This window comes from Melanaphis sacchari, unplaced genomic scaffold (assembly GCF_002803265.2).
Source record: "Melanaphis sacchari strain LSU unplaced genomic scaffold, SCAv2.0 Contig21_pilon_pilon, whole genome shotgun sequence".
In the NCBI taxonomy this organism is placed as follows: Eukaryota; Metazoa; Arthropoda; class Insecta; order Hemiptera; family Aphididae; genus Melanaphis; species Melanaphis sacchari.
In genome coordinates this window covers 1,277,950-1,338,897 of record NW_020271096.1, presented here as the reverse complement: position 1 = coordinate 1,338,897, position 60,948 = coordinate 1,277,950, and the positions used below count along the sequence as shown (strand labels likewise).

General features: G+C 25.3%; 2 protein-coding genes across 4 annotated transcripts in view; both read left to right on the top strand.

Annotated features, from left to right (window-relative positions):
• The first annotated feature begins 4,331 nt into the window (after positions 1-4,331).
• Positions 4,332-24,253, top strand: LOC112594026 (pantothenate kinase 3). Of its 3 annotated transcripts, none has more exons than XM_025338619.1 (10): positions 4,332-4,544; positions 14,352-14,490; positions 20,892-21,070; positions 21,139-21,312; positions 22,436-22,606; positions 22,693-22,769; positions 22,854-23,030; positions 23,092-23,227; positions 23,305-23,418; positions 23,873-23,961. In XM_025338619.1, exons 2-10 carry the CDS (start codon positions 14,361-14,363, stop codon positions 23,927-23,929), a joined length of 1,215 nt encoding a protein of 404 aa, XP_025194404.1. In that variant the 5' UTR covers positions 4,332-4,544; positions 14,352-14,360; the 3' UTR covers positions 23,930-23,961. The 3 variants fall into 3 exon arrangements, with proteins under 3 accessions (XP_025194404.1, XP_025194403.1, XP_025194402.1); XM_025338618.1 differs by lacking the exon at positions 4,332-4,544 and adding an exon at positions 11,068-11,235; XM_025338617.1 differs by lacking the exon at positions 4,332-4,544 and adding an exon at positions 14,270-14,291 and having other exon boundaries at positions 23,873-24,253.
• Positions 24,254-47,757: 23,504 nt separating this feature from the next.
• The window catches only part of LOC112594004, a 32,332-nt gene continuing 19,141 nt past the window's right edge, over positions 47,758-60,948 (top strand). The window contains exon 1 of the mRNA XM_025338591.1: positions 47,758-49,215. Within this exon, the coding sequence (XP_025194376.1) occupies positions 47,813-49,215 (1,403 nt within the window). The 5' untranslated portion in view covers positions 47,758-47,812. The remainder of the gene's footprint in view (positions 49,216-60,948) is intronic.

Below are 60,948 nucleotides of genomic sequence, written 5' to 3'. Positions count from 1 at the left end.
AATTGCCAATATCAGAAATTATTTTAAAAAAAATATATAGAATATTTTTTGTCAGTAAATTATATTAAGTAAAAATCTATAATTAAGGTTTTGAACTTTGAACGAACTTGTCAAGCTTCGGAAAATAGAAAACTTATTTATTCAATAGTTGAAACAATTATTCTCAGAGGTCAATTAAAAATGTTTTTTAGCAGAAAAAATGATTAGGAATGTATAAAATAAATGTAGATAAAGAAGGATAAACTGATGATAAATTTTGTTTGCTACTAAAATTTAGAATAAAAGTTGAAAACGAAATATTAAAAAAAAAAAATTTAACTGAAGGAAGTTAAAATACACAATATATAATGCTAAATCATAAAACCAATTGATAAATATTTGTAATAATATTATATAAGACAAAAATAGTTGGCAGACTTAATCGAGTTACAAGATATCTTCAGTTATGGCATATGAACTACTGATGTCTGAGATGTCTCTATAACAAAAATAACAGTTGTCTATGTTTAATGACAACTATATTTAATTGTATCCGTTAAATATTAATCGTAATTTGACATATCTTTTAAAATTTGAGAAGGTCTCTCTGTTTTTTAAAATATAACTTTTTTTTAGTATTATATCCAAAGAAAAATAGTGATGATATACTTAAATTTTACCTTAAAAAAATTTAATTTATATTAAAATTAATATACTTATCTACCCGAGTAGGTATGTATAATATTAAAACTTAAAAGCTATTAAATTACCCATTATTTGTCAGCAATATTGAAGACTAATAAAATTAGTGTTTAGGTATATGATCATGAACAAATTTTTTTTATTGAAGTATAACAAGAATTTTTTGCATTAAAATGCATTTTTGCCATGCAATAATTATGATAAGCGATTCTGAGTGAATAAAATATTGTATCACTGGCAAAAAAGATTAGGTACGCCGTTACTATGTATTGATTATTCTTTTTTATATTACCTAAATAATCATCAGGCATTACGACAAACAATTCTATAAATAAAATCAATTAAGTACTATCAGATAGTGACATAGTTTTACGTAATAAGTATACATTTTCATACGTTTGCTTATTATTTTTATACTTAAGCATGTGGCGTAGACTAAGCATGTTTGGAAAATTCTCCACTGAACATAAATTATCGTCAGTAAGTAAATATTTATTTCAAAATAATATTGTAATATAAAGACGTTGATAATGAGTATAATGACTTCAGTTAATGGTTGTTATTATTTCATCAATATTGGCGTTGAGTGAGAGGCGAGGTCGTGAGGATAAAATACAAATATCAAATGCAAAATTGAATATACTAGATTTTATCAGATTAAAATACTTATATGAATTATACTCGTAATGGTTGAGGGATGTGATTAAAGCCTATTATAATTATGATTATCCGTGGAATGTAATCTAAACAAGTCGTGGCGTTTACCAATGGTCCGTAAGAACGTGAATCTACAGTTGGAATTGTCACCCGTCCCAATTCTTACGTGATTGGGTAAGATAAAAGGTCAAACGAGTAGTATTTTTATGTTTCTAGTTTTGAAGTGTTAGTTTATGAGATAGAAACGAAACATATGTCAGCTAGTTGCAATGCGAATGTTTATATTTCGTACTTCGCAGATAGGTACCTATAAGATCGCTGTAGACCAATAGACCGTGTCAGTTTATAACGGACAAAGTTCTTTTATATACCTACTAGGCTATAATTAGTTTGGTTTAACTATGACGATAATTTCTAGAACCATAGAGCTAGTCAGATAGGTTAGGTGAGTATAACTTTTTTTTAAAATTTGAATTGATTAGTGGTTGGAGAAATGTACTCTGTCACCACTGTGTAACATAACAGACCATGCGTTTATATCTACTCCATACATGTATTATACTAGTCGTATAGTTGTGTAAATCTGAAAACTTGTTTTTTGGCGGATTAGGACTATGCCTAGTTTACGAACAGACATTTCTTATAACAGAAAGAAAGAATAAGAGTGGCAGTCGTTGGAATCTCGTCTGTTTGACCACTGACCAGACAATAGTGATAATTAATAACCGATCGAATACTATACAACATATTGGCTGTCGTTATACGTTTTTAGCGGAGTGATTATAGGTAAATTGATATATAGACTATAGAATTACCTATTCATTTTATAAATGAATAATATATTATAAAATCAATGGTAGACTTGAGGTTTTAACCCAATGCATTGGCGCAGTTTGCTATGTTTATCAAAAGCATGGTTTTTGTTTCTTCATAAATCTGTTCCTGTAATGACTGGGTGTAATAATATATTCATATTTTATTTTGTGACATTTAGATAGGTAGGTACATGGCTACGGTTTTATTTTATGTATTCCAGAAAATATTTACGTCATGGTAGGCTATAATAGTTTTGATGCATCATGTTTAAATTACACAACAATATATGCTATTAAAAATAAATAAGCCTAATAGAATAGGGAATTACGATGATAGGTTATCTTTCGGTATTTAATCGTAGAACCTAAATTAGTCATTCCAATTTACGCCACCGATTATTATTTCAGTAATTAACCATAAACCAATAGTAATCTAATGTGTTATAAAAATACATTATATAAATAAATACAAAAACAAATCTTTTATTAAAATTAATAGGAAAAAAAAAATTACAGAAATACTAATTATCTATCTAATGGTCATTCTGAAAAGTATGACTATGGCTATGGTCTATTGGGTCTGTACATAGGTGTAAAGCAATTAAAAATGGAAATTAGAAAATATAAAACTTAAGATGATTATTTGGTATTTACATATTAAGAGGTATTACCTACTTATTTGTTGAGTTTCTGTGTATTTCCATTATTCCCTGTGGTTTTAAATTTAAATTTTTATGTGTGCTATTTATGTCTTATTATGAAAATATTGATATGACTGTCATTTGATGCTATAAAACCACTGGCGTACGCAGGAGTAGGGTTATAGGGTTTTAAACCTCGGTATTTTTTCATCCTCTTAAATTTTTTTTTATATGTTAAATAATATGTTTATTGCTTATGAACTATGGTATTTTGAACAATAATTTGCTTACAATTAAAATATACAAAAATATAAAAAATATGATTTATAAAATTATTACTTTTATAATTGTATGGATATTGCTTAGTTATTTTATTATTTTGTTTATAGTACATGTCATATAATATGTTATTATCAAATATTTTATATTTTAAGAGGAGACAATTATTACAAAAATAAGAATTTGAAAGAATTAATTTGTGTTATAAATTGTTGGTGATATTAATTATTAACTAGTTTAGTTATAGAACGGTGGAAGGGGTAGAGCCCCTAACGACTGTCTAATTAATCCATAGTGAAAGCCTTTACCGAACTAAATTCTGCGAATGCTACTGTACATAACCAGAAATATGATATAATGTAATAAATTAATATATTGAGAAAATATTAACATACATATTATGAAAATCAAGTTATTTGTTTATTAAACTTTGAAAAATGTATGTAGATAACAATTGAAGTAGAACAAGACAGATTGTACAGCGTACACTATGGATGGCTCAATACCTGTTTGAAAACAACAGATGGGCAATCTACCACTTTGATTTTGATAGTTGATACCCATATCTTATAACAGTATAACACATACGACAGTAGTTACATATTTTTAGTAGTATTTATTTATAGTTGCTTCATTCATATTAGAAACTACTTTATTGCCATTCATATAATCTTTTGAAGTTTTTTAAAGTATTTGGACATAAAATCTAGACATTTAAAGGTATTCACATAAGTGTCGGCAAAAAAGAAGTTAGGTATGTTAGCATTTCAAAATGGTATTCTTTTAATCAATGTATCACTTAAAGAAATATTATCTGTCTGGCTATCTAATTTAAAACGTTAAAATAAAATAAAATAAAATAAATACTAGAAAAAGTATAGACAATTGTTTCAATTACGGGGAATAGCCGTGATCTTAACTAATCTTAATTTGCATACCTACCTAATATTTTAATATTTAATTTAAAACATTAACTTTTTAACAATTGGCTGATAGCGGTGATTATTGATTGATAAAAACAAAAAATGTGTGATAAACTGTTAAATGTTAGTTAGTTTTAAATAAACACGAATTTTAAATTTCAATTATTTCAATGATAACAATCATTATAAGATAATAATTAAGGCGTTAAAAAGTAAAAACCGTGATCGTATTCGTGGTGGAAAAAGCATTATCATTTCTTATCACATACCTACAGTATTTTATATTTTTATCTGTGTCATCAATTGGCGTGAAATAAGAAAAAATTCTCAACACTTAATATTATTGAACAATAGTTGTTTAAAAAAGGTTGAGTATTATTTCACAATTGTTATTTTTTAATCTGGTCGATTGGGTAAACGTTTTTTAGTATAAGTTATTATCGGATGCTGGCTAACCATAACATAATTATATTATTACTACAACAATCACATTTTTCATCTGAAATCTATTCGTTTTCTGTCTCTGATGGATGTAATGAAAATGTCTGGTGAGTACTTACAAATATTTTCATATTTTGTCATTGAATAAATATCTATTGCATTAATTGTATGTCGTCTTAAGAAATATTTTATCTTAATTACACCAGTTTTGATTAATTGTAGTAACTATAATATGTAATAACTCATTAGTCACATATATTAATATTAGGTTTTTAATGCATATGAAGTTACTGATAAAATTTACTTAGAGAAATGTTTAATCTACCTATATACAAGTCAATAATTTAAGTACTTATTAACATTATTTTACAGAATATTTTTGAAATTAATATATTATGTTAATATTATTAATTTTTGTCTTTCTATAGTGATACATTTTGTATTATTCAATATATATGTTACTAAATTAATGAGTATTTATTTTAATATGTAACTTATCAGTAATGTTATCTTTTAAAGAAGTGTTTATTTTGTTCTTATAAATAGTTATTATTTTAATCAAACAAAAGCTAATTTTTTATAATTAATGAAAGAAATTCATTTATTAACATTAAAAAGCCTAATTATAAACTAATAAATGTTTGTTTTTTTGAAATAACTATAGTGATTTCAAAGAATATTTTCAATGAATTAACAAAAGATTATTATAATTATCTAAAATTTTAGATATGAAGTACCTAATTATATTTGTAAGATAAAACTTGTAAATTTATTTACTTAAATATCCGTGATGAGAATATATTTTTATTTTTTATCCTAATTTTTATCAATAAATTGAAAATTGATACTTTTATAAGTATATAATATGTGATTCTCTTTACTATCGAATATCTAAATTTAATTTTTTGACTATTTTGAAATTAATTTATTTTAAGAAGATACTATTACCTATTAATTGTTTTTTGTTTTGTTATGTTAAATAATTTTGTAATTTCATTCATTTAGAATCTGGGGTTATGTGTACGTTTTACTAATTTCAATAACGATTTGAAGTTTTAAAAACTACTGCTTATTCATTGTTTGTTTAATTAAATTTGTTAAAAATAATTGACATATATTCAAAATCAATATACATTCTTTATTTTATTTTTAGTTTTCTAATTGAGATAGAAATTACTAAATTTCCAGTGATGTATTTTTTACAGAACTTTTCTTATCTTCCCCAGGGAATAAAATATTTAAAACAGTTACATGCATTTCTTCTAGATTAAATACCAAACCGATTGTACTATTTGTACTCAAGACAAATATTTCTAAGATGTATTCGATTAAATATAAAAAATTAAATAAAACTGGTGTCAAAGAAAACTTTATTATTTATAAAGCTCATGGTTTTTATTTTTAAAATTATTTTTGATTGAACTGATTGTTTTATTCTAAATTATTTAATCAAATTAAATACTTTAAAACAACTATAGGGGTTATAATAACTGAAAATGCATTTAAAAATTTTTTTTCTAAATTTAGACTATAATTTATTCATTTCATAATATTTGTGATTAATAAAAGTAACTTTAATTATATTTATTTATATATTTGTAGCATTTTAAAATTGTTCAAAATTTAAATCAATTAGGTAAATAAAAAAAAAAACCAACAAAAGTATATATTTTTTTACTAGTATACCTTTAATCTTACTCAAGCTGTATTAATAAATACTTAAATAAATTTGATAATACAAGTTTTAATGTATTACCTTTGTATACTAGCTTATTTGTTACTTTATTTATTTCATGTGCATAAATTTTAACTAAAATTAATTTTAGAATCCTGTTATATATTAGAATTTTTATTTTTAACTGGTTTGCTATGATAAGTATATTATTAAATATATTTATTCTGGTTATTGCTAAATAGTTTAAAGGTTATCTGTTTTTTGTTAATTTTTTTATTTAACCTAACGTCTGGTAAAATTTTAAACATGAATCAATACAAGTAGAATTAATATCCAATATAAGTTATTTATTATATTATGGTATACAGAGTGATTTTTTTAAACATGCTCATCCAATTTTTATGTTAAACAATATTTATAATTAAATTCTGATTTTTGGAATTTTTAACTTCAGTTAAAGATGATATCTTTGAATATTAGATTTTTCACAACATTTAAGGAGTATCCTGTGTAATATTGTATAATATCAAAATTTGTTATAATGTACTTAAATAAGTAGGTAGTAATTATTAACAAATATTTGATATTTTATATCTAATTATAATTATCATGCTTGTATGCATTTATAAAGTATTTAATAGAGTTTTAGTTTTAGTATTTAAAATAGAATAACTCAAAATCGCTTCATTCAAATTTCAATTATAAATTATACTACATAAAAATTTTTAGAAAAAAATCATTTGATTCATAATTTTAATAAACATATATAGATTTTCAATTAAAACAAATTTTTGTATTTCTACAGGATAATCTTAAAATGTTGTGAAGTATCTAAATATTTGAAAACATTGTCTTTAACTAGATTTAGACATTTTAAAAATTAGAATTAAAATATATACATAATTTAAGATTAATTCACAGCAATAAGAGTAGATTATAAAATAGATGCAATTTATGATGTCTTCTTATGTTGATATTAAAACTATTATTGTTCACAATGTGTTTGTTATGTATGAATGAATTATTGAACTTTGTACTAAAATATTATGTCTTTAACTTTAAAATAAAAAATTGTACAAAAATGTATTTATTTTCTCATTAAAATGAATGGAATAACTTTCATAAAATACATACAGTAAATTATTTATCATATTGAACAACCGTACAATATATTTCTATTGGATTTTTAAAATTTTATTTTAATGTTTGTAATTTGCATTTATTATTTATGATTTATGGTCAATCAATTGAGTTCCTATTGCCTAAACTATTAAAACTAGTTATAAATGTTATGAATTTTGATAAAATCAAATTATTTGAACATGCATTATTTGAAATTATAATGCTTAAAAATGGTCATACTAGTACCACATGTTTAGTAAAATCTAAATAAATAATTTTTAATAAATTAAAACCCTGGGATTATTATTTCTTAAGTTAATATAAATCATCAAATATATCATAATTTGTATTCAAATTAAGCGAATTTATTTCACTGTTTAGTAATAGTTTTTTTTCTGAATTTAATATAAAAATGAGGCCTTTGATATGTATTACAATATACATATAGACTATAGTAGTAGGAATAATGTAGAGTACAGGCTGGAACATTTTCTTATTTAATGCAAAAGATTTTAGTTTTTTTTTATTATTTAATAAACAATATTACAAAAAAATAAAAATGTTTATTTTTACATTATACTATGTTTACAATTCTCATTTACTGGTTATTTATTGTTTATTATTTTGAATATGTTAATGTAATTTTTCATTATGCCCAGCGTCATTACTATGACAAGTTAATACCAATTATTACTTAATTTTACAAAATTTATATATTATTTAATTGATATACCTATATGTTTTTGAAACTTATGATGAAATATGTTTAAATATTATTGTGTTTGATGAAATATAATATATAAATAAATAAATAAATGAAGTCAATTTACTTATATTATTAAATTATATCTATTGTAGTACTAGTTTGTATTTAAATTAAGACATAAATTACATGGCATTGTAATATTGTATAACAATTAATAATATTTTTAATTTTTTAAATAAGAAAATTAATTTTGTAATTTTTTATTAAACATGAACTTTCTCAAGAAATGTAGTTTTATTTCATATTTTGAAGAGAGCGATAAATGTATTGATTTTACATTTTTAAATTTTTTTTGTGTCTGAAATCACTTTTTTAAGTAGAACGTTATGATCATTAAATTCAACGGAAGTTTTTGGTGGCTTATTGGATTTAGTTGGTACTTTCGGGAGTTCAAAATTGAAAACACTCAGTACTTTTTAAAATAATTGAAGAAAAAAAAAATTCAATCATTTGTTAACATTTTAAAATAATTGTTGTTAATCATATTTTATGGTTTATCATTCAATTTAAACTTAACACATACCTATCTACTTAATATATTTACAGTTAATTTTAAATTTTGATATGATTTATTTATAATTTTCAAATGAGAACTTTTGTGTATTAAATTTAAAAATATTGTCTCGTGAGTATATGTATATTGTATATCTCATAGTTATAATAATAAAATTCTAGTGACGTTAAAAAAGTTGTTATGTATAATAATAAATTATAAATATAAAACATAGTTAGAAATTAGTTAAAAATGTTTCATTCAATTATTATATAATAGTATATTATTATTATTAGTATATGCAAGAAAATTGAAGTTATGCAAATGCCATACTGACGTATAATATTTAGTCAAGATTTGTAGCTATCGTATTCGTATATTGCTTGTTTGTCTTAATGGCATCTACTTAGGTAATAGGTAAAATAAGTATGTATTATATATATAATATTTTAAGTCTGTATAATTTTGTTTAGCTAATGTTTACAATTTAATTACATATTTACATTTTAGAAATCAGGTTTTATTGTCGACTGACCAGAATTTTTGAAGGTCAAAATTATTTAATATAGTGAAACTTAGTAAATAGCGTTAAATACTATGTGATACTGCAGATGATTAGATATATTGTACGTCATATCATGTTTTTTTTTCTCGATATTAAAATACATCGACAACTTGACCATTAGTATATACGTAAACTTGTGTTTACATTTTTTTTTTTTAATTTGATTAAACATTTTAAATAACATGTTTTATATAGCTGCGTAGATAATAACTAATAAGTATTGTAGTGATCAATATTCGTATTATTATAATTTGCTGAAAAGTGTGGAATAGTATTTACTATTTTGATATTATGAAATTATAACTTATAAGTAATATAGGTAGGTATTATTAAGTATATTATTAAATATGCAATTTACAGTTATTTTGATGTGGATGTGGGGTATATAATGTAAAGATCTAAAAACAATTAAAGATAGGTTATTTAATAATTAGGTATAGAAAACTTCCTTTAGAAAGAAAAAAAGTTGATTAGGGATTTGATTAAAGTTTATAAACATTAATCAGTTCATATGCTATTAGCTATAGTAAATTGTATAACGGGAATTACAAATTAAAATGTTTGAGATAATAAATTCTATTGCGTGTTTATAATGATTTTTATAATTTATATTAATAGTATAGTTTGTTTGGTCTTTTATATGATAGAAATAATGATTTAAAGGTCTTCATTCTTGATTCTTTAAGAAATAGAACAATGTGTTGTAGCTGTAATGTAATATTTTTATGATATTTTGTTTATCAGCGGTAACACTATAAATACATCAGTTTTTGATCACCTTTAAGAATTTAAATATACTCTTAGATTTTATTAGTTTTTTTCGCATTTAGTATTAATTGAATAGTGATTTGTAGTTCTAATTATTACTTTTCGTATGAATTGTTTTTACACTAGTGCAGAGGATGCAAAATTTAATTTATTTGTAAATCAGATGCGACATTTCAGTTTTTTAATTGGGTATGCCAAAATATTTTCAAGCCATATTAAAATCAGTCTACAAATAATATGAGATATAGTTTTAAACTATTTAGTATATAACTGTTTATAGGCGAATGTGATTTGAAATATAACCACAGTAAAAAATTATTCAAAATATTCAAAAAAAAAAAATACAAAATATTGCCTTCATATAAGATTTAAAACATATTTTCTTTTTGCTATACTAAAGAAGACGTTTTACAAAATATAGGCGCGAATGCATACCCTACACACTAGGATGCTTTTAATTTTCAAATTAAATTTTGTTTTGGGCTCATTCTCTATAAATTTGCATATATAATGTGTATTTATATATATAGATAAATGACAAAAAACGTTGGTTCAATTCATTAAACAAGGTTAACCCATGCCAAGTTGCACTTGAAAATTTAATTAGTTAAATTTTTTAATATTAGTATTTTTTAAATTTTCTTAAATATTATGTAAACCGATAAGTCAATAATAATTATTTTTATTTATGTTTTAAATGATGTAAAATTGTCTATAAATTATATTTTTACTAGTTTTTAATATCTTTTACTGTTCATGTAATGTATTGATATTTGATTTAAATGTAATAATTACCATATCCTCAAAATTGTTAGTGTAAAATTATTATTATTATTAATGTTAAATATTCATCAGAGTTTATAAATTATGAAATATGTTTATTAATTTAAACTTAAATATGAGCTAAGAAACACCCTACTTGAAAGTGGAAGTATAATATAGATAATATTGTGAAAATTGTTTTATATATTTTTTAAAAAGAATTTAAAAAATCACAATTAGGCATTATTTCTGTAATGAATGTAGTATAGCAGTTTATAATTTTTTTAATTGAACATGTTATCGTTTTTTTTATGAATTTTAGTTAAAAAAAAAAATTGATTGTCTTTAAATATCGATAATTGATATCTAAATATCGATACAATATTTATTTGGTATTTTAAATATCGATAGTTTTTATTGAATTATTTCGATTGTTAGGTATGGACTCATTTATAAATCGCCTGTAAATATATCTGGCATTACATTATTAGAAGTTCTTCAAGTACTATCAGTTGACAATGTATGCAGCAATGCGTAGGGTCGTGTTTCAATTGTGTTTTTATTGTTGATTTATTTCGTGTTTTATCGGGTAAAATAATTATTCCACTTTCAGTTTCTTAGAATTTTGAACGATTAAGTAAAAATTAGTAAGTTTCATTAATTATTATATTATTTTATTGCATCAACAATCAAGCTAATAATTAATAAACTTTGTTTTTAATTTATCGGAACTATAATATAATTATGTAGAAATGAATAATTTTCTGTTTTAATTTAAAATTATATTATACAATTTTAATACAGTAGTTTAGTATTGTATGCAGTACAATTTCAATAATACTTAAGAATTAAGAATACGTTTTACCAACTTATTATTAAATTAAAAGACAATGTAATTATATAATAATTAGGTAATAATTTGTTCTTAATTTATGTCAGTATCTTGTATCTATTAAAAACAAGTACAATTTATAAAATATAAATTCAAATTTTTAAATGCAAGAAAATGATAAAATATCTGTTACTTCACACGTATTATCATTTTAAGTATCTATCTATAAGCTATAATATAATGGGTAATTTATGTTTTATAATTATTTAATTAAAAAATAAAATAAATTTTTTTTAGTAAATTATTAATAATTAAAAAAATATAAGAGGTTTTTTAAACACTATTATATAAAGTGATATAATAGGTTTTCATAGTAAATATTAAAATCTATCTATAAATTCTAAGTACTTATGCAACATTTTAAAATTTCTAGGAAATATTTTTAATCTAATATTGCGCATGATTTTATAAATATTAATATAATTTATATTTAAACAATCATTAAAAAATAAAATAATTTTTATAGAAATTATATTTAACATCCTAAGTTCATAGTCCTAATAATCAATATATTGATGGCTTGAAGGTCACTCTCTTTTTCTTCAAACAGGTTGTAATGCGTGTTAATATTATCAAAAAAATTTCTTATAAATATAATTTTAAGTATTTAGTATTGTTAGAGGCAGGTAAAATAATAGTCAATATTAAGTTGTTTTAACTTAATTTAACTTATGAAAACGAATAAACTGTTGCCATGTAAAAATGTGTTGTTTCCATCTTTATACTTAAATTTTTTTATATTATAAACAAAAATAAATTAATTTGATTAAAAAATTAATTTAACTTACTATGTATTATTTATTATGTATCATAATTTTTAAATACTTACTTATTTCAAAGATTGTTTGGAGAACTTAATGTGCAACGTGTTGTTTTTGCGCATTTACGGAAAATATAACTTTTTAATTTTGCTCAAGCTTTATTTCTAGGACTCGGATTTTAGCAATATAAATTCTTGATAAAAGTATTTTAAATAGCTAAAAAAATCAAAAAATAGCATTTATTAAATTTAATTATAAAAAACAAATTTAAATTGCGCATAAAATTAAATATTAAAAAAGGAATTTACAATAATTTTTTGGTCGAGTTACTTTCATTAAAACTCTTCCTATTGAATGCTAATAATGATTATAGAGAAATTATTTAGAACACTATACCTCACTAATTGATATTTACCTGTCAACTAAAGTATTAGAATGTGCTATAAAAATAGCCAGACATAATTCAGATAATTTTAAAACTATACAATTTCGGCAGAATAACAATAGTTATTTTATCAGTTATTTATTTATTACTGGTTTTTACTTTTTTCACCGGTTTCATAATTTCTGGCAATAATAATATAGTATTTTTAGTCTATAACTTATAAATAAGTTAAATTTTCAAGAAAAAAGAAGCAAATAGGGGAAAAAGCAAAAAAAGTAAAAAAAGTTTACTTCATTGAAATTAGAACAATTCAAAGCGTATTTAAATATAATAAATATCTTTCTATTACACTCCCCTCAAAAGAAGCATTTGCTACAAAATCTGAGCCCTACTTATTACTAAATTTAATGACTACAGAAAACAGCATTTTATTTTTATTGCCGTTATTTTAATTTACTAAGTTTTGAGACATTTGAAATATATTTTTGAATCATATGTTCTTTCGACAATTTATTACTATTTTAATTTTTTTACTTGTTATGTAAGTAAAATACAATTTTTTTATCATTAGATAAAAATCAATGATTTAATTTTTAGTTATAATTATATAATTATAAATATTAAATACATTAGTATATTATGATGCATAATATATGATATATTATTATTATTATTATTATTATATATATTATATTGAATTCAAATTTAAAAATAAAATAATAATAATTCTAGAAATACTGTAATGTTTAATTATAATGTATGATTTTTTAGTTCCTAGATGTATTAATTTGTTTTAAATAAATTTGCTTTTTTAATATTTATATTATTATATCATTTTCTTTGCCGTAGTTATAAAAGTAGATATATTTCAATTATTGCGAAATTAAACACATAGTTTTTTTATAATTAAGAAATCGAGTACAATTATGTGATGAACAAAGGTGAAAATATGATATTCTTGACTTTCAATTTGTTATACATGAATACATGATCAATGTATCCTAGTATTAAAAATAACAAAACTATGGATTTTGTTGAAAGTAAATTTATTTTGGAGTTTTTCAGTTAAATAATGTAAATACATATCTTGTATAATACTGTCGTCTTTAACAAATATATATGTTTACATTTCTATGACATTTTGTTTTTAATAATTTTTTTTTTTAATAACGTTGACTACTATAAATAAATTAATAAATCAATCCATATTACTTTTAGTAATGTTAAAAATATTATTGATTATTATATTTTTATGGCCTTAATTAATTAATTTGGAAAATTATACATGTAGATAATGTGGGGATTTTCATAATAAATAAATCCTTTATTTTCATGTAACATTTTTTAACTGTAACATATAGTATTTAATTACATAATAGTCAAGATTATTTTAACGAATGTTTAATGAATGAAATTTTAATTTTAAAATTGTAGTCATGTACCTACCTATCCATCTTGCACAATAATTTCTCCTTTAGTTGCTTTAGATGCGTGTTTTAAAACTAATTTATCATCGTTCATATGGGCAATGAGAATTCCCTCTCTCTACCATCTCAATGTATAGATTTGAATTATTATAATCATATTTTAGTTACTATAAGCCAGTCTTCCGATAGAAGGAGTGCTTCCTGTCTTATTTACTTAAAATTTATAAATGTTGATAACGTAAATCTGTTTTTACATTGGTTTTATAATTTTATTTATTTGTATCTTATTTTCATTTAGGTATTAGCCATGGGTCCTTATACTTGTAAAGAGTGTTCATCTTTGCAGACAATGGAACAGAGTCACACGACAGTAATATCAAATTCTTTATCCAATGGCATGGCAATGCATAAGAACCATTTTAATGGTAAAATCCCACGTAAGTAATCCATTTTTTTTTTTTTTAGAATGAATAGTGGTAACGATTGGAGTAGAATCTGTTTATTTTATATAATTTTATGTTTACAATACATTTTCTATAAATTCATTCATATTTATAAAATGTATACTCAAAGTATTTACACTTGTTTGACATACTAATTATTTTTTTCGAAATAAATTTGTATTTATAAAAATGTACATTGATTTTTAAATTTTTTTTTTATAATGCATTTAAAACTTAAATTACTATGGAAATTGGCCTGGCGTGGCACGGTGGTTGGCCTCAGTCGCTAACGTGTTCTGAGGTCAAACATCGGCCGGTAACGCTAGCTCCCGGATGGGTGACCATCCGAGTTTTTAGTGACAAATCTTTGTCACCTAAATACGTGTGTTAAAAACACAGTACATTCCCTTTCAGTATAAACCGACTACAGGCTTATAACCATTGCTGTTGAAGCCTAAAATATTAGTATATAAGACAAAAGAAATTATTATGATAGTGTATTAGTGTAAAACTTAAATTAAAAATTATATTGCCGAATAAAACTTCGTCTTTCGTTAATATATTTTAAATCTTAAAGATTCACAGTTAAATTTGTATAGTTATACAACTTCTTTAAAAATATTTGTTATTCATTTAAGCTTGCTTATATTATTTAATGTTGACAATTTAATTGTTTTTAGTTTATTTCTTATGAAATTATATTTATTTTTTTATTTACACGAATTTAGTATTATTAACTTAAAACAATTACGAAATCATATTTTAATATTAGGCTTAGTATTGAACGCGACCAGCTATCGATTAATTTAAGAAAATATTAGCCTATCAGATATAACTATTAATTAGTTATGATAAATATTGTGATATTTAATTAACATTTCAAAATATTTTGTAATTCGGCTTATTTAAATTGCTAATATATTATTAAAAATATATTAATTTAACCACATATATATTTATGACGTTTAGGTATCATTTAATGCATCATAATTTATATCTATAAATACATATAGGTCATATATATCAGTTATTTTATAGTAAAAAATGAAAAATATTTAGTTAATAGTTTTTTGTTATGATATAACTTTTAGCTTGAAATAATAATCTTTTAATTGCAATAGACGTATCTTTTAAATATAATACCTAACCGTGTATTTATGTATATCAACAAATAAGTTGAATAATCTAAAAACGCATTTGTCTTATCTAAAGGCTATAAGATTTTAGTTGATTATTTATAGATTTGGAAGAATGGAATAATTGTATCAAATAAATTAAATGTTGAGAATTACATTATCTCTGTATTTACTAATTAAGCATAACCGTAAACGATTATGAAACATGAATAAACCGGATAACTATTACGAAGTTAGACAAGAACATACACGCATAAATACATATTAAATTTGAAAGCAACCAGGCATCCAAACAGGAAGTGTTTTTAAACTTAGGCACCAGTCTACTTCTACAATAACAAGGAATTCGTTTATATGCATTTATAATACATATAAAGTTTTGCTATCCATAAAATACTTATTAGGTACTATCTTACAATATTTATATTTACGTATACCTATTATAAATATTTGTATTGTTTATTTATTTTTCTTGATTTTTTCTTTTTATTGTATTATTTGTGTATATAGCCATATAGGTATAAATTACTTTTAGTTAATAAATATTGTTGATGACTGATATAAGATAATAAAATCTATCATATTATTAAAATTGAAAGTTGAACAAAAAGATTAATGATTTTTGAAAAAAAGATAATATGAAAAGAATATTTTAATAGTAAATAATATATATTTATAATATTATTAATAAAAGTTATCTTACGAAATGTAAATGTTAACTTACAATTAAAAATAAAGTGTTACTATTTTATTTTACTTTTTGAAAGCTACTACAAAATTAAAAATAACACCTTTCAAAGATAATAGTCTTTTGTGTTCAATTTTAAATATGCTAAGAAACTCTCCAAAAAAGTCTTAATCGGAAAAACTTGTAAAATATACATAAATATACTGTAATACATACATTTAATAACTATGACTAACAAAGTATGTGTTAACCTCTGTACGTATTGCAGGCTATTCTTAATTGAGTGTTTTTAGTTTTTATATACTTCTTCAATATTGAATTTACTCGTATGTAATGACATAATCTTTAAATATTCGTACTGTATACTCGTAAAATGTCTGTAGTATTATGCTTATGCATAATTCGCAACGAATTATAATAATTATGTTTCTGCTGTAAAGCGTATATTCAGAGTAGGTATTTCATGTATAAATTATGTTTTATTGGTTCTAAAATTCATTATCCAGTATAGAAATAAAAGGGGAAATAGGACATTTAAAATTTATATTTTTTAGTAAAACTATATGAAAAGGAACATGTAGTTTGTAAAATTATTTACTAAGATAGAATTAAAAAATGATTTGGATGTTGTAAGGGAGACCATCCTTAACGGATGTGTGACTTAGCCGTGTATAGCTAAGAAGTGTGTTAATGTTTTATTAAATCTTATATTGTAGGTATTCAATCATCTATGGCGTTTTTATTCGTTTGTATCCTAGGTCATCAATGCATTTTTAGTTGGGTCCATGATGCAAATGAGTAAGTGTTCATCTGTCTAACGTTCATTGAATTCACACTTGTTGTCATTTTTGTAATAATTAAAAATGTACCTAATATTTTTATTGTAAGGAACATTTTGTTAAAGATTTTTGCTCTAGTATTTATTTAATTATTTTAGAGTACTTGCTTTAATTTTTTTTAGCAAATATTTGCTGAATCTGATGCATTAACAGTATTAAATTTTATTTTCAATCGACAGTGAAACACAAAACTTACATTGCTATGAAGAATAAATATTTAATATTAAATTTTGCTTTCTTATTTCGCTTAGAATTATAAATATAAAACCTGTTAGCACCTTAGGTAATAACCCTAACGCAAATTATCTTAGTTTTCTATTTGTATAAAAAGTTTAAGGAATGTAAAAATTCAAGGAAATTCACACTTAATATTTGATTGGAAAAATCGTTAAGATAGTAAATATCAATAAAAATATGTGGGTAAACATTATACATATAATATTATAATTCAGATAATGCGCGGATCGCGTAGACTGGAATCGTCATGCTTTATGAATTAATAAACGGTTATTGGAGTTTATGAAAAAGTTTATGATAATAGTAAAACGTATGTTAAATTTAGAAATTTGGAACTATAAAATATTTACAGTTAAATGAATCATTTGAAATTTGCGTTACCAGTAATTTAAACTACTGTTGTAAGTACCTTAAGTTTGTAAAGGTCGATGAACTCAAACAGTATACATACTCGTAATTCTGAAAGGGTCACTCCAAGAATGATTAATTGACTAGAATTTTAGAAAAGCAACACTTGATTGGTTGTGCCAAAACTTTTTGATTGACAAAACAAAAAAAATAAATAAATAAAAAATCGACTAACAATATACTAAAAGTGAAACCGTCGTAATTATTATTTATAAGCAACTTAAAAAAAATTATTATTGAATTAATTATTAATTAATTAGTGCGATAGTAATTTTGTCTGTCTTATAATCTACTAAGTATTTAGAGTATATAGTATTTATATGTTTTATAATAATTTATTACTTGACCAATTACCTGCTTACTTCATGTAATTACTTGTTGATTGCCTTGAAATAAAGGTAGATTTTTCAAATTATTTATTGTGTGCATTTTACTGTCGGTAAAAAATCAAAAAAATATATCCGTAGTATTATGAAGGTTATGTATCATCACGCACGTTTCTGTTCATTGATGTTTTCATCTGTATTTGGCCCGTTCACTTTTTTCCTACCGGAAACGTAGAAACATTATAGAAACCAGTTTCGCTTACGCAGTTAAAGTTATTCAATGGTGGATGGCGACGGTGGACAACTATTTAGATTGAACGTGCGTAATTGAGACTTCTCTGATTGGTCAGGATGTCCAAATTCTTCTGCGATTTTCTAGCGTTAATGGGTTATAGGGTGGGAATCTGCACATCACAACTCTCGAGTTCCAAACTTTCTTCTTCATATTAATATTACTATAATATCAGCTCGTCACTGTAATCATTTATCATATTCAGTTACAATTAAACGCGGAAATTGATCGATGTAGATTGCCATTTAAAATTGCATATGGAAATATTATCGAGTGTGATGCCAGTTATTAAAACGAAATACGTCAACAGCTAGGTTGAGGTATATCATGTACTATCGTACTTTGTACATTATTTAAAATACATAATATGGTTTAACCGGGGTCTATTTAGCTATTATTCACATTCGATTTATGCATTGTAAGTATTATTAATGATAAGAGTGCACTGCCCTGACATGTGTTAAGTACATCAGATTATTTATGAGTTTTTAGAATCATATTTGAAATATATTATGTTATATAATATTGTAGTAGAGTATACATGAAACTATTTAATTTTTACAAAAATAAGGGAGGGAGAAGTAGATTACCGATCTGCTGTGCAGTAGCCAGTTATAGTGTCGAGTGTACCTAATCATCGAGTAGGCAAGGTTATTGTAATGTATGTGTTAAATTTGAATTTAATGATTCATTTGTGCATACAAAAAATGATAGTCAGCCTATGAAAAAATCGTTGAGGAGAAATCGTTATTTTACGCGTGAACATTTAGTTTCGTAAAAATTTAAACATCAGACGCTCATAAAAAATATTTGTGAAATTTCCTTCACTCATTTTTTTTTTTTTTTTATTCAAGTATTAATAACTTACATGGAATTTTGTATTAGCATTCTAAGCTTTTTATCGAGTGAATTAGTTTTAATTTTTTGTCGATATTTTTAGAAAAAAAACTAACTTTTTGAAGATGGTCGAAGTTTATGGTAACCTGTAATAGCAGTGGCGTATCCAGGATTTTTTTTAGGGGGGGCACACACTGTCTAAAATTTTACCATATATACTACCTACTACCAAAAACAAAAAAAATAAAATAAACCAAATATTTAATGTTTATAGTGCAAATAATTTGCTTATATTTCCAGTCAGTCATTAAGTTAATATATACATAATAATAAATAGTAATAGTAATTTAATAATAAAAACGGGTTAATTCCAACAAAATTATAAGTGTATGTAATGCTGGTATAAGAGTATTATTGTAGTATGCGTTCATGCATACAAATAAATTTAAATCTTTAAAACAAAATCTAGTAAATAAGGCCAACAAGGGGGGGCATGGCCCCCGTGTCCCCCCCTGGATACGCCACTGACCAATAGGTATTACCAAACAATTATTAAAAATAATAATATTAAATTTTTCACAAATGTTTTTATTTTAAATTCTGAGCAAAACGATGAATGATTTATTTTACAATGATATGAGTTTTTTGTGTCTTTATTTGCGTTAAATAGTCGAAAAATTACCTGTTCTATTTACAATAATCAAGAAAAACAATTAAAATATTTTTACGTAAATCTAGTTTTCAACAAAATTAAAAATAAATAAATAATTAACATGAAATATATTTAGTGATATTATATGATAGACCGTCTCCAATCAGAATTGTTTTTTTTTGTACAATACTACATGTCTGAATTCAAATTAAGTTTATCCACTATAATGGTTCACTTACACCTATCGTACAGAGAGTGGTACCCATATGCCTACCTTTTTGTTTATTTTTCAATAATTTAAAAAGTACTTAGCAGTTTCTCTGGAAAATACCAACAAGATCCAATTTTCTGCCAGAAACCTTTATCGAAGTTGATAAACTGAGCATTTTTTCTATTAGAAAATGCGTCTTCACAAAAATAAAAAAAATAATAAACACATTATTGTAAAATAAATATATTCTCGACCCCGTTTAGAATTAAAAATAGCTCTATTTTTCGTGAACAAAAAACAATAAAATAAAATTCTAAGATAAAAAAAAATAAATAAGCATTGTATAATAGTATGCGTAGTAACCACTGTTAAAGAATTATTGGTCTATCTTGTGAATTTTTAAATAATAATAATAATAAACAAAATATTATACTTTACTATTGCTGACTACTATGTATAAATATACATTAATCACATTGTTATTTTTTTTTTTCTCAGGCCATATTAGTTGGTACTGTAGAACTGTACAAATTCGCAAATTGTGATATCATGATCTATGTTTAATAATAATTTATGTGCTGTAAGACTCTAAACTCGTAACAGTAAATAAGTAGGCCTAATGATATATTTTAGATTATATTTTTAACAAAGCGTGAAAAAATGTAGCAATATTAATACAATTTTAAATAAATTACTATTTCTTTTTTTTTATATATACTTAATAATTTATTACAAATAAAATAAAATAGCATTTTAAATTTTTTGTTAGCTATGCCATGGTTTGGTATGGATATAGGTGGAACATTATCAAAACTCGTATTTTTCGAACCAAAAGACTCGATTACAGCACAAACTGAAGATGAAACTCAACTCTTGTTCAATGTTACCAAATATCTGACAAAAAATTCAGCTTACGGAAAATCTGGACACAGAGATGCACACCAACAGGTAGTATAGTTAATTTATTATTATTTTATACTTACAATTCTCATTTATACAATTAATTTACTTTACAGATGAACAATGTAAAAATTTGCAACAGGATAGGTACATTGCATTTCATCAGATTCCCAACTAGTGAAATGAACAATTTTTTGGAACTGTCCAAAAAGAAAGGTATGGCAGCTAGCGTATCTACAGTTTGCGCTACTGGTGGCGGAGCATTCAAATTTGAAGAAATGTTTAAAAATGTAAGAATTAAATGTATCATATTAATTGTTATGGAATTATTTTTCCTAATTTAATGTTGGTCTAACAGTCTTATCAAAACTTTTGATTCATAAAGAAACTAAACATATTATTAATTAAAAAATATTAAGTATTTTTCTTTAAAATACTCCACATGTATGTGTTTGTCCCTGTCTCAAGAATGTACAACAAAATAAATTTGTGTTCAATAGTTTCAGTTTTGTGTAATAATCTTTGAGTTTGATAATGGGTAAATTTTTCTATAAATAAAGATTATTACATAAAATTGGAATTGCTGAACACAAATTTGATATGTCGTAGATACATTTGTTAGGAGGAGACAATATATAATGATGTGGCATCTTCTTTATATTAATTTTATGGTATTCTTTTTAAACCCTAAATTATATTACACTAAAAATAACTTTTTTATACTTATATCACACAATTTTTTTTTGCATACTTAAAATACTCAAATTAATTTAATTTTAAAATCTATTAAACTAATATAAACTATGTTTGTAATGTGCTGAAAATACTTACCAATGAAATATGAATATGTCTTATTATTTTAATTTGTATAAATTAATAATAAATTATAGGCATTATGTTTTTAAATAATTATTAGTAACCATTATAGTTGATGTTATATACAAACAAATAAATAGTGTCTTATAAAATTGTCCTCTCATTAAATTAATAATAACTTTTGATTTGGTTTATACCTATTATGGATAATAAAATTATACTAGTTATTTTAAAAGTTAAATTGATTTATTCTGGTTCTATTTTACATAATGCTATTTAGATAAAATTCCTGTTATTTGAAATTATCATTATTTTGCATTTAAATCATATCCAATTAAATACTATATAATTGTTTTTACATATTTGATTACATGAATTCCAACTATTAAGTATATTTAATTTAATTGATTTGATTGAAATATTTCATATTGACATTAAATGTCTACTCAAACGATGCGCATATAAGCTATGAATAAAAATGTATAAAAAGTCAACAAATTAAAGATATTAACAGTTATTTAGTGATGAGTTTATTGTTTAATTTTTTTAAGGTGGTATTAATAAAACATTTTTTAATTTATATATTTTTTTTTACAGGAATTAAATTTAAAGTTGTGTAAATGTGATGAATTGGATAGCTTGATTCGTGGCTTATTATTTACTGTAGCTTCAAATAATAATGAATGCTATTTTTGGTCACAATGTACTGAAGATGAGCAGTGTTCAACACAAGAATACACATTCCAATATAATAAATATCCGTTTATTGTACGTATTTTTAACAAAAAAATAATACTTAACATATTTAATTGTTATTGTGAGAATATTTTAATAACTTAATTTGTGATTTGTAGGTTGTGAATATAGGTTCTGGTGTAAGTGTATTAGCGGTTTATGGCCCAAATAATTATAAAAGAATATCTGGAACTAGGTTTGTATTGATAAATTACATCCTAATTGCATTAAGTCTAATTTAAAATACTATTTATAAATATTTATTTTGTTGCTATTTTAGTATAGGAGGTGGTACATTTTTGGGATTATGTAGTTTATTGACTGGATGTAATACATTTGACGAGGCAATTGAGTTGGCCGCAAATGGTGATAATGTTAAAGTTGATAAATTGGTTCGAGATATCTATGGAGGTAGTTATAGTAGATTTGGACTGCCAGGAGAATTAGTTGCTAGCAGGTAATAAATACAAATAAATATTTTGTAATTTTTTAATAAACTAAATATTTTTCTGTTATAGTTTTGGCCATATGAACTCTAAGGAAAAACGTGCCCTGGTTTCTAGAGAAGATTTGGCTAGAGCGACTTTAGTTACAATTACAAACAACATTGCATCAATTGCAAGAATGTGTGCATTAAATGAAAGAATTGATAGAGTAATTATTTCTAATTTTTTTTATTGTTTATATTGACAAGGATTAGTAATAAAGTTAAAACTATGAATATGTTTAAGGTGTGTTTTGTTGGTAATTTTCTGCGTGTAAATCCAATATCAATGAAATTATTGTCACATGCTATGGATTATTGGTCAAATGGTTCGCAGAAAGCTATATTTTTAAATCATGAGGTAAAATATTCAATATTTTTAATTATGATTAGTTGATTATATGCTTATTGATATATTTAATGTCATTCATTTTTAAATATAAAATGTTCTATAATTTAATCACACATGATTAACAAGGTCATAACACAATGTTTTATAATTATATTGATAACCAGCTTTTTATTTTTCTTATTTTTATTTTTACACATGCACATTTTATTATTTTTATAATATACATTTGATAAATGATACATTGAACTAGTTATTTAAAATTAATAAAAACAATTAAACTATAATCTATGCAATAATATATAATTTTAGGTAATTTAAACGATTGATAATAACTTTAACCTCCTCCCTCTACTTCATTTTATTAATGAATATTAGCAGTGAATGCTATCTATATATGTATATGTATGTGTGTGTATTTATATCTTCTAAATACATCTATTATTATTCAATCAATTATTTTCAGGGTTACTTTGGTGCAATCGGATGTTTGTTGTCATTTGATGAGAGATTTAAAGAATAACAAAATATTATTCAACACATTCCACGTTGCCAATCGATTTTGATTTCAGCAGGTTGTGTGTACTGTATAGTACATTATGAATATAACGTTATAATTATTCGTATTGTACTGACCCGGATAGAAATTATTAATTAATATTAATTTATTTTATTTTTAAGACGGCACGCTGCACATAGTTAATTTATTTTGGTGATGTGTTTATTTTTTTATTTATAAGATAGAATAGTAGTTCCATTGGTATGATTAGTTACCTGTCCTATAATTTTTTTAATTTTTTTTCCAAAACTTGTGTTGAAATTCATTGTTCTATTATTGTTTCTGTCTTCATATATATTTTATTTTATTTTGTATATTTTGGTTACAAAAAATTATGTACAAATTTCATATGATAATATAACACAAAATGTGATAAAATATCAAATACATTTTTTTTCCATATTATTTTTTTTATAATATTTTTAATCAGACTAAAATTTTGTATTCAATTTTTAAAAATTTAGATGTTATTAAATTATACTATGATATTATCATAATTGTTGTTGTAATAAATGAAATTGATTATATCATGTTTACTTTTATAAAATAATATTCAACAAATTACTTATACACACCAAGTATTAAATTAAATCAAGTAGGTTAAATTTATTGGAGAAATAATTCATCAAAATTTATTTTGTATTGCAGTTGTATTAATAGCAGTAGCGGTTTCAACATTAAGTAAGGGGAGGGGATACATTTAGTACCATAGCACAAAAATATTGTGCCAATGACTATTCAAGCGTACTTACTTTTTTTTATTTTTGTTGTATTTTAATTTTTATATAATATTTATTGATAGTAATTGCCAAAAATTATTTTTTCAATATTTATTTACAAGTATTAAAATAAATTTTAACCAAATTTCTTGGGAAGTGCTATTGTCCTTTTAAAACCGCCACTGATTAATAGTGATACTACGTTATGTAGGCAAGAATTTCTAAATAATTTTAATGACTTGAATTATTATGACTTATTTTATATAAATCATTATAATTTTGTTGAACTCTAGATAAATCTTTACTAAAATTTGTTTTCATTTAAGTGTATATAAATATTTGAATTGTTTAATGTATATATCGATATATATATATATATTTTTATGTTTAGAATTACCAAACATTTATTATAATTTATTTTTAACTAACATTCAAGTATTTAAAATCAAAGTTGTATAAATTGTTTTTTTTTAAAATTAATTTTTGATATTTATTTAAGTGTAATTAATAGTCAGCAATAGAGAAATTGATAATAAAAAAGACAAATACTGTGAAAATATATTATTATTACAGAATTAAAGGCAATTTAAAATGTAATAATTTTTTATAAAATTATTTTTTTATATGATTTTAGTTATTTTGTTGTTTTTAAAAAATACAAATCATATATAGTTGAAAACTTTGTCTATTGTATTGTATAATTTCCATACACAATATACAATGTAATTTTCAAAATATTAAGACTAATTCTGAGCTCTGTATATCAAAAAAATGTATACAATTCTATGGTATGTTTGGTATTTTTGACTTATAAGAATATAAAAATACTTAATTTAACATACAAGCATTGATTATACAAGATTTTTGACCAAATCATTTTATCTCATGGAATTATGAAATTACTAACAATGATATTATTTACTAACCTAATCTTATAAATATATTCTGAAACGACGTCTCTGCTCACTATTGTTTTTCGTGTACAACAATAAATTATTCAATTTAAATTTAATATTATGTGTACATGATCCATTATAGTAATGGAATGCCTAATATACTCTACCTATTCTGAAACCTCTTTAAACTGTGTTGTCACGCCCAAATTTTTTATCCGGATTTTGGATTGTTGGTGCTGGGTTTATTCGGGAGTACAAACACCGGAAAAAATTACTGAAGAAATGTTTGAGTGCTAATAACTATCATTATTCAAGTTAATATGGGTTAATACACGGAATATATTATATGAGTGTTAAGTTGTTCAAGAATATCTAATTTGAAAAATATGTCGGTTAAGTTTACTTAGGTATCTAATTTTTTAATTTACGGGATGTTCCTTAGAATATTATTTGAATTTGTGAAATATTATTGATATATGATAATGAGATAAATTAAATTATAAATTTGAATATATTATTTCAGAATATAAATTTAGATCATTGTTGTTGCGATAATTATGATTAAAGTCTTTAAGTTCTGTTTCCACTCACTCATCCGATTACAAAATCGAACTAACTGAAAAAAATATTTCAAAAGGCGTAAGTAGGTATCACATATAATTTGTAAAGTAAAAATTATGTATAGATTTAATGACTAATCAAGATGTTTTGTTCGGGTTCCGGTTATCATTGGATGTTTCATATTTAGGATGTTGAATTATGTTAAGGGTTTTTAGGCATCTTTCGGGTTCCGGTTATTCGGGCGCAAGATCCAACTTATAATTATGGAATAGGTAGGTACTTACTATTTTGTTTTATATTTATATTGCTATTAGTAATATGATAGGGTGAGATAATTTTTGATAAAAACAAACCAATATCACATAATATTGTTACCTATATTATTTCGTATTAAATTACTTGTTGTTATGAGTGTTATAAGCATGAAGATTAGAGATCTCTAATCTTCATGCTTATAAGATAACTTTTAAATCAACAGCAACGTACCATAGAATGGTGTAAATAGGTTCATTAGCTCAAAGGTCCATGATCAATATAAACATTTAAAAAATATTAAGTACGTAGGTACATAATAAATAATAATATACGAGTAGTAGTATGTTTTGGTATGTTCAGAAACCTGATCTTCTGATCCCCTGACATTGTCTGATCTTTCGATCTTGTCTGATCCCCCACCCCCCTCATCCTCATGATCGGTGGTGGAGTAAATGTACGTCACACCGATCATGATGGTGAGGGGGGTGGGGGATCAGAAGATCAGGTTTCTGAACATACCAAAACATACTACTTATACGTAATGGCAATTGGCAATACATTTTTAATCCCTGCCAATAATATTTTTTAGTTATCAAAAAATAACTAAAATACAAAATGTATTAAAATTTTAACTTAAAATATCTATAAAAAAAAAAAAAAAAAATGTGTACACTATTGTACGCATTAGATAATTTTAATGGTGGCATGAACAATGAATAGCTTATGAAGAACCTTGAACTTATTAATTTTTCAACCTTTACAACTAAAACTCGAGATATTATAAACTTTTAGTTACCTACCTACAAAATGACTGCTAATTTTCGTGATTTTGACGTATAGCGTCATATTTCTGGAAATTACTGGAAATTATTACAAAATCATTTTTAAGTTTTCGCTATTCGTACTGGAACTTATATAACTAATATTATTATGGTAAAGTGTTTTTTTTTTTGTGTAGGAAAACTTTGTGTTATATAATATATATTGCAGGTATATACAGGTGTATTTACTATTTCTTTTTGTAAAGCTACATAAATACGTATGATGGGTGATTTTTACTTGTTATGACTTATGTCTTGTTTTTTTTCGATTATCTTATTAAACTATAGGTACTAGGTTAATGGGAGAGATGGGCTTAGAAGTGTCTGGCCACGTTCAAATCCGCCATTGAGTTAATCACACTAGGTGCATATTATTATAAGAAAATAATATACGATTTTTTTTTGGCAAAGATTATTTCAACCTACTGTATTGTTAATAGATTACCAATAGCGAAATAAATATATAATAAATAATAACAAAATACTCTATATGTATATATTATAGCAGGATGATAGACCGTCTCCACCCAGAATTGTTATTCAATGGATACATTTTCGGTGTATTATCGTTGATTCAAGTCCATTACAACAGTGATCTATTATATACATACATATATATATATATATTTATGTACATCTATAATAAAAATCGAAATCTAATATATTACAGTGGAGTGACTTAGGTACTAGTTTTCATTTTTATGCATGTTATGTGCCAATGACAAAATTTGTTTTAATACAAAATTCATCATTTTATTGACTTTGAGTTTGTTTTAAACGAAAATAAATTAATACATTTTTATAAAATTTAGTTTTTAATTGATATTTTCATTTAACTCACAAATTAATATTTCATAATATAATAATATTTAAAAAAAACTCGTTGACGTGAAGGTTGTCTATTTTATACTGTTTCTAGAATTTAAAATTAATGTTTTTCGGGCTTCGTGTTTAATTATGTTGTCTCCGAAAACGGAAACCTCTCATAAAGTAATAGGTCACTTTTACGACATTGCCATCACATATTTTTCGTTTCAGGCTATTTTCACGACATTTTTTTGTAATTCATTATTCAGGTTATTAGGATTTTGATATTTATTGTACCGATAATACGTATAACATTTAGAATCGAATAAGATCCAAAATTTACGACTATTATTTTTTTCAGTGTTGGTTTTAGATGTAATAAGCATGGCTCAAGACTATGCACTTAAAATCATAAAAATATGCGCATACATATCACATATACACAATAAAATATCAAAATATGTGTTTATTTTTGATTAAAAAAAAGACATACCTGTACAAATTAAATTTAATAAAATAAAATGTGAAATGTGAAGTCACGAAATTGATTATTGCCTTATCGGCATTATTGTAGATGAAATCATATGATAAAACTAATTTAAAGTGAACAACGTATATTGTATCTTCACATTTGTTTTCTAAATAGTATTTTTATAACGCGTCAACAAGAACATTTTACATTAATATTTTTCATTTTTCTTATAAAGTTATAAATTAAATTAAAAAATTATATACATTTGTAGAATATGAAATGAAAACAAATACATTATTGCAATATGCATGTGAAGAAAAAAACCAAAAATATGCAATAAAAATTTTGAATTTTAAATCCTTTTATCAAAAAACAAACATGTATTGAATCCGGTTTCTTTTATATATTTCCTGAACAAATATTTAAATGCATTAAGTCCCGAGTCTTGCTGATAAGTAATAATTTAAAAACAATAGAAACTCCTTGAAGAAATTTGATTTCTAGTGCTTCTCTGTAATACAAAATTACGGCTATTATTTTGACCATCACCTGAGAATACCTCCATTATAGTGATTATCACAATTTTAAGTATGTCCACGCACGCATTTCAGCGCTCAAATGCCTTAAATTTACAGTTACATTTTACCTAATATTTTATTTTTGGTCTTTCTTGCACATTACATTTACTCGTTAGATAAAAGTAGTTTAGCAGTCTCACTCTGATTTTGATGTAGTAATAACCACTAAGTAGTGCCGGGTTAAGTAGAGGGTAGTTGTCCAGGGTGGCAATTTTTTGAAGTTGCAACATTTTTGACGGTGAAAATACAAGTTGTTAAATTTCTAATGTATTATAATTTTTAGGGAAGAATAATAAATCGTTGAAAAATGTGCATACAAAATAATAACAGTAATAAAATTTAATAATAAATTGTCTACCGTAGGGTTATTACGTCAGTGAGTGTTTAGCATATTTGCATATTATTGAAAAAGATCATATAAAGCACCCGGACCCACACACTTCTATTTTTGTTCGTATTATTTTCGAATATTAATTGTTTATATACAATTAGTTTATAAGCAGTTCACACACAGACACATAATGTTATTTGTTGTATTCTTTGTATGGCTGTATTGAAATCATCGAATAATTATTAAATTTTTAATAATAATTTCAAATGATTTATTTGTATACTTAACAAACAATTATTGTTTTTATTAAACTATCGTCCCGTAGTTGTAGTCTCGTCAAGTTCGATTGATTAAAAGTTAATTGGGCTTGATATTATCTTTTAGAGTTTCTTTTTTAATCTATATGAGTGGAAAGTGCATAATGTCAAATGGTGCTAAGTTTCATAAGAAAGATGATTAAATAAATAAAAAAAATGAACTGTTTATTTCAAGTACACCTAAAATTCAAATTTTCTTTAAAAAGATATAAACTAACATAAAATAATAATACATTTATAATTAAAACAAAGTATCAAAAACAAGATTGTGTAAGTTAGTACTCGTAAATAATAAAATAAAAATTAATTAATATATTGTATTATTTAAAAAAATAAATAAATATGAAGTCACGATTCATACATCATATTTATATTAAGCTTTTTAAAATTAGTTATAAAATGCCTAATTTATAATACCCAAGGCTACGATTTTATTTTACATGGTTTTTTTTTTTTATTGTTTATTTTATATAAAGGGTGGATTAGCATTATTTGACATATGCAATTAATTTTAATCTATCCAATGACTTACATTTTTTTTTTTAACAAATATTATAACAATTTTAACGTGTCATTTTAAATAAAATTAAAATCTTTATGATGGGTACAAGGAATTTCAAAATCTGTCCTCAGCCAGCATATTCGTTAACCTAACACTAAATTTAGGGATTTGTTGGAAGAGCTCCGTAAGCCAATTGCCCGACTATCATTACCACCAAACTCTAACTGCAGCTGTCGAGTAATACTGTAATAGTGTCAGTCCTAGTACGGTCATAATACATTTTTATAAGTAAGTTATAGTGAGCAAATAAAATAAAAATCTATTAATATATTTCGTGATTAGTAAATTTGTTCCGAGCAGATTGTTGTATTTACTTCATGAAACGTAATATTATTTGATTTTCTAAAATTATTGTAAAATTGCCTAAAGAATTAAAACCATAGGTATCAACAAATATGTTATCATTGTACTGTTTAAAGTGATATTATATATTTTGTCGGCACATACATATTATTCTATTATTCGATGGCAAACGATCAACCGTCGAACGTTTATTTTCGTTACCTAATACAAGCGATACTATAACCATGATCGGAGAAAGGTAGTATATGAATTATTTAGTAGTCTATCTACGATGTTGTGACAGAGTGATCATAATTTTATGATTGAAATAAATTTTGGATTAAAAGTGAATGCGACACGAAAAAAATGAAAAAGTACCTCCCTCGTGCATTGAGTAGTTTAATAGGTATAGGACAGGTATAGGTAGGATTTAAGTTCACAAATATACATACACATATAGAATATAATATTAAATCGAATAATGTGTTAAAATATGTACGAAACAAATTATTGTTATTCGTTACGAATATTATGTATATTATATTTAAATAACTGATCCTGCACGGCGTTGTCCGTGACAAATTAAATGCCTGTAGATTTGTTTCTTCTAAAACTCTGTTAAATGTAAACTGCCCAAATTTTTCAACACGGTTATTTAGGTTGTTTTGACCAAACATAAAATACAGGTCTAAAGTTATATCCAATAGTATTAACTATTTTATATTCTATAAGCTGTAACTAATGGTAACCCTACACACAAATGAAAAAATATTCGTTTTTTTGCGAGCCCCTGTTAAAAATGTAAAACCTAAAAAATTGGCTACAGGATGCACATCCTCAGGTAATGATTACATAAGTACCAAATTTCAAAAACGCGAGTGCAATGAATTGTGAATCGCTTACGCACATAAATATTACTTTTTAAAAATAAGTATAGATTATTTATACGAGTTGAACGTTGAATGATTAATGAATTAATGATTGTATTTTTATCCAAAACTAACAATGAAATAATTATAGACAGGAATTTAATTTACAAATAAGTTTTTTTTATTTAAGTGTGTATACAGATGGAAAACGTTATTAAATTTATACGTCGATATGTTTTTTTAGAAAAATAACACAAGTGTTTTAAACGTTTTATGTAGCATTCTCTATGTATACTAATTTTGAATGATAAAACGTGAAAAAAATAAAAAAATTACGTAATTGTTTGAGTTGGTGACAAGTGTGATATACGATGTATAATTTATTTATATAATCCGTTGCATTTATTAATTCGTTTTCTGAGTAACATAATTTAGTTTAAAAATTAAAATACCAAATGTTGCACTATTCTGTATCATAATATATTATAGCCAATTAAGATATAAATATTTTTAATTATACATAACATTTAATGTACCCATATCACATCATGTTATTATTTAATAATTATTATTGTTAATCACAACGTCGGCAATTATGTTGATATAAAACGATTTTAGTTATAAATTAAAAATAAGTTATTTATTTAAAAGATTTATCGTTAAAGTCTACACTTAAATATTAATTATACTATATAATAATAACAATTAAGAATAAAATAAATATGAGATTAAAAAAAAAATAAAAATATTAATGATCAAAAATTATCTATAATTTAATAATATTAATTATTTTGTAAGTATCAACGCTTAATTTGAATATAAACCAATACCGTCATCAGTGCCATCGCTGTATCTGAATTCTGAATATTTTATTTAAGGTTAGGTATAAGGTTCATTACTGAACATAACGCTTAGGTTAGGTTAACATAATAACATTATAATATAATAATAACATAATTTTTATTTTAGTTTACTAGGTACCTATTTAGGAGAATAAATAGCAACAAAAAATAATAAAGAAACCTAAATAGTAGTTTTATTGTTCTTCATAATACCAATGTCCGTTTTTCAGTAATATAATATTATAAATTATTTTGTATGCTGCTGATGAAAGCTAAAAATATTCTTATTTGTTTTCTTTATTTTTAACGACTTATATATAAATATGGGTGTGTAGTACATATTTTATTTAAGTCCTTTAAAAAAGGTAAAATAAACAGGTAATAAATATTTTGTCCTACTAATGAGTAATAGGAGTTATAAAATGCAAATAATTATCAACATCGATTCCCTATCAAAGAATTTTAAGCGAATTTAAATTTATAAGTCGATAAATCGTATGTTATATTATGTAGGTAACTATTTCTTAAATTTTATCCTGTTGTATAGCATACAATATGGAAATTTAATTTATACAGTTTGAAATTTAGTATGTGTGTGATATTTAGTTGAGTGCTTATTATATTTAAACAACTTTCACGAAATATGATATTCAATATATAAACAATTGTAGGTGCTATAATTTTAAAATCATAATAGCATGAGTCTTTTTTCTTGATTAAAATCAAGAGCTAAAATACTTTGAAAATTATAAAATGTTTAAAACTCTAGAATATGTGTTCATCTACATGATACACACAAATCATTTGTTCCACAGTTTTAGTGTTCTTCACGGTGCTTATTTTCTTTGTATTTAAGTTTAAGAATTTCTATACCATATTCATTTTTTCTGATAGATCTTATATTTATCACTTATTACTTAAATCAATACTAAAATCGAACAAAAGCTTTTATTTCGGATATATTTACTAACTAAGATAAAGTAAATCATTAAAAAGTAGGTAGAGAAAAAAATTGTTTTATTTGGTAATTTTATATTTTAAAAGAAGCTATTAGTTTTACAATGATGTGCTTTTTTATACGCTATTTTTTGGTCATCATTTTTGAGAGCAGCTAAAAAGGTAAAGTTCTTACTGTACAGTTGAAAAACGAATTAGATTAGTATTAAAATTCATAAAACACATAATTAATTGTACTTTATTTAAAAAATCTCGAATATTTTTAATGAGTGACTGAGCTTTTTTAATAATTGCTTATAAAATGCAAATAATTTATCGTAAAAATAATACTTTATAAAATCTTTTTCAAAAACAAAAATTGTGTATACAGAACTGTATATTATGGTTAGTTACAATTTATTTAAATTTGTGTATTATTAATAAAACAAAACTGTTATTTATAGTGTTCATCGATCGTATTATAAAAAAATTGGCAATCGTTATAAATTTAATAAATAATAATAAATAAAAAGTGATAATTTAACTGTCTGGAAAAATTACCCGTTTAAATTGCCGAGAAATTATTTGAATACTCATACTGGGTATAGTGTTATAATACCTATTTGCATATTATATTAAAATAATTTACATTTTTACACAGCGCGTACCTATTTAGTTATATAAAGTACGAGTTTTTACGTGTCACGTACTAACGTATTATATAACAATAAAGTATCTGCGCACATGTGCAGACAATGATAATGTAGCTCTTCCTTTTTTTCTTTTACTAAATCGTATTGCGGTCGTCCAGTAAAATATTATGTATGCCGAAATGCAGTTTCCGTATGATTTTATAGTTAACAGTGTTAACACATTAACTGTCTGACGTATATAGTCCTGTGACGACGCGATGCGACTGTGATTGAACCGTGGGAATCGCTACCGCTAATTAACGTCTCTCTCTCTCCTCTCACTATGTATAATGTATATATATATATATATAAATTTATGTGTATAAAATATTGACGGTGTTAAAGGTAAAGTTCTTAACCCGCAGGAGCGTCTAAATATCAGCTAGGCGATATCATAATTTATATGAATTGTGCTTATTATATTAATATCCGCGGTAATTTGCGGTTTCGGTCGCAACTGGTCGGTCGGTCACCGCGCTCAAATGAACAATAATAATTCATTCCGTCGAACTGCAATTTTTGCCTTATGTCTTTTGCGTATTAAAACGTGACAAATGAGAAGCAGTCGTGTAAATGATTGTACACGATAATGCGCACGTACGCATTTTTTAGCTCCCCGGTAGTGCTTAAAAGCGTGAACCGTGGTTTACGGTTGAAACGATGTTTATCTGGTCCGATTAATCCCAGATGTGTTATCGCGGTGTACACATACGTGATCCTCGGCATCCACTCCAACAGACGCGTTTAAAATATTATTATGCTATCATGATATTTTACTCTTAAATGGCTAAACCGTTTATACAAAAATCGTTTTTCGACTATCACCTATACGTACATACGTACACAGGAATATATTATAATCTTTAATGCACGTGTGTAATATGTAAATTATTGGTTTTATTCTTGTATAATATTTTTATACGGTTTTCTTCTTTTTTTTTTTTTTTTTTTATTCCGTTCGGATAATAACATAAACATCGTATGTTATTATTCTTATCGAAACGGCCATCGAAGTTTTTTTCAATCGCGTGTTACCAGTTGAAGAGTTTTTTATTTTGTATTCAATGCAAAACTTTTTACTGAGGTATAGTTTTGCAAAAGTTGCCCCGCAGTGTTTATAGATACCTACTCGACGCGATTTTTTGTTGACCACCGAGAAGAGGATAACTCTTCAGTGTATTTGTGTATAATATAGACACGCTGTTATCATTTTCATTAGAAATGTCATTATTGTGTTACTTATATTATTTTGCACACAAACAAACACATAGACATTTAGCAGTCGATTTGCAATCATGATTCGGTTTTACATGTTTGTATCAAACTTTAGAGGCGTGTATGTCTATCTTGACCTTATTGCAGGTTTACTAATTTAATTCTATTTAATTTTAAAATCTAAAACGCATTTTAAATTTATTATTTATCGTATAAGAATTTAAATTTGCTTTAGTTTAATCTGACATGGTAAAACGTGTATATAATATTAATGCATTAATTAAAACATGGGTTTTGAATTCCATGTTTAGATTAAGTTATTTTAACATTAGTCATCTGGTTGAGATGTAAATAAAATATTATGATAAATAATAGCAAATGTATTGAAGTATTGAAATAACAATAATATTATTAGTTAAAATAATACTTAAGTTGTTTTGTGTTAAATCACACTTCATTATATGTAGGCATTTTATAAGCATTCTACCGCATTGGCACTAAGATCCCAAAATTATTCATGATTCCTTTTTTTCTATATTATTATCTCTTCTTTGATTTACTTACATATTATGATGAAAAACTCTACACAAACTTTGCTGACGATAAACTAATTTTATTCTTTCATCGATTCAAAAATTATCACTGAAAAACTACTGGTATATTTAAATAATCTTATCGATAATTGATTTTTACTTACACAAAATGGCACTTTAGAGTTCAAGAAACTACATTTACACACTTAAATTTTTTTTTATTAAGAAATGATAATTGTCTAAATCCAATTTATGATAATTATACAATTATCTAATCATCTTAATTCATAAACAACTAAATATTTAGGAATAAGATTCGATAAATGTAGGTACTTGTCATCACATACGAAAAATACATAAAAAAGAATCGCATCAAGCAATAAAAAATGTTTGCTTCATAGTTTCAGTATTAAATAAATTGTTTTGAATTCACCATACATACTAAATATTTATAGTAGAAAAATCTACTTAAAAAGTTGAAAAAAACCTAAACATTCCGCAGTTAAAATCCTGAATCTTCTCATTAACGTCTCTTTTATTTTATTATAAATTACAAACAATACTATCATCCATTCTAGTTTCATTTTTCAAAAGGTAAAAACTAAGCCATTCTTATAAAAATTGTGTACCAATAGGTTTTATATTGAAATATAAAAAATATATTACTCATATTATTATTATTATTATTATTATTATTATTTTTTTTTTTTGCTACTTTAACAATATTACAAGTAACAGTATCGATTAATCGTCGATTAACTATCACACACGATAAATAATAATGGTTGTTAAAATACGTAGTTATAAAACTAATGCTGTCGTATCATAGTAAAAACCGGCGTTTTTCACACTATACGGATGATTTTGAATTTTCAATAACAAATCGACTGTTAATTGCAAATTGTTTTAATCCAAAATTGGTTTTATTATTATTTTGAATAATATGCTGTAACGCGTCGTTATAAATAGATAATAATGTATTTCAGGCGTATAAGGGAAAATTATTAATACATTTTGGGCTTTTTTACAGTTACGACAAAAATAACTAACGCTTAAAGGTGGGCAGATACTATGGTGTTATAATGACAAAACGGTTTACCATGTACAATTTGTATTACAGTTGGTATAACGGTTTACACACTCATAAAATATTATAATACTGCGTAAAACGAACGGATAACGCATTTACAGTGGCCATGATATGGGTGTTTGATACTCGTCTCGCTTCGCCCATCTCAGTGCGCTGTACATTACTTTACTATTCCAATATTTGCGTATTGCCAATCGGAAAATATTCGGTATAACTAATCAGATTCAACGTACCATTATTCGAAGCACGTAGTACAATATACACTATATTATAGTTTATGCTTTATACCAACACTTATTATCGTCTTCGTCTAATGCGTTTATGATGTTGTTTCCAAATCAGATTTTGATATTGATGTATACTCGTAGTTGATGGATTAAACTTGAACGCGGCCATCGTTACTAGATAACTCTGAATCTTTATTTCAGGCCAAATTTGAGATTATGCCTTTGTTACACCGACCAGCAGCAACAATAATAGTAATAATAATAATAATAATAATAATAATAATAATAATAATAATAATAATAATAATAATAATAATAATAATAGAATTGATGATAGATATATTATAATATAGAGTATTTAAGTATTTTATTGGTACGTCGTGTTTGATTACTTATAAATTACAATCTTCTACCTATTATATTATTATGTACATGTACATTTTTTCAACGACTGTTATTTGTGTATCACAATGATTAGATGGGATTTATTTTTAAAAAGATTATCTTATTCTAAATATATAGCAGTATATAGGTATGTAGGTAGATGGTAAAATATAATGCGTATATTATAACGTGTTTACGTGTGTAAAGAATTAGAATTATGTTAGTGTAACGTTTGACGTTACCGTTTGTCGCGGCTTCGTATATACGCACAATAGTAAGTTTATATTTACCTAACACGTCTTCACATTTTGTGACTAAATCGTTTGAGTTTGAGTTACGTAATTAAAAAAAAAAAAAAAAAAAAAAAATGGCTAAGTGTCATATGTTCTATAATTATTATTATAAATTATTAAACAGCTTAAAAATATTATTGTTATTCATTACTTGGCAAGAAAAAATATATAAATCAATAAAACCGAAATATTTTGAATATAGTAAGTTCTTAACAGAATTTTATAAATTTATATTTACACGCATTTTAAATAATTAAATTAAGTAATGGCCGGGCATTGGCAAGAAATCTTACTAAGTCATTTGTAGTTAGTTAATCATGTGTTGTAGTGTAAGGTGTAACCGTTTATTATTTGTTTCACTTGACAGTTTGTTAAATGTTTTGAGGTTTAAAAAAGGGACAAAGAAAAACGATTTCTCTTAAGCTGTTTGTAACTTTCGCATCCGAATTCGAAAACAATGTATGATCTGATGTAGGTATCTTAGATTGAGTAGCACAATCACTTTGACGAAGACATCTGCAAAAGAAAACGGAACACATCTAAGTTACATTAATAAAATGTTGTACTTTATTTAACCCAAGATTGTTTTTAATATTAAAAATTAAAATAAAGAGAAAACGAAATTATTTGAATTAATTTAATTCATAAAAAACGAATGTAAATATTTATTTTTATTTTTGTTTGTTTACTAGAAAGTTGTATTCACTTTTAATTAAACCGAATATTCTAAGGTATAATGCATTTTAAAATGAATATTTTAGAGTTTTCAGTTTAGAGTATTTATTAATTGTATAAATACATTTTAATTTCAAAAGTATTATAATATAATTTATAAGGCATGGAGAAAAATTATTGCCTTATTATTTTATAATAACATTAATAGCTTACAAAGCAACTAACTACATGTAAATTAAGCTTGAAGTGTAGATAAAGTTCAAAGTATAAATAACGAATTGTATTTACATTTAAAATAAAATATATACTAATGAATTATTTATTTTTAAATTTAAAATTAAATTTTTACTATCTCCACACTACTGTCTTTATTACTCATTACAAGGCTTATTTATTTAAGATATTTAATTGATGTAACGTATAAGTAACATATAAATGATGTAAGTTCACTTAGTTAAAGTATTTAATTAACTGAACGTATTAAGTGAGTTATTTAAAAGTAAACAAATTTAATTATAAAAGTTATTTTTATATATATATTATAATAAGTCTGGTTATGGAGATTTTTTTAAATTCTAAAATATAAATTTTAGTAGTTTATGTATTGTTTATGAAGTATCAAGCAATTTAAATTATGTTGTTTAACATTCAAATTATCTTGAATCTAGACGGAAATAATCATAAATTGATCTGATCTAGATTTTTACCAGACATTTGTTGTTTTTTCACAGTTTTAGCGTTAAGTAAATAATATAATTTTGATGAACTCATAAAATATATTTTATTATAATTTTAAGATTGTACATAAATACATAATGGATAATATGCTATATACTATGTAGGTCGTAGATTTGTATTCATATGCTCTTGTATATATTGAATCACAATTATCAACTTACAGGTAATTTAATTAATTCTGCATTCGAAATACATTTTTTTACTTGATATGACGATATAATTGAAAAATTAAGAATTGTAGTATTTTTATTTTAGTAAAATAAAAATAAAAAATTAATACAATTTATATAAAATGTGTATCGTTATACACTTATACATTATTATAGTTAATAGGAAACAAATGATTAATTGATATCAAAAGAAAGTGATTGTAATGATTATTGATCTAGAATCCGGTCAAGCGAGGAATCGTTTAGATAGTTCAAATATTTGGGTCGACTTTTTAAAATTTATTGATTATAGTTTATTGAATAAATGACATTAAAAACAAATTTTCGATTTATTTATCCATTAAAAGCGAATACTTTGATTAATTAAAAATATTAACCACAAGGACTGCGGTAACGAAAGAGTAATGTAGATCAAGAAGATGCAAGACAAATGTTATGGGCTAGACACCGCGTTTCGATTAAACGGTCAAAATATGAAATATATAATAAGAAAGTCACGGCCATTATTTCCACGCATTGTTTACGTTTCGCATGTGTATTTGTTTTGTACAATAATTGTGTACTTGGCTGCATGCAACTCAATCTCATTGTATGAATATTTGTCTATAGGTATAGGTACATGTATCACATACACAAAAACTAATATTCACAATAGGCGGAGAAAGTGATTCATCTTTTCGTCTCTCTCTCAACTTGTTTTTTCCTACATGCGTAGGCATCACAGATAATTGCGTGCGATTATTTTGTCGATTCATCAGAACCACCTACGATGGTCACATATTAAACATAATAATAATATACAATATGCATACCGAAATTACATGCTTGAATTGGTGGTTTTTAACAAAAAAATAAAAAAGATCTAGGTTTCTATGGTCTGTAAAGATGTCTTGTGAATTTATGATGAAAAGTCATATTGATAATTAGATGACACGCGTGAATGAATAGTATGTTATTAATATAATGTTATAATAAACCTACTTAGGTGAACAGTATGATTCTTTAAATGTCGAGTATTCATAATTTTAAAAAGTATCTTTTTTTTTTGAAAATTTAAAAATTGTATCAAATACTTCGTTAAATTTTTAATACATTCCGTATCGTGTTTTTCAATAGACTTTATATCGTTATAATTTAGTTTTGATGTTTTGTTTTTCATAATACGTAAGATTAAGAAAAATGTTCTTTTTAAATTTATTAGCAATGTTATTTAATTTTAGAGTTTTTTTTTATAGACACTTAAACTTAAGTAAACATTTGTCAGTCGATTGTTTATTTGAGTATTCATTTGTATTGAATTTTTCACGATACTTTAAGTCGTATTTACAACATGATAAAAACACAGGACGTGTAGAAATGCAATTAGTTTTCAATAAGTGTAATAAAATCGAAGGTTGTGCTAATGATTTTCTCTTTAGAAAAAAATGTGTTCATGTAAACGTATGATTCCTTTGTAATTTGTAAAAAAACTACAATCGAACCAAGTGTATAATAAACATATACCTACAAATGTGATGGAGTAAATTATGATTTTAATACAACATGCAGGTTAAAAACTATTTATTTTTTTGGGTTATCGATATTTATCTATCTCTTTATAATATATATAAAAATATTAAGTAGTGTGTGCGTGGTTTGCAAAATTGAAAACTACTCGATCAATTTTGACGAAAATTGATTTCAAAGATACACGAGAGGTTTACAGAGTAGTTTGAATCACATTAAATAGATAATGGTGAACAAATATTTACTATGGTTACATGCCATATTTTAATCTACTATATTATAATTATGATAAAAAAGTACTGTTTTTAAAATTTTTTTTTTTTTTTGTGGGTGGAAGTACATCTAAACCGATGACTTCATTAAGTTATTGTACTTAAACCGAAATACAATAAACATTATATACAGTCCAATGAACTGCCTACTCCAGTCAGATTTGTTCACAAAAGTTAGGGAATAATAAAACCAAAATACACGGAATGCTGTATTTTTAATTTTCCTTTTATTATGGTATGCAGCAAGGTATCGATATTATAAATGATTATACTAAATAATTAATACGTATCATTGATATTACGGAAAACAATAAATAGTCTGTTTATCTTTTAAGGAATTAATTTCCAACTCGCAAAAAATAAACGGGTTTTAATCTTTTTAAAAAAGTTTACCAAATTGTTTATAACGAATAACGAACATTGTTTAAGTATAATAAATATATCAAACATAACATTTTAAGAGTATTAAAGATGACGGGGAGTCAGGATAATTCCTATCACGAGTGAAATTAAATTTATTACTACAGTAATGATTATAATAAACATATCGTTCATGTATTATTAAATCATAATTATAATTTACCAATTGATTTATTTTTATTTTGTTTGGTACAAACATTTTTTTTTTTTTTTTATGTTGGATATTTTTAAAATAAAATTCAAAATATAAAAATTGCTAGTAGAAATACCATACAGATAGTTTACCTGCTTTAAAAAAATATATATAAATAATATACGGTATGAATGCGCAGATTTAAAAATCTCGAGATCATCCAACACGCATTTGTAACTATAAAACAATTTGTCATTTTTCGTGTTTTTAACGAATTTTATATGAACCAAATAATCACGACTGGTGATTATTGTTTTCGGTTCGTCTTACGTGTACCCAATCATAAGAAATCATATTTCGACACGGTTTTATATGTTGGGGTTGATACAAAGTTGTATAAATATTTGAAATCGTATCCTCGTGATTATAATGATATATATATATATATATTATATCGGGCACGGTGGTGTTGCCAATTGATTGAATGTTTAAAGTGTTACAATTAGCACCGCGGCAACGACTGCGCGCAGCCTTACTCAATAATTTTTATTATGGAAACCGTCGAGAAAACGTTTTGTTCCATTTTATTTTATGATGCGGTCTACTGTTGCCGACTAAGTGTTTATGTATAATTTAAGCGGGTTTTTTAGCAATATAATTTTTCTTGTGTAATTAATTCTATTATAAAAAAAATATTATTAATTTATTGGAATATTTCATCTATGTTTGCTTCATATTTTATTTTTATGACTTTTGAAACGGTTAACTATTGGTATATGTTATATAACTATATAATATTATGTTGTAGTAAACAAACAAAATCAGTTGAAACTAGAATTATTTACTTGTGAAAATCAGTAAAATCGTTGAGTGTTCGTGAGAACGTGATTTTACTAGCTACACACTATACCTAATTTATTAATGGCTACAGTAAAAATACAAGCACATTTATTTATAGGTACCTATCTAATTTCTGTGATATTTATTGGTTTCAAACTTACTTTTACACATGACAGTATTTGTACGAGGTGATATGAACGAATTTATGGCCAGTCAAAAAATATCATAGTATTGTGTTAATTAGTCGCAAAAGATAAATTTCATGATATAGGTTATACCTAGAGTCGAAGACTCAGCTCTGCAAACTGAGAAATCCGGCTTGGCTTATGGTTCTGAGAGTTTTGAATGTTTTGTATGGCAGTCGGTGAATATATTATTACGTTTAGCGTGCTTATTGGGCATCCTCTTTGGTAATGAAAGATTCTTTGTGGGATATTTTTGTAAGCTAAATACCTATAAATAATATTAAATATTTTATGTAAATAATATACCGATTTACATTAATACCTAAATTTACATTTAGTTTTCACGAAGTTTAATATTCTTAAAAGGTTCTAAACTTGATATAAAATGAATGTTATTGATGTACCCAATGTATGAGAAATATTATTAATAATTCTTGGGGTATCTTTGTAATAGCGTTTCGCTTACTTTATAGGATATATACCTACTCACAATGTAGTTTTTATACGAGTTGATTTATGATTTGCATTATTTATACCGTATAACTGTTTATTAGAAAATTAGCTATATATTATAAATAAATAAATTATCTAAAGAGAATATTTTTAATTATAGGTAATATTATGTAATTTAACTATCGCTTTAAGATCTGATAAATAATGATGATATTTTGATGGTATCAAAACATTGCATTGAGTAACCGGTTTATAAATACATATTTTTCTTGAAATAAATTCTCAATTCATTTTTCTTTGAAAGTTAGAATAAAAATCTCTAAAATAATCCCGGATTTATGTATTGTAAATTTTTAAATTATAAGTGGTATAGAGTCTTACATAATTTAATTTATTGTACCTTTTATATTATTATGCATTTCATGAAAATTAGGCTGCCTTCAAATTTCATGCAAAATAAAATAAAAAAAATATCTGAATTGCACCTTTTACACAAAAAACGAAAAAACATTTAATCAAAATTGTTTAAAAATATTAATTTTTTTTTATTTATAGTAAAATACATAGAGTTTATTTAAGTATAAATACACTTGTTTTTTGATTACTACTTTAAAGTAGTAGTTACTGAATAAAAATTTAATTAAGGTAGTATTTTCATTAATTGAAAAAAATAAAATTACTTGAATATGTTGTATTACGTATGTATAAAACGTTCTAAGATATGGTTGTTACAACTGATTGGTCTGTAGATTGAAATATTTTGATATCTGAATACAATTTTTACCAAAGCATAATATAGTGTAAAAAATACTTTAATTGACTAGGTATCTATATTGACAATATGTAATAAATTAGTAAATATGATGGTAAAAATATTACTTTAATTTAATATAAATTTAGTAAGTATTTAAAAAGTAGGTGAATGTACGAGAAACTCTGTATATTTTCTTATGAATAAATAAAAATAAAAATTTTTATTTTTTGAGTTAATTAGAAATCTAAAATAAAAATAAATTAATTTCAATAAGTAAAATTATATACAGCGTGCAATTTGGATAGACTTCTGTAAGGGGCGACATGTAATTTAGACGTTTCAATTTCAATTTATATTTTTTGGCATGAAATTCGGATGCACTGAAAAATTATTATTAAAGATCCCATGGATTTTTCTCATCAGTTTTTGTTATAAAAATAGTAAATTTAAACTGTAAATAATGTATAAATTTTACAATAAACAAATTTTAAATAATGTGAAAATGTGATAGGAGAGTGGATGTTGCTTTTGACCGTACCCCTATGAGATTCCCAAACGATAATTTATTATTATTTTTTTTTTTTTTTTGTTTAAAATGTTGTGATTAAATATATGTATTATTATGGTCTTGAAAATATTTCATATTTTAAAACTATATTTCATAAAATATGTATACGATACACATATGCATATATTTTTTTAACTTAATAGTCATATATACACGAGTATAATATGACCTAATCACTTATGAAAATTCATTAAGATAATGATACAACCTTCTAGGTTAATATAAGTTATCGCTGTCATTGGTTGTAATTTAGATGCTTCAAAATGAAAAGAAAAATAGAGAAATGTTAATATACAAAATACTTCTTCATTTAAATGCATTTGATGAAAAACAATGAAACTAATTTTGTCGTATGTTTATGAATGTAGCTTTTAAATAGCAGTTTTTCTGAAAATGACCTTTTCCCCAGTTCATCAAATGTAACATGGAAAATAAGAAGAATAAGTATGAAGTGACTTATGCTTTTAAAAACAGTAAATATAGTTCAACCACAGTGGAAAAATTTAATTTGAGGGAAATTATTGAAAATACTAAATAAATAAAATATTTTGAAACACAATTTTAAATGTTCACAACTTCAACGTTTTTCTGAATACCTACACGTCCTTCACCATTTATTGTGTTATTGTTTTACATCATTGTCTTGAGGTTTGCACGCAGTAATGACTTCAATTAAAAACTGGATTTATTATATTTTACATTAAGTTATGAAATATAATAATATAAATAAATTGTTAAATATTTAAATGTATAAAATAATAAAAACAGCACAAAGATTTCTGTTCATAATTATTTTTTACTCTAAACGATAGAGTTAGTGTTTAATTTTACAGCAAAGCAGTTTTTTTATTTGGTAAATAGTTTTTATGCAGTTAAGTATATTGAATATTATTATTTAAATTAATCGATTAAAAACAATAAATTATATTCCAAAAATTTCATTTTTTAAATATTTTAAAAATTATTTAAAATAATCTTTAAATAAACTATGTAAATGTTGTGATGAGTGACCAACACTTTATATCTAAACTATCTAAAACTATTATTTTTTATTTGTTTAAATGGTACATTTTAAACAATAATTTATTCGACATGTGCAGCATACCTGCAGTATAATTTTTAATTAATATTATAAACAAATAAAGTTCTTGGTGTTAATAACATATTTCTAAATAAATATAATATTATAATATCGTATGGAAATTGGATTATTTATACACTTCGTTTATTTATTAAAACTATAGGAATGACCATATGAGTTGATATCTGAAGGGAAATTAATTATTTATTGTCATACATTTGGGAATCACTCAATAATCTACTTATGCTTAAATCTAGTTATTCATTCTTTCGCGAAATTTTAATAATTGTATTTTAATACATATTTATTTACATGATAAATATTTGAGTTTGTATATAACATTTTCATCTTAAATCTTAAATAAAAGTAATATAATATTGGATACAGCAGATAATTTATGTATATTAATGATTCACAAAATTATATGCGTGAATGAAACAATATATCGTGATATTTAATATTGATAGAAAGTTGATATGAGTGTACTAACAATTCAAATCATATAATAAACTTTTATTTTATTGTAAATTTAGCTTTATCAGTTTGTACCATTTTGCTATCTTATTAATACTAATTTATAGTTGCAAATTCATGTTTCTATTTTAAATGCGTAGTTTTACTTACTAACTTAATTCAAGCTAACAAATCAGTGGCGCCGAACTAATTTTTTTTAGGTGTGGCTATGGAAATTAATTTATATCCACCTACCTCAACAAGATATGAAACCTAAGCCGTGGGGGTAGAGTATGTTTGTTGAACAAACAATTAATGTATTTGTTATAGACTATACTATTTAGAAATTTCAATAAACCATGATTCATAAAAATAAGGTAAACTGCGAATTATATTTAATGAAATAAATTTTATTTTATTGTAATTCAGTACATTAGCACTAGCCACTAAGTAATAAAATTATTTAATATTATTTATAATCAATACGTTTTATAAAATAAAAATGACTTTTTTTAATGTAATTAAATATAACAATTTACTGCTTTCGTAAATAAAAAATTGATATTATACATTTAATTTTAATATTTTTAATGTAAAAAAATTGAATTAATAATTCTACTGAAATAAAAAAGAAAATAATGTGACTTTTTTATATCACGATTTGTTTAGTATATATATATATATATATATATAGTTATTGATCATTTTAAACGTGTGGGATATAATAATTATTATTGTATATATTATAATCGTAGGTTTGAAGTAGTTATAAAAAAATAAATATTTTGTATAAAACTTATGATTTTTATAGTAACAAATATAAAACATAGAATCATTATTATCAGGTTTCTTTAAATACTTTAAATATTATAATGGGAAGCTTAAAATAAATTGAATAATTTGAATCATCAATAATAAAATGAAATTATTTGGTTGAAGAGTTAAAATCATGATATAAAATCTTTACAATATGAATACCTAATTTAAAATGCATAAAAAATAAATTACAATTGCAATGGACGAAGGGTTAATGATTTTTTTTTATAATAAAATTTTATTATATAAAAAAAATAAGTAAATATTAAATTACAAAACTATTATTTATTTTTTTATTAATCAGGTAAATATTATGATAATAAAATGAAACATGTCAAAATATGATTTCTTGTATTATTATTACTTACATATCATGAGTTATAATTCACCACTAATGAATTTAAACGCTGGATAGTGTGGTTACTTTAAATATTATTTACAGACTAGTATTCATAGTTATTCTTGTTACTTATTGTTTATGCGTTACTATTAGAAGATATTCTACTCCGGCACGGTATTTTATTGATCTACTAACTAATCGAAATTTTTCTACTAAAATCAAGACTATGGTTTATACAGTGACATCTACGAATTAAAAAAAATTACAAATTAATGAACAATATTATGCTTTAAATAAAATTTTCATCGTGTCTACCGCAATATTTTATTCGAAAATTGTAGCCATTTCACATGGTCATTCGGTGGTCTGTAATGTTCAATATCCTGCATCTGTGCATTATTCGTTTAACTTTCCCCATCCGTCCTGTACAAATTAGGTCGAGGAAATTTTTAACCATCGGTTTATCATCGTCGTGAGGTTTTTTTCTATCATTCTCTCTTTTCTTTCGCATTAAAAACAATGGTTGGATGACAACCGCGTGTGATGATCTACTTATGTGACGGAAAACCGTTTCATCATCGACGACGTTAACGACAGCGGCAGTGGCGATAGTGTGGCGGTAGTGGCAGTCGTAGTGTAGACGGACGTGTTTCTCCCCGCCACCAAAACGCTCCGCTGGTACTAAGTCTCGTTCCGGTGCACCATCCGATGAACATTCCGTCTTCCGCTATCGACCGGACCGGTGTACTGTTTAGTTCGTGATGTTTTACGAAATGCGTGACAAGCAATATGATTCCGGGTCGTCGTGCCTGGGCCGATGCTGGGTGTTGGTGGCCATGTGCGGGCTACTCATCACCGTATCGTTTATCGGGATGACGCTGTGGCTTGGCATGAACAGTAGGCCGGATGTGCCGGCGACCGTATACCAGCCGCCTGCACACGCGGTTCCGAACGTACACAGACATCACTTCGAGGTTACTACGGCCAAGTCCGCATTCCCGACGGCTGACTATGACGCGATGCCCACCACGAGCATAAAGAACAAAAAAGGTAGGATCGAAATAGTCGAACATGAGAAAATGGCCAAAATCGAACCGACCACTCCGATTACGCGGGTGGAGGCTAAGCTCGACGACGGTGTGAGTCCGATGGAGGAGACTATAGAGCCGTCCAGGGTGAACGGGGTGAGAAAAAAGAGTGAAGTAGTGTATCCGAATTGGTCTGAAATGGAAGGGAAGGCCGAAGACGAGGCGGAACCGTCGCAAGAATTTCAACCTTACTACGTGAGCGAGCAGCCAGACACACAAAAGTTCAACCCTATACCCGCGTTCTCCTACCTTAAAGAACACCCAATCCGATTGTCAGGAAAAGACATCCGACCGCCGGGCACTGCCGAGAGCGAGGAATATCCTTATTTCTACCCTCAGTTCGAGGACGTAACGCCCGCAGATGAAAAAACTGTAAATCCAGTGTTTACGTTTTTGCGGAAAAGGTTACAGGATGTTCGCGATTGGTTAGCACAATCAGGCATCCGAAAAAACCAGACTCAATGGATTCAAATGGTTGACGCTGTTAATCAATCGTTGTATACGAAAAATGCCACAATCGTATTGTCTAAGCTTCGTGAAATGTACGCCAACACCAGTGATGTAGCTGCCGACACACCTGTAGCTAGCCTAATTTATCCAGCTGCCGTTAACGATTCCGCCGCTAGCTTAGTTTCGTTTGGACTGTTGGCCATCGATCTTTTTCTGTTGCACAACGTACAGCAAATTGCCCTTAACGAAGACGCGGAAGCCGGGCAGCAAATGCTCAACGACCCGGACGTGGTAGCATTGAATGCGCTGTTTTTGCCTCCCGACCGTGTTAAACAACTGCGGTCGGCCAATTCGAGAGTGTTATCGGACGACCGTCGCGACAGAAACCCTAAAGGATTCGTGTCAGAGTTGATGGAATTTGTCAACGGTGGTTTAAGAGCAATACTCAATCTGAGTAGGGCGTACAGGAGTAGCTCTCGAGCGGCCAAGGCCGAGGGGAAAAGCGTGGGCGATAACCCCACTGCTAGTGGATCATCGTTGGATTGTATTTGGACGTTATACTGTCGAAATCTAGACAAGACTGCTAAACTTGATGGGCCTTATGGATTTTTAGCGAAGATGAACAGGTAAATTTATATATTAAATTAATAAAAATATTTTTTAATAAAATTGTTTTCAAAAGAAAAATTAATTTTTCTACATTGTCTTCATTTCAAATTTCAAATAACTAAATTATTATATTCTTTCAATAATCTAATCCTAAATTCAAAACTATTTATATAAAAAAAATAAAAAGATAAAAATAAAAATTAATGAAAATAACACGCATTTATTATATTTGTTTTTATGGTAGCAATAATTTCAATTAATAATTAAATACGTAAATATTATTGTGACTATAGCTTCCCTGTCTAAAAAGTAGATATATTTTATTTTTTTAAGATTTAACGATGCTTATTGTGTTTAGGTACAAAAAATATTTTATTACTTAAAATAGTTATATTAATTTATTTTAATTTGAATGATAATTAATATAAAATTTGAATTTTAGTATTTTTACATAACAATATGTATTTGTTATTTAATAATAATTAACCAATTACCTCAATTTAGTAAATTATTTTTACTAAAATTATGGATTTAAGATAAAAAAATTATTAATTTTTATAATACAGACTAAAGAAAAAAGTTGATATTTTGAATTTTCACGAATGTCAGATAAAATTGAAACAATATCCCAAAATGTAGGATGTCTAGCCACTCTATACTGTGATAAGATGTATATTAATTACTGTACATTTTATTCTTCTTTTTGGTTTCGGCTTTTAAGACCATGTCGCTAAATACAAATATTGCCATTTGTCCATGTCCTTTGCAGCTTCTCTTCATTTGATTTTATGATATTGTACGTATTAATAAATTATTATGACATTTAATGTTTACAAAGTATAATTAATACTTATTTGATAATAATTTAGTAATAAAGATTAAAAAGCTCAATATTAATATTGAGTATTTTTGTTCTATAGTAAATGTATGCTAATTTGTTTACAATTATTTTGGTCCAAATGCATAATTTAATAATTAATATTTCTCATGAGATATCATATAATCGAGTTTTTTAATTAATCATAATTTAATAGTTTTGCATATTTAAATACAAAATTTTGAATAAAACTTACAAATTATTTTTCTACTAGATCAGTATTGTTTTCATCGTGCATTTTAATGTTAATTTTTAAAATTTTGGCCATGAGTGGCATTTTTAATTTAATTTTTTTCTTATTTATTTAGAAATAAGTAACTTATAAAAAAAGTAAAAAACATTTTACTTAATTTATTCATTATTTTTTATTAAAAGCTCCTTAAATTAAGTAAAAATTACTACTTTTATCAAAAATTGGTTAATTATGCGTTTTAAATAATATGAATTTCGAATTGTTAATTTTTCTATAAGTAAAAAAAAAACATGAAATAGTTAATATTATTTGTTTCGGTTTTATTTACTTAAGATAAAGCTAACTTGGAAAAATGTCCAACTGACTAAATAAATAAATTCCTATTCAGACTAAGTTTTCAAACTTAAATTTGTCCTATTATTGCAAGTCATTAACGTTGTTTACAAAATTAATAATAATAACATATTTTGTTTACGCTTTGGTTATTCTTATTTATTTCTAAACCTTGTCAACTATGACAAGTTTCTCGGTTTTCAATATTTTACCATAATGTTATTAAGAGTCCTGATATTGTAATTTCCTGATTCAGGACTTAAATTATTCATGTACAAACTCGGGACTTATCGGCTTACATAGTTCCAGTGTTCCACTATATTTTAATTTCTGCATAATCACGCCTCTTAACACGCGTCTGAAATCAGAGCTTAATTATTGAATAGCCTATTCCGAAAATTTTCACGAATACGTACTACATTATACCGATATTTGTATTAAATTAGTAATTTTTGTAAGTTTTAGATATTAGTCAGTACCTACCTTTAACAATTGGTACTTAATTTTAACACAAGAATACTTAATGAAATAAAGTTATTAGACAAACATTGGGCACCATTTTCTGTAATGATAGTACAAAACTTTTAAATACTGGGACATTTGAAATTTATTTGAGGATAGTGTTGTCATTAATTTGACATTACAAAAAGAAAGTATAATTATATGTACATTGATAATTTATACAACGATTATGGTTATAATTTATAACATAAAGATTTTTGCGTTGGGATTACAACGATAATACGAAATACAAACAATAGAACTATCATCTTGATTCACTGTTGCGAGGAAGTTAAATCTAATTGCGCGTTAAGCTAATATCATCACAGTAATCTTGTGAATATTCAACGTTATATCTGGTATTGGAATATTTAGGGGAATATCGCAGAGCTGACCTAGAACACATTTTTGGAAGTATAATAGGTATTTCATGTATAAAATCAATTTTATCACGGTATACAGATTTTTATTTTTTAAATTAGTTTTTAAAAACCGTTTTGTGCCAGTATTTTAAATCCGGAGCTTTGAAATTTGACGGGGTGACCAGAACATGCAAATATGCCTTTGATCATTGACTTCCGTACAATGTTATTTTGTCATATATTAGGTCCATATATTAGGTACCTATTTTTATTAGCGCCGCACACAGAAATTATAAACACACTAAATTTTAAACACCTATGATACGATAGATTTTAGAACTAGTTTGTTTAGGTCATACGTTCGTGCTAAATGAATTCTTGAAGTATGTTTCTGTAATTATTCTCAACACCTACCGCATCGTTTAATACATATATTTACAGTTGTTTTCTTCTTCGATGCAAAAATCCGAGCACATGTGAACTGTATAAATTAATTTTAGTCGGGACAACGTTTTAATAAGGTATAATAGGATTGTCGCTCTATGACGGTGTGTTTAATGAGGAATTATTATGCACGTTCATTAGCATTATGAAGAAACATACAACATTATAATTTATATTATATAGCGGTCAATTAGGTAGAAACTTAATGGCGATGGCGTTTCAAAGCACAGTACATCATTGTTTTCAATGTTAATGTAAGAATTTAAAAGTTTATAAAATCCATAAAGTAAAAATATCTATCAATTTTTTTCCAAATGGTCGATTATTTTATATATTTTTTTATTCATTTTTAGTTTAAGTTAATACCTACAACTGATGCCAATACTATATTTCTACTAAATATGTTTTGTATGAACAGCTCTTGCCAAAATTAATTTTAATAATAATATAATGTATGTAGACTAGTACCTTAACCTTATAGGTACGTATTACATATTATTACTATCATGTGTAGAGCGATTAAATTATATCTAATTAAAAATATTTACGTGGTGTTATTGGCATATACGGTTATAGATTGTTACATTTATTTATTTAAAGTATTTTAAATCCTAAGTATAACAGAGGATTAGAAGAGTTCAATATATTCAATTATTTTATTATGATATACATTTTAGTTATTTGGAGACTATCGCTGCAAAAATTAAAAATGCTTATGTTTATGTGTATAGATAAAAGTGATCACAAATAACTTTTGAGAAATATAATTCAAGACACTCTAATAGGTTTTGATAAATAAATATCAACTGAGTTACCCAATTTTTTAAAATCTTGATTACACTTATTCTATTCTTAAAAAAGGCAGTTTTATTTTTCATGATAGTGTGTGAAAGTGTTTAAGAATTTAATTTGTCATAAATGAAGTAAATTTTACTATTTTTTTTTTTACAAAATAGAAAAATGTTCATTAAACCACAAAGCATTAATACGATTTAAAATATGAATTAATCCTTAAAACGTTAACTAAAGGATTATTTAAATTTAGATTTCTTTAGATAACATTTAACTTTGACATTATCAATATCTTTGATATGACATTTCAAGAGGAAGTCTTACCCGCATATGCTATTTGCCTATCTCCGTCTTAATATCGTACATCGTAGCAAATTTGTGTTCAACAGGATCCATACAATACTGTTAAGTTTAATATACTAAAGTTATTACTAAATTTACAATGAAAATATAAATTAAACTTTATGTGACGCTTTAAATAATATTTTTACTATTAAATTAGGTAATAGAAGAATTATTGACTTCGTATATTAAAGCAAGTAGCATAAAACAGATTTTACTGAATGTAAATTTGCTGTGATATAAGACGGAAATAGTACATGAGACCTGCGGGTAGATGTCTTCTTAAGGTTTAAACGTTGATTTATTTTATCAAATTCTAATTACAATAAAATAAATCTTTAGAAAATATTAACATAGCTTATAAATTTTAAAATCAAGTTAATAAATAGATACAAATTTTTGCAAGCCAAGATGAATGGAATGAGGCTAGTGCTTATCTTACTATAGTAGGTATTTCCAATATCTATTTTGCATTTTGTTTTTAACTTTTTTAGTTTTATTAACATATAATGCCTAGTTCAATTAACCATATCATTATTTTGATAAGAGATACAATAATGTTGTAATCAATATTATACATATATATATATAATTATTGATATACAGAGTAATTCATTAAACGTGCTAACCATCGTTTATTTTTTTAATTATACGTTTATTTAAATTTTGAATTTTTGAATTTTTAATTACGCTTAAGAATTATATTTAAAAATAATTATATGTGCTATACCATTAAAGCATTATTTTGTGACGAAATATACTTTTTGTTTTTAATGTGAACCATTCATTTTACATGTAAGTTAGATAAGCAGATGATTTTTTTGTTGAAAATATTGATAAATTTTAACCAAAATTCGAACATTCGGTTTATTAAAATGTACTTAAATAGTAAACATCAAGGTTAATGGTTCAGAATATGATAAAAATAATACAAAACAAATCTAATATTTATTCACAAATAATAATTATTCAAAATGTAATTGTTTATTGCTTTTTCAAGTAACTGGGGAGGTTAAATGTTCGTTTATCGTTATTCATGTTTTCTAAATGATCTATCACTCGTTATAAATTGGATGCTAATAAAAGTAAAGTAATAAGTTTTGTTTGTCTTGATTCTATTAAGTTTATATTATAACAGTCAGGTAAGGCAATTTTGATGAGGTTTAAATAATTCGATTATTTTGTACATTTAGTCATACATTGATATAAAAGATATGAGTTCTTATTTTCAAATTATTTACAAAGCCAAAAATAATTGTATGTGTGTTTATTCAATGGAAATGTTCTTTCAATTACTACTTTAAGTATAGAATTGATATAGTAGAGATGATAAAATCATGATTAACCAATATTGAATGCTGATGTTGAGATGTGTTTAACCTATTCTTTATACAAAGATAATGTTGTTGTAGTTGTAGTTACTAGTTAAATAGTTCTTTCCACTATAAATAAGCCATAAGGTATGATTGTTCCCTTCGCGAATGAGAGTAAGATAGAGCGTTCTGCAGTAGTAATCTCAAATTACTGGTACTTTTGACGCAGAATCGTTTTTTTTTCCACTTACTATTAGTCGCAAAGAATACGCATTTGTAGATAATCGATAAACAATTTTTGATTCGTTATATTTGTCATATATTTTCATCGAGTTCAACACCAGTTACATTTATTTATTTATTTATTGATTTATAAACACTCGTAAGACTCGAGTATAATAATTTACATTAAATTTAACTATGTGGAAGTAATAAAATGAAATAAAAAAATAAGTATTTAATTCAAACAGTAATATAAATAATAGATTTAACAAAAATCATAAGCACATTTAGATGTTAACGAAAAAATATTGTGTAACTAAAATATCACTTCTAAAATACCTTTTGAAATAGTGGACCCTATTATTTTTTTTAAATTTCGCGTGCCGCATTCGTAGGAAAAACACGCGTTTTACACAAAAATTCAGTTTTATCATTATAATTTTTATGACTTAATTTTATATAACAAACTATAATTGTTATTAAAACATATATTGATTAACATATTTCAACTTCAATTATAATTAATTTGTTTTATTTTTAGTGTGATAACTGATATTATTTTTCATTAATTGATTTTTCTATATTTGGTTCATTGGTTGTATCTGAGACGATCTTTGGCGAGTTTTCTTAGTGAATGTCGGTCAACCGAGCTCTAGTTTTCGATTTGACAATTTTATTTGTAAAATAATATGCTCACAAGTGTAAGTATTACCAAAGAGGCATTGTTTTTTATGCGTTATTTCGAAGATTATAGGATATGTGTGATATATTTTGAATTACAATTTTAAGTTCAACGTTATTGTACTTTTCTTTCAATATTACCTATATTATATTATAACGAACTAATAGACAACAGCCAACATTTATACAGTTTATCTTATCGGCTATCGCATATCCTAATTTTTTCGATAATGATGTCTTAAAGCTTAAATGATGGCTTATAGCCGTTCTAATTTTATTAAATCTGTTCGTGGGCCACAAAAAATGGTAAGATGAGCCGCGGTTTGAAGACCCTTAACGTAGACGAAATGTCAGTAAAAAATATAAATGAAATTGAGTTATAATACAATATAATATATAATTTGAACTATTTAAGTACAATTATTATTGTTTAACAACTACATACTTACATTAATTATTTTTATTTTTTAATTCTATAAAAAATATCTAATAAGTACTACTAATTTTATAATATTAATTATTGTATTTATGTATGTTAACTATTTAATAATAATTATACTTGAATTTGAGTTATATATTTATATACGACTATACGAGTAAATAAATTATACATATTATAAACGATTATATACTTCTTCTATATTTTAAAATTATTAAATTTGTCCGTGCGTTATTTTACTAGCGATTTTATTTCTTTGTAATGGTAGTGTTTTGATGTTTTGTTGGTATACCCATATAGTTATGTAGGTACTTACCAAATTTTTTAATAACTCGAATGAAAAGATTTGATTTTTTTAATAAAAAAAAAAAAAAAAAAAAAAACCATTATCGGAGTCACTAAATTGTTTTTTTGACTATAAAAGTCTCAATAAAAGGGTTGAAAATACTTGTATTATTTGTGAATGATGAGGGTTATTCTATAAAATTGGATTTCGGTCTTTTTTCGGTCGTTATTTTTTTTTTTTTTTGGACCGCGTTGAAAATGGTTTATTGTCTTTTAAAATTGTAATTGAATAAAATACATTTTAGTCTATCTGATTTCTCGTTATTTTAACGTAATGTAATAAGTTTATTTTAACATAATATTAATAGATGGTTCCCAATTTCTAAGAAAAAAAATAATAAGTTGTATATTTTTTTTTATAAACTTTTAATTTAACTTTAAAAACTAAAAATGAGTTTACTAAATTAATGTTTTGAAAATTTAAAGTTGGTAGTTTATATTGAAAAATGGTGTTAGTTTAAAATAGGTAATGAATGATTTTATTATATATCCACATGGAATGTTAATATTAATAAACCATTACATTTTTTCTATAGTATACTATTATTTTATTACAAGGTGCAGTACTAAAAATACGTAAATAATAATTTGTTTTTTATTATGGTTAATTAATATTAATTAGTACTCAGAAGGCACTCGGACATTCGTATATAAATATTATCAAAATGTAAATAATTTTTTTTAGAGATATTTCTTGTTATTTTCTTTTATGATAACTGTAGTCTAAATTGTCAAGTGTAAACGTGGATAGTTAATTTGTTAAATTTATAACTTTAAAAACAATTTGAGGCCTATCTGAAAGGTTAATTGATGTTTATTCGTAAAATTATGAACATTAACATAATTGAATAGCAATGGCGAGACGGTCAAAGTCGTAATTTTATCTTCCATACCTTTAGGTGCTAAAATAATAAAATTAATACAAATTTTAAATTGACTGGAATTTAGTCGTTTTATTTTTATAAATTTGATTTATCTCGAAAGTTAAGTTACTTACTTATTCAATTTTATTGCAGATAAGTAATCGAAATAAAATTTACACTTGGACATGATCGAAAATAATGGTCAGTATGAGTCGTATAAAAATGTATAATACAGAGATGTTACATTTTATGAAACTATAGTCATGAAGTATAATAATATTCTGTGGTCCCCTTTAAAAAATATAACGTAGGTATGTAGTTACCATATACGATGTCTATACATTTCAACTCTACATAATCTTCATACATTACAAATGAAAACTGTCATTTTTATTGTGGTTTTTTAAATTCTTTTATATTGCTCTATGATCTTTACACGATTTACGACTTATTATTTTGAAAATCACCATAACCATTTTCAACGATATTAATTATGGTAATACAATACAACAACGTTGCAGGAGTTTATAAATGAAAGGTTAATTTAAAAATTATACTGCTGTGTTTTTAAACTACGTATGAATCACGAGATCCTATGAATACGAGAGCAGTGATCTTGTCAGTGTGTAATATTAGTAATATTTCTAAATTCACGAAATAATTATTCTTGAATCAGCTATTATCAAAACAATTTTGTTCATGTGACGAAGTAATAATGATTTTTATTTTGAGTTTAGTATTAATCGGCATTTAATGAAAACGATACATATTACTATTGTCGGGGTTAAAATTAAGCTATTAAAACTAACTTAGCATGATAATATATTTTAGGATTTTACCTACCTATGTAATTACTAGAGATACTTTATTTTAATTGACGAAAAACAGTTACGCATAACTACCAAGTAAAGAACACACCGCGATAAAACGGAGTTGGTAAACAGTGAACACTACATATGTCGTTTTTTTTCAAAATTCATCGCACATGCGATTTTTGACCGTTACAGTGATTAACTGTTTATTTGCACGATCGTGTGATGCGTGATGATGGTAAATAGGCAGGAGCAGCTATAATATATATATATATAAAAAAAAATAATAATAATGATAAACAAATATAATAATATAGGTATACATACTTATATATATATATATATATATATATATATATATATATATATATGTATATATGTACTTAGTACAATATTCTAACTATATTATAATGCATTGTTGTGCATATGCACGAAGAGTGAGTGTGCGTGTATAATATAACATACTTCACGGTTGACTCCAGAGACAATTTACGTCCGCGCAGGGTTTCACAGTGCTAAATTGGACGTCATTATATGATCCGACTATAAAGACGTTTAACGAGCTGGGAATAACGGATTCTCCTAGAAAATCGTGCTTTAAAACGGTCGTGTTTATTATTATTATCATTTTATTTTATTTTGTTTTGTTTTTTTTTTTTTATTTAAGAACATATTATTTTTATCATCATCGTGCCCATGTACATACACACGCACAAACTATAATAATAATAATAATAATAATAATATTGTACAACGGAAAATTCGACGTAGAGAGATATCAAAAATTATTACGGTGTTTTATTCCTGCGGGTCGTTATGAGTTGGGAATAAAATGTTCGGTTCGGGTCTGATACAATCGGTTTTTGTAGTTGTCGTCGTTGTTGTTGTTGGTTTTTTTTCGCCTCTTCACTGTTCGTCTTCTTGGTCACGGCGGGGGCGTGCACCGTGGCGTAAACCGATAAAATACGTGTTAAAATTTACAATAATATAATATGCACCGGCTTGGAGAGTACCGCCAAAAATCGAGGTCTGTACGTGGTGTAAATTATACTCAAGGCGCTAACGACTTTTTAATATCGTATCGTATGTAGTGTAGGCGTACGAATAATATTATTATATTTAACGGTTTGTACGATATAGATACCTATACTAAGTATTAATTGAGATAGCGGCTGCGGTAGTGTCACATTTCTTATATTCTCTGGCACGGTTGTAACGTTGTCCGCGGCGTTGCAAAAGTTTACGTCTTCCGCAGAGAGAAATAATTACTGGCTTCCTCGATATCATAACATTTGCATAATATAATATAATATATTTTGTTTACTCGACGGTTGTGGTTCCCGGATCGAGGTACGACGGTGGGATGGCGCGGAACCGTGCGACCCACCGCAACCGAAGTATTGTGTCGAGATATACGCGCGGGGTACACAAGATACGGTATGGAAAAAAAAACAAATTTGCACACACACACACACTCACGCGCACATACGTACTTGAAGTAATAAAAACTTCACTTCGTCGACTGTAAGTTAAAATAGTGGACTGGGTGCTGTCGGGGGCGTGGAAGCCGAGCGACCGAAAATCGCACGGTATACACGGGCAAACAAGTCGTTGGCAAATCGCCCGATGTGTGCGAATAACGGGCCCTGGAGAGGCAATCAATTCGTTTTCGGTCGCGATGCGAGGAAAAGTTCCTTTTGAACATATATAGTTGATAGGTACCTCTTCTATATAGATGCGCCCACACTTTGACCCGCGGTCGGACGAAAATATGCGTTTCCTACGGCCGACAATGTCGCGACGTCGCTCGTTCGCGATTCACTGCGGTTTTGATCGATTTTAACAGTGGCGGATGAGCACAATATTGATATCCCAGTTTGTTCATTAATACCGCCTTAATAACAATAATCCGCGCAATGCGACGGTGTTATGATTTTCTGCGGTACAGAACGGCTGAGGAGTTTCCGCTACCTACGATAAAAGCTAGGAAAATATAAAACAAACCTTACTTGTATTATACCTGCCCATCGAATCATGTACCCCGTGTTGTTAACAACGGTCTACGGTTCTAATTATAGTTTAAACAATAATGTACGGGTGTACAGGTATTGAAATAAGCACATCGTTAAACTTTGTAATACCGTTTCGCCGCGCGTAACCGCACGTTACCTAAACTGCACAACGTTGTTAGCGATTTATATTTTATATACGTATTAATTACTATGGTCTTATCATGTCTGTAGTTAATTAATTTAGTCCACTGTTCAAAAATGTTATACTCAAAAACTATACTTTTTGGTTTTATTCTGATTTCTGATATACCACGACGACATCAGTTCGCTTCCCACGAGCACAAACGATTTAAAAATCTATTTACATAACCGTAATATGTAGGTAACGGTTTATCACTTTTTGATTTTGTGCTTTAGTCAATTTAATGTTCTACTTAAAAGTAAGTTTGTTTATTAAAAATGTATAATCAAATAATAATAATATAAAATAATAAATACAAATGGGTATACTTAACACTTATATATTGATAAATAGATAAACGACTTGGCGTTCTCATTAATATCTTACAATGATTGAAAACATTCAATATAAATATCATTATAATATTCAATTTAAATATTGCTATATTTATCAGAAGTCTAGTTTTATCTCTAATTTTATCGCATCAGTGATGTATCATTTTTGTGGTCCTTAGTGATTACTTCGTTTAAATATTGGAAAACTTCAAAACTTTTTCGATACTAGTTAGTATCACCACGACACGCGATAAGTGTTTAAAATTAATAAAAAAAATCGGAAATTCTAGCGCAGCTGATTGTAATCACAGGGATTATCTTTCTACGATGATGGAATACAACAATTAGTGCTCTGTTGTGACAAGTACCTAAAAAGTGGTAAAATCTATGTTAAAGTAATGCTTTATTTCTACTAACTATTCAAGTTATAAATACATTTATTTTTTTGAATAAATTATACTATTCTTGTTTTTATTGCCTAAAGAAAATGGAACTTACTTTCTAGAGTCTAAATGTACTTCATCGTATAATAAACTTTATATATTATAAAAACACTATGTTCTACTTTTACACCTTAAAATAAGAGCACCTGAATGGCTTGAATTTATAAATATGAAAAATAATAATAATTAATAATCATTTAAATAACTGTAAAGATAACTAATCTCCCATTAAAATATTATACATGTATTATATTATTTAT

Excerpts from the sequence above, each read along its gene's own strand:
- LOC112594026 (XM_025338617.1), top strand. The coding sequence starts at position 14,361 with ATGGGTCCTTATACTTGTAAAGAGTGTTCATCTTTGCAGACAATGGAA. Across the intron at positions 21,313-22,435 it reads TTGAAGAAATGTTTAAAAAT|GAATTAAATTTAAAGTTGTG; the intron begins GTAAGAATTAAA and ends TTTTTTTTACAG. Across the intron at positions 23,419-23,872 it reads CTATATTTTTAAATCATGAG|GGTTACTTTGGTGCAATCGG; the intron begins GTAAAATATTCA and ends AATTATTTTCAG.